Source organism: Lactuca virosa, chromosome 6 (genome assembly GCF_052849685.1).
Source record: "Lactuca virosa cultivar CGN04683 chromosome 6, Lactuca_virosa_CGN04683_v6, whole genome shotgun sequence".
Taxonomy (NCBI): Eukaryota; Viridiplantae; Streptophyta; class Magnoliopsida; order Asterales; family Asteraceae; genus Lactuca; species Lactuca virosa.
In genome coordinates, this window is record NC_136431.1 from 52,597,220 (window position 1) to 52,669,308 (window position 72,089).

General features: G+C 40.3%; 2 protein-coding genes and 1 non-coding gene across 3 annotated transcripts; 2 read left to right on the forward strand and 1 right to left on the reverse strand.

Annotated features, from left to right (window-relative positions):
- Positions 1 to 19,705: 19,705 nt before the first annotated feature.
- On the forward strand, positions 19,706 to 19,812 carry LOC145123148 (small nucleolar RNA R71). Its single transcript, XR_013715022.1, has one exon. It is a non-coding gene; the product is annotated as a small nucleolar RNA R71 (small nucleolar RNA).
- Positions 19,813 to 37,662: 17,850 nt separating this feature from the next.
- On the forward strand, positions 37,663 to 39,366 carry LOC145120996 (cytochrome P450 76A2-like). Its single transcript, XM_079056778.1, has 2 exons — positions 37,663 to 38,574; positions 38,643 to 39,366. Exons 1-2 carry the CDS (start codon positions 37,669 to 37,671, stop codon positions 39,252 to 39,254), a joined length of 1,518 nt encoding a protein of 505 aa, XP_078912904.1. The 5' UTR covers positions 37,663 to 37,668; the 3' UTR covers positions 39,255 to 39,366.
- A 20,806-nt stretch (positions 39,367 to 60,172) lies between these two features.
- On the reverse strand, positions 60,173 to 62,647 carry LOC145120768 (protein PSK SIMULATOR 1-like). Its single transcript, XM_079056564.1, has 2 exons — positions 62,428 to 62,647; positions 60,173 to 61,918 (listed from the first exon to the last, which is right to left on the reverse strand). Exon 2 carries the CDS (start codon positions 61,855 to 61,857, stop codon positions 60,403 to 60,405), a length of 1,455 nt encoding a protein of 484 aa, XP_078912690.1. The 5' UTR covers positions 61,858 to 61,918; positions 62,428 to 62,647; the 3' UTR covers positions 60,173 to 60,402.
- Positions 62,648 to 72,089: the final 9,442 nt, after the last annotated feature.

Below are 72,089 nucleotides of genomic sequence, written 5' to 3' on the forward strand. Positions count from 1 at the left end.
TATATATATATATATATATATATATATATATAGGTGATAGGTGTTTGTATACATTTTTTTGTAAAATGCGTTTTTACATACATTTTTTTATAAAAACGGATTTGTATATATTTATATACTTAATAAATACATATTTTTATAACTAGATATTTCATATACAAAAAACTTTTAAAAAAAAGTTTTTATATAGAAAATATAAGATTTTTATGTGAACATACGTTTTTTTTTTTGTATAAATATGATTTTATAAAGAAAAAACATATTAGAAACAATTTTTTGAGAAAAAAAGTTGTAAAAAAAACTAAAGTTAGGATGAATTCATAATAAAATTCTAAAATTTGGGCAAAAAGGGTAAAGTTTGGACCAAATTTGTAACAAAATTTAAAATCAGGGCCAAAAGTGTAAATTTTGGACCAAATATGTAATAAATTTTGAAATCTGGGCCAAAAATGTAATTTTTGAAAGTTGGATGACCTGTTGACCGGGTCAAATGGTTAAATTGAATACGATTACCAATATTTGGGACTTAATTGAATAAAAATATATATATAGACTAAATCGATTATGAGGTCAATATGTAGAGACTTTATTGCAGTTTTCCCATGTTTTAAACTTCAAATTATATAAATTAGCTAATTTTTTAAGAAGTGATATCTACATCAAAATTAAAATATAACACCATGAATAGATTAAGGATACAGTTCCAATTCCAGATTTCCAATGTGAAGTAACATTCATCTTTCTTTATTTGTTTTGATTTGTTTTTCTGTTTTTTTTGTTTTTTTTTTGTTTTTCTTTTTTAAACAAAAACAAATTGAACATCAGATACTGATAAGTATAAAGCTAGTAGTAACATACAGTTAGGGAGTTTAAGGGCACCAAGTTTAAGATATGGATGTAGTTCTGTATGGAGGAATTATGGTGGTCAATTGCAGTTTTCTTTCTTACCTCTTAAAATTTATCATCGAGAGGTTATATTACTCTGTCAGTGAAGAAATTACTAGGGTGTTATAGATATTCAAAATTCTAAGAATATGATATTTTTCTAGCCTTCTGATTCAATATTGTGATGTTTCTATAAAAGATAAGCTAAACATCATAAATTGTGTTTTAATCTTTGAGAGGTTATATTGCTTAAGGGACGAAACTAATAAAATCTACCAACAATGGCACTTCCATTCAATAATTTAGTGAAATTATGTTTTAAATAGGGGCAGAGCCCTTTGGGGCCATGCCCCCCTGTTTCTTCCATGTTTTGTAGCATTCTTTACTTGTTTAAATAACGAGCTACATAGTATAGTAAAAAACATTAACTTTGTTACATTTAATGGTTGAATATTACAAAGTTATCTGCTATCGATACACACTTATGCAAATATTTTCAATGCAGAGCAGGTTTTAATGGAACCCGGAACACCAAATTGATCAAATATCATCTCTCAAGTGCGGTCCCACATTCTTTGGATGGAGAAAAGAATAATTTCGTCTTTTACAACTGACATTCCATGTTTGATTCTTCTAATAATTGTATTAGCATATTAATTTTTGACTTTTATTTGATCAGGTCACAAGAATTATCGGAGCAGGGGTTCATTAGTCTTAAAGAATTATGAAAGGCAAGATACAACTCTACTTAGTTGGAATTTGATGTTTATCATCTTTGTGTATATATTTTTAGTTTATATAGCATTACATTGCAGAAGGTATCCCTTAATAGCAATGTAGTATTAGGTTATATAGTTAGGGAAAACCTTTTAATAACAATGTACAATTAGATCCCCTTAATATCACTGTATTACAATTTTTTGACATGATGTTATTGGATGAAATTGATTGATTTGGTATATATTTGTTTACATATTTTTGTATTATGCATAAATGAGTATCGTAAAGATGCGTCGTAAATGCATATCGTAAATGGTTACTGAAGTTTATGACACGCAAATGCGTATCATCTTCATTTATGACAGGGGCTTCTTTGACACACGTTGCGTGTAATAAACACGCGCGTCGTAAGTTTACGACACACAAATGCGTGTTGTCTTCCTTTATGACAGGGCCTTCCTTGATACGCATTGCGTGTCATAACTGCGTGTCGTAAATGTGTGTCATAAATGCGCGTCGTAAATGTGCATCGTAAATAGATGACGCGCAAAAGCGTGTCGTCTCTCTCGTTATGACAGGGCCTTCCTTAAAACACATCCGCGCGTCGTCTGAGGGTTTTACGACACACATTGCGAATCGTAAAAGGCTGTTTTTCTAGTAGTGAATGTCAACTAGCTACCTCATGAATATAGCCACATGCAGCAGAGATTAGATAATCCTTCGAGTAAAAGACCCATCCCTAGAACGGTTGAACTCAAATAAGAGCTATGCAATAAGGTCAAGTCCATTACTATGAGATTATCCGGCCTGTGTCCCATGTGACTTAGCATATTCACTTAGTAGCTAACTCACATCACTAAGAGTCCCACAAAACACAAAACAAACAAAATTCAGACAATGGAAAATCTAACCATCATACTCCAATCAACCATTCTATCCTCTAATCAGGAATCTATACATGCAATTCAAAGGCTCATACAATCAGGCATAACCTAAACAGGCTATCCTATCACTGACTGATCAGTACTAGCATGCAAGTCTACAAGCACATACAATAGGCATATAAGGCATCCTACCTAGATCCTTAGCCTTAATCTAGCATGAAGTTCTCATAATCATATCATATCATATCATAACATAACATGTATGGGTATCTTGGGGAAAGCTTACTTGAGCTCGGCTGATTGCACGCATCACACACCTTGTTCTTTTCAAAGTTCTTTTCTCTTTTCAAATTATTTTCAAAATTCTTTTTATAAAATGATTTTTCTTTTGAAAATTTTCATACCAAGTCCTCATTTTGAGTCCAGACACACCCGAGAGTGTGTCCGAATCCCTCAAACCAAGGCTCTGATACCAACTTGTAACATCCCAAAATTCAAGACCAAAAATTTCATTTTTAATTAGGTTATTATAAACCCAACAGTATAAAAATATCCATAAAACATCCCATGTCAAAACCAAAGTGTCAATAGTCAAAGAATGTTATCATAAAACAATATCAGAGTGTAATCCCAAAGATCTCATGTGCGGAAAACATAGTGTGATGCGTTGCGATCGAGCCGACTCCTTTCCTTTGAAAACTAAGTACCTGAAACCAAAACTGTAAACCGTAAGCACGAAGCTTAGTGAATTCCCCCATCATACCACATACAATACAACACACATACTGCCAAGCATATCCGGGTGTTGGCCTAGCCCTTTGGTATCTTTCAACCGGTATTAGGGGACTGTTTCACCCCTATCACTACCACATAATAACATAGCATAACATACCTAAATATATTGTCAGGCATATCTGGGTGCCCGACCTAACCCTTCGGTATCTTTCAACCGGTATCCGGGAGCTGGCATCCCCTTCGGTATCTTTCAACCGGTAACCGGGAGCTAACCTCCCCTTCGGTATCTTTCAACCGGTAACCGGGAGCTAACCTCCCCTTCAATATCTTTCAACCGGTAACCAGGGAATAACCTGCCCTTCGGTATATTTCAACCGGTAACCGGGGACTATTTCACCCCTACCACTACCACATAATAACATAACATAACATACTGCTAGGCATGCACGGGTTCTGACGACCCCTTCGATATCTTTCAACCGGTATCCGGGGACTATTTCACCCCTACTACTACTACTAACATGTATCACAAAGCATCCTAGCACACAAACATAACAGATAATGGCATACTAGATAATTATCACAAAGACAATCATCTAACAATCCTACTAGTGGGTCGGCATTGTGGCCGTAGACCCACTTCTACTGGAAGGTAACTCACCTCGCACTGTTGAAGTCCTACAGACGAAACCCCGGACTACTGGATGACAACTTCCTGATCTGCCAATATCAAAACAATACCCAATTAATAATTGGGTTCCAACATACATCCATAAGTCCATGCTTTGGTAAAAGACTACTTTACCCCTAACTTAGCTTGATTCAAGCTCAATGCCCAATCCAAAGGCCTAAAGGTCAAACTGTGAATCAAATCCCAACATATGGCCCAATTTTTCAAATTGGGCCCAAACCTTTACACGGTTTTATTCTAAGGCCCAACTACATAGTCCAGTCCAAACATTTGGCATTTCTAATGGCCCAATATCTCATAATCATAAAGGCCCAATTATGGCCCATCTATGGCCCCATTTTCCAAATTGGGCCCGAACCTCACATATGGGTCTTACCCTAAAGTCCATCTAAGTGTTCTAGTCCATATGATTATTGTTGGATGGCCCACCAATAACCCAATCATCAAGGCCCAACTCAAGGCCCAAGTGAAATTAGGGTTTTCACATAAAATGACGATTATGGTTAAGTGTTTCTTACTTAACCCATTAAGGACTTAATCCATTAAGTCCATCAATCTATTGGGTAAATCATATAGTGTGATTGGGTTTAATTCACAATTCCATTCCAATGGCCCAAAAAGCAGGTCCCGATAAGTCCAAACTAATATATCTAAAATTAGGGTTTTCTAAACCCTAATTAGGGTTTCCAACCCAATTAAAGCCCAATAGGCCCAAAACTAAATCTTTAGATCAATTAGGGTTTCAATAGGCCCATTAGGGTTTCGCTAGTCGGGTACCACCCACTACCACCTCGGGTAGTGGTGGTCAACGGCGGCTCACGGCGGCGGGCACCACCTCACGGTGGTGGTTAGGGTTCTAGTCCAATCGAGTCCAAGCATCCCAAAAGTAATCCAAACACATGCAAAGCACAACGCCACCTAACACGGCGGTTGGTGGCGGCAGCCACCACCTCACGGTGGTGGTTAAGAGTTTTCTTTTCATCATTCTAGCCACTAGTTACAATTTACAATGCTTTAACCCCAATAAACACACACACACACACACAACTAGATAAACACACACACACACAACCACCTATGTGGTGGCCGATGGTGGTACGTGGTGGCACGCACCACCTCACGGTGGTGGTGGTGGCTTCCTTGGTTTTCCAGCCACACAAAACACACACAAACCCTAAGATAACACACACACACACACACATTGCACGCACCATCACTTATCAACGGCGGTGAGCGGCGATGGCAGTGGCACAACAGACGGAAACAGCAACGCTTGCATCGACGTCAGCGGCGACGGATGGAGCTAGAAGGTGGCATCGACGAAGCAACGATAGGATGCAGCTAAGGGAAGAAAGCCATTTAGGGAGGCATAAGGGGGACGAGAAGCAAGGGGGACGAGACGGTTGTTCATCTATTTAGGGTTAGGGTTTGTCTGGGTTATATACCCGAGCCCTACGAAACTTAATGCCATAATGTCAAGAATGGTCCCTCCGTCTCCCTTTTCTTTCAAAACAAATCCACAATTTACCCTTTTAACCCCAACCATCTAAAATCCCTTCAAATTAAGTCCGAAATTTACCCAACAGCCCCTCCTTCTACAAATTGTTTTCAATTGAAGTCCTTATGTTACCATTCAGCCCCTAAGCCTCCAAAATCTCTTCAAATTAAGTCCGAATAATTTACCATGTAGTCCCTGCCTTCATAAGTATTTATGAAACCAATCCGAAACTTACACTTTTAACCCCTGACTTCTTTAATTGTGACAATTAGCTCCTCGAGACCAACAGCTTGCTATATAATTATTGATTGTATGGCTACTATGAATTTATTTATTTATGTATTTATTTAATAAACAGGGTGTTACAAGATGATCTGATAGTTCAGTTTGTATTTTGGAGCCCAAGGGTATAACCGTGAAGTGATAGTTTAGGCATTTTATAAAGTTTGCATTTAAGCTCGGGAAGCTTTTAGGCAAAGGAGAGCTCATATAATTGTAGGTCTTCTCATTACATTTCAGTGTATATAAAGAGCATCGAAATCAGACTTAGAACGAAGAAGTTATGGCTTTCGGAAGATTGGTGGTTTTAGCCCTAGTCGATTACGTTAGGCGTACTCAAGGAGTACGATGGGCATAATGGCTCAATGTAGGATCACGGAGGCACCCACGTACACGTGGCGTATGTGGGAGTACGAGGGGCGTACGCTAAGCAGGTATAAACCCTAATTTTTAGGGTTGTGCCCTATTTAAACAACTTATGTTGCATTGGTGGTATATTTTGGTCAGTCTCCACTCCCCTAAACCCTAAGAACGAAACCCTAAGTGTAACATCCCAAAAATACAGATAAAATTTTGGTTTTAATTTCATTCAAATCACACGACACTAATAGTGAAATAGTCAAAAGAGTATCATAGTAATGTGTTATCAGAGTACAAATTCCCAAAATCTCTAAATATGGAAATCATAGGCTGATGCGGTGTGATCAAGCCAGGCCCTTCCTCGTCGAACTGGAGGTACCTAAAACATAAGCTGAAAACTGTAAGCACAAAGCTTAGTGAGTTCCCCCAAAATGCCACATACTAATCAAAATACTGCCAAGCATATCTGGGTGCTTTCCAACCCCTTCGGTCTATTTCAATCGAATACTATCAAGCATATATGGGTGTTTGCCTACCCCTTCGATCTATTTCAACCGGATACTATCAAGCATATATGGGTGCTTGCAATCCCCTTCGGTCTATTTCAACTAGATATCGGGTCTATTTCACCCCTACTACTACCACATAGTATCATAACAGAAATCACAGATTCATCAAGCAAATATAGGCATAACTGAAAATTGTCACAAGGAGAATCATCACACTACATCATAAACTAGTGGTCCGACATTGTTGCCTTCGACCCACGGATACTGCGAAAGAAGACTCACCTCAGACTTAAGATATCAAATCACACTCGGCGGATGACTCGCGAAAACCTCTTCCTAACGCACAAGCATAAAACTCTAATGAGAAATTAGGCCACACTCCAACTCAAAGGTCCAAACCCTAATTCTTGACTTAAGGCAAAAAGGGCTTCTTTACCCTTGCTTCATTAGGCCTCCCTCCTCCCAATGCCCAAATCCATATAAAGTCCAAAGAGGCATCCAAGCCCAACTATAAGGCCTCTAAGGCCCAATATGGCCCAAGAACCCCCAACATGGCCTTAAGCCCAAAAATGACCTGCTATAATCAGGTAGGCCCGAGGCCCAACTAATACAAGTCCAAAGCTCAACACTAATCGAGCCTAAAACTCATCTAAGCCCACCGACTACGTACACGTTGCGTACATGGTTCGTACGCCCAGTGTACGCCGATGACCAACCGGAGTCGTGACAGTGACCTAGTACGTGCAACGTAATGTAGTGTATGACCAATATACTGGACAATCAGCCCAAACTCGCTCCCATGTCTTAATCCATTCAGCCTTTACGTCCAAAACCTAGATCCAAGCTCAAAATAATGTCTTAAGCCATAAAATTGCAAACTTTATGCTTTTGCATGCATGGATGGGGCTCAAACCATGAAATAAGTCCATCAACTCACTTGGATGATTACTAACACTTGCATGGTTGAGTCTTAACCACCAAGATCTGATTTTTATGACTCAAAATACTTCCAAGAGTCGAAAAGGACAACTCAAATGGCCTGGAGTTGCTCATACTCCGAGAAATCAAACTATGGGACCAAAAGACGCCATATTCTACCCTAAACCTAGATCTAAGCTTGTAATGATCAAGGTTCAAACTTTATACCTTCACTAGGCTGGAAATGGTGTACAAGCTCTGGATCTACAAGCTCCTTCTTCTCCTTTTCTTCCTCCCAAACTTCATTCTCCTTCAAAACCATCAATGAACACTACAAACACTCAAGGCAAGCTCAAAATGCACACAAGGAGGCTAGGGTTCGAGATTTTCACTAAAAGGGTAGTGGAGGTTGAGAGGGTAGAGGACTTGAGAGACTTAAGGTCTTTAAATAGGGTGCAAACCCTAAAAATTAGGGTTTACCCTGGGTTCGATTACACCCAGTGTACGCATGGGTACGCCCAACGTACGTCGGGGATCCCCCGATGATGCGCATGCAAGGAGAATGTCGTGCGTACCTAGTGTACGCCCGACGTACTCATAATCCTCCAACGCCTTTTATTTGAATTAAAAATAGAATGAAACAATAACTCATACCTGGCGAATCAGGTGCTACAATTCTCTCCCACTTGAATCAGACTTTGTCCTCGAAGTCCGCTATCAGAAATAACTCTGGGTAATGCTCCCTCATCTCGTTCTCCGGCTCCCATGTCGATTCTCATCCCTTGCGGTGTTGCCACTACACCTTAACTAACTCATACACCTTGTTCCTCAAGGTCTTTGTCTTCCTGTCGAGGATCGCTACTGGTCTCTCAATGTAGTTCAGGTGGTCGACCTCTTGAATGTCCTCCAATGGAACCACTACGGAATCATCAGCCAAACATTTCCACAGCTGCGAGACATGAAAAGTACTGTGAATCTAACTGAGCTCCTTCGGAAGATCCAATCGATACACTACCCTACCCACCCGGGCTATAACCCTGAAAAGACCGATATACCTGGGGCCTAACTTGCCCTGATTCCTGAATCGGATTACACTTTTCCAAGGTGACACCTTCAGGAGAACCATATCCCCAATCTGAAACTGCAAGTCTGGTTGGCGCATGTCGGCATAGCTCTACTGCCAAATCTAGGCTGTCAGAAGTCTGCTACGAACCTACTGAATCAACTCGGTGGTCTTGAGTACCACCTAGGTACTCCTCATGACTTGCTGACCGACCTCGCCCCAACATATCGAGGTGTTGCATTTCCTCCCATAGAGCATCTCAAAAGGAGGTCGATCGATGCTGGCGTGATAACTGATGTTATATGAAAACTCCGCCAAAGGGAGATACATATCCTAACTCCCACCAAAATCCAAAACACATGCCCGAAGCATGTCCTCCAAGGTTCGAATAGTCCACTCGCTCTAACCGTCGGTCTGTGGGTGGAAAGTCGCACTAAAATGAAGACGAGTACCCAACTCGTCGTGGAACCTCTTCCAAAATCTGGAAGTAAATCGGACGTACCTATCAGAAACCACAGAAACTGACACCCCATGCCGTGCTACGACCTCCCTGATGTATACCTCCGCCAACTTCTCCATAGAGATACTCTCCTGAATCGGGATAAAATATGCGCTCTTGGTCAATCGAACCGCGATGACCCAAATTGAATCCAATCCGTGCATAGTCTAAGGAAACTTCGTAATGAAGTCCATGGTAATCTACTTCCAATTCCAAACGGGAATATCTAACGGTTATATCTTGTCGTGAGGTCGCTGATGCTCGGCCTTGACATTCTTGCAAGTCAAGCACCTCTCCACGTACAAAGCTATATCCCGCTCCATGCAAGGCCACCAATAATCAGGATGAATATCTATATACATCTTCGTCACCCCGGGATAAATGGAGAATATCGACTTGTGCGCCTCTTCCTTCAGAATCATACACACACCACCCCAATACGGAACCCACACTCTCCGATGGAGAGTCAATAACCCTCAACTATTATGATCAAAGGAAGCCACCTAACCCACTATGCGCTCACTCTTCCCGTGCTCTTCCTTCATAGCCTCAATCTGTGCCTCTCGAATCTGCTCCAAAAGCGGAGTAATCACTGTCATCCTCAGACAAATATCCCTGATCGGATCCACGACTGCCTTGTGGCTAAGATCATCGACCACCACATTAGCCCTCCCCGTATGGTAATGGGTCTCACAATCATAATCCTCCACCACATCCAACCACTGATGTGAAAATAATTTCACACTAGTTTTATCTTACTAATTTAACTACTTTATACCTAAGGCAGTGTACCTTGTTGTAAATAGTATAGCGCAATAGACAGGTATCGAACACATGGAACATTATTATTAGCTAATTTTTACCCATACTAACTAAGTTACTAAGAAATTTAGAAAAAGGTTTTTTTCTCTAGTTTTGCAAGACTAGAAACTTAATTAACTAAGCTAAACTAACAATTAACTAAAGTAATTATCAAACTAAAGCAAAAAACAAATAGAAATGATTTAAACCAAGGTATTTGAGAGACTTTCATTAAGCTTCAATTTACTTGCTATTATGGTTAATTTATGTAAGTGCAATGGATTAATGTTCAATTGATTACCGATTCCTAAGATGACCAAGTTAATATTCACTAACTTAATTCTTTAGCAAACAAGTTCATTCATACGGTGATCAGGAGGATAAACTAACAAGCTCAGTAGTGTCCGGTTCGAGTTAAATTAGACTTATACCAGATTGATCAAATTGGTTAATTGATTCAATTCAATATATGATATGTCATCATATATTAGCTCCCACAATTATTTACCCACTTTTCTATCTAACCCTAGGTTTTAGTCAAAACTCTAGTCCTATAATTTTTGTAATTCACAAAGATCATAAGATTCAAGTTCAATTAAGAAAGATAGTCATGAAAACTTAATTAAACTCAACAATAAATAGATAAGACAGTTTTCATAATCATAGAAGGTTCTTTAATAAGCTAATTAAACAAATAAGCAATAAAAACTTAATCCAACCATAAATCAAACCATATATAGTTAAGAAAATCTACACCAAACAAAAGTCATGGGGTTTTAGCCCATGATTTCAGCAACTAAAGTCAGAAAAATGAATTTCATATGCAAAGACATGATTAAACTAGAATGTAAAATCGTAAAGTTTATTGCCTTAATACTCTCAATTCCCAAGTTACAATCGATTTCTTCACTTCTAAGCTTCAATTCAGATCCTTGGCCTTCAAAAATCGTCAATAGCTCCAACAAAAAGTTTTCAATTCGGAGAATAATGCCAGGAATTTATAGATTCCCGAAAAACAGATCACCACGACGTGGTAAGGCCAACACGTCGTGGTCTTCGTTGTTATCCAGTATACGACAAGTCTTCGAAGTCAATCGGGAAAGGTCAAAACACCACGTCGTGGGGAAGTCACTACGACGTGTTGAGTGCATTTTTCTTCATTTAATAGTCTTCATTCAAATTCCTTAGTTTCCAGCTTCCAACTTCCTTTCTGCTTCAAGCATATCTTTTACCCCTACAACACAATACATAATAAATTAAGCACATTTTGTTCTATAAAGGGCACAAAAGTAATTAAAAATATTAAGATATGATGTACAATTGTATGTATATATATGCACATATAAAAAATACCCCACACTTACTTTATGCTTGCCCCCAAGCAAATTGATTTTTATTATTTCACCAATATCACATAGGACAATCCATTTCAAACCCAACCATTATCCCAAGACCGCAATGCATGTATTTGTGTCTATAATTCCAGAAAACCTCCCATTCCTAAATACTCACAATCCATATGAACCTTCAGTCCTTAGCTTATACAACACTCATTTTGCAACCCTCCGAATCCATCCCCATAAATCTTTATTAACCTCAAGGTATTTTTGGTTAAACTACCAAGCATACATAAACTCTAGAAAGAATTACAACTTGATACCACAATGGATCTCTTTGGAATTCATATCTTCTTTGATATTTGTCTTTCAATTCTTTGAATTCACCACCTTTTTGTTTGATCTTTGGTATCTTCAAATTTTATAATTTCTTCAAAATTTTTGATCTTTGGATTTCATACTTTGTCAGCTCCAAAATTCTTCAAATTTTTGGTAATTTCTATTTTTTTTTTGTATCTCACTTTTTTTCACTCAAAGTCCTACATGCTTAGGAAAGAAGCTTAACTTCAACCTTTATTGGTTAGAGGCATTAGTCTAAGTGCAATGACTACATAAGCTCTCCTGGATGGATTTCAGGTGCAGGCTGCATAACTTGTTATGTCATACAAGCTACCGGATTACCTTTCATACCTCATGACTTTTCACTAGGACATGGGAAGCCACAATGACTACATAAGCTCTCCTGGATGGATTTCAGGTGCAGGCTGCAAAACTATTGTTTCAAGTCTATATGAATGCAAATTTTGGAAACTAGCAATGGAAATTTTGAAAAATCAAATGCTTTTTTCTCTAATGCAATATACCACCTACCCCACACTTAACTCATGCAATGCCCTCATTTCATGTTATGCAAAACAGAAAATTAAAGAGGGAGAAAAAGGAACAGACTCCCATGGGATAGAATATACATCTTGAATCGTGTGGCTGATGTGTAAGATAGCTTGTTCAAAGGTGTGGAATCGGAAGTGGTTGACCGCTACGGAAGGTGACTCAAAGACCTTGACACATGTACTTCGTAATGTATAAGAGAAAACTCGAAAATCTGACTCGAAAAGGCACCACCTTGTGGTACTGGAGAACACGTCGTGGTGGGCTGGAGGAACTAATTTTTTCGTGTTCTGAATACGACAACACGTCGTGGTGATGGATACCACGTCGTGTAGAGAGAAAAATGTCACAAATAAGTACTGTAAACACCATATTTCATCAAAATTCCTTAACACCAACAAAGATAAACATCTCGATGATTAGACTCTTCACTCGTTAGTGCAAAATAACATTTGAAATGCTCAACTCTCACTTCTCTCACTGTTTTCTAATCTTTCTCTAAAATCCATCATTCTCTTGCCAAAACTACCCCTCACTTGGACTCAAAAATTCCTGGAATCTAAAGCAAAGAAAAGTAATAAAACTAGGAAAAAAATTAAACAAGCAAATAAAAAGATAATTATCCCAAACAAACAACCACACCAAATAAACACACACAAAAAAAACATGTCTTATATCCACTTTCAAGAAAAGGATAAAACTCTCTCATTCCTCATCATCATAATCATCACCACCGCCTCCACTACCACTGGCTCCTCCCTGTCGCTCCCTCTACAACTCCTCCCAACTTGGAACATACGGATATGTAGCTGGAAAATCATCAGGTCGACTGAAGTGCATTTGTTGCATCATGAAATCCAAACTCATATTCGTATAGTTTACACCTCGTGCCAAGTTGTCTTGGAATTGCCTTAAAGTCACATTGTATGGGTCCATCGGGAGCTCATCCTTAGTCGGGATCACCGGTGGCTCATCTTCATCCGCTTCTCCACCTCTCTGTTGTACCCTTCGACCGGGTTGGTTGTGAGGCATATCATTGGGAATGGAAAATTTTCCCAATCCATTATCAACAACAATATTAGCCCGTTTATACAAAAGAGGAGAAAAAGCTTTTTGAGGCTCAATTGTCAAGAACATGGTGTCATGCTTGTCGAGAATGCCAAAAGACCGTGCAATCCGGGTGATCAACATCCCACCATATAAAGGAGAACCGTGGCAATCTTTGCCCGCCCGGATTGTGAGAAATTCTGCCAAAAGGAATGGAGGTCCACATAGATATTGGGTGTGATAAGGGCCCACAAGAAAAACACATCCAACGTCGGGACCTTGTCCCCCTCTTGCCGTTGATAGATTGTATTTGTAATTAATCTATGCATGAGGCGATGAAGAGGTAACCGAATCTCACTTTCTTGAGCGGTCCCCTTGTTGTATGTGTCATTTGCAATGGTCGGCCAATAAGTAGCATCTTTGAACCCGTCAGTGGTTCAGATGCGACCTGTAATAAACTCCAAAAAGGATTCTGTATGCACTTCGGACGAGAGATAAATCTTTGTCCTCATTGCGATCTCGGAAAGGCATAGATCTCGCCTTTATCCTCCTAGACAAAACGTAATATTCCTGTCCTCGAGTGCACCAATTTTCCTTCTAAATGAAATTGTTGCTAAAAACTCGACCACCAATTCCTTATAGACAATCTCTTGGATCTGGAACAGCCTCCTCCATGCCATGCATATAAACCTTCCTTGCACCCCATCAAAAGCTTTAACCAAAAATGGTTCAATGCCCTCTAACAACCCAACTTGCTCTATCCACCCCCAATCAACCACAGCTGGTACATAAACTTTTCGTTGTTTCATCCACTCAAGACGTCTGTTCCATTGTGCAAACACCTCGGGACTCACAACACGATGGAAAGTGTACCAAGGAAAGTCGGGGCGACCCCCTGGTTGGTTCCTGCGAGAACGGTTGGCCATGATTTGAAAAAGAAAAAAACAACAAACCAAGCAACAATATGCAAGATTAGAAATAAAAACAAACAGATTTAAGTCACAAATTACTGACCACGACGAGTCGTTGTGGTCGACGAACTGGTCGAGTAATCTGTGGATTTTCGAACCAAAATCAAGCCACATTCAACTGTAATTAAGTCAAGACTTTTTTTAGGGCATGTAATTGTGTAAGTTAACATCAAATGCAAGGTATAAACATCAAAAAATTGGTCCGATTTTCGCAAAAATCAGAACCCTAGTTTATGAAATTGCCTGTAAATCTCATTCAAATCAGTAAATGTGAACTAATAACTACTAGAAACTCGATTATAACTAAGAAAAGATGATAAATATCATACCTTTGACTTGAACAAATAAAGAAATCAAATGTTGGAGGGAAGGGTTTCTTCGTGCGACTGATAGCACGGCGAGAATCGGAGTGGCAGTGAAAAGTAAGAAAAGTTTTTGACTGTGAGAATAAAAACCCTAATTTTTTACTGAAGTTAAACCGACAACACGTCATGTTGTTTTATCGAAAATCGTGAACTGCTTCTTTGGAAAGTCACCACGTCGTGGTGAAAAGTACCACGTCGTGGTGTGAAATAATTTCATTTTGGTCAAATTTTTATAAAAATGTCCACCCCACACTCATTCCATGCTATTCCCTACATCGAAGTCCAAATAAAAATTTAGAGGAATGAATGAACAAAAATAAAGCAAAAATAAGTAAAAATAAGGAAAAATAAAGAAAAATAAAAGAAATGGAAAGAAAATGCAAACTCAAAACCACAGGTTGCCTCCTGCAAGCGCTTCTTTTTGGGGAGTCATGAGTCGGATTCCTTCCCGCTTCACATCGATTCGGCTCGTGCAAATTTCACGATTTCCCCCTATTTTTCTTTATTTGGCATACCTTCCTCGTAACGCTTTACCCTATGTCCTTTAACTTTAAAGGGAGTTCCGTCTCTTGATATTAACTCAATGGCTCCATGTGGGAAAACTTGTTTAACAATAAATGATCCATCCCAACGAGTTTGTAAATTTCTGGGAAAAAGCTTTAATCTTGAATTAAAAAGTAGAATTTTTTGCCCCTCGTGAAAATCCTTGTGCCCTCTTAGCCTCACGTCATGCCATTTCTTTTTTTTTTTTTTTATCTTTGTAGATGAAGGAACTAGTGTATGTTTCATTTCTTAATTCTTCATGGGCATTCAATTGCATCAAACGGTTGGTACGAAGTTCAGCTAATTCAAAGTTACAAATCTTCAATGCCTAAAGCGCTTTATGTTCGATTTCAACCGGCAAGTGGCAATTTTTTCCATATACCAACCTATATGGTGTAGTACCAATATGTGTTTTAAATACCGTGTGAAATTCCCAAAGTGCATCGTCAAGCTTTTTCGACCATTCTTTTTTATTTCCTCCAACCGATCTTTTCAATATCCGCTTTAATGTCCGGTTTCTGACTTCGGTTTGTCCACTCGTTTGAGGATGATATGGTGTTGCAAATCTATGGTGTACACCATATTTTTGTAATACCTTGGCCAATTGACCATTTGCAAAGTGGGTACCCCGATCACTAATAAGAGCTTTTGGAACACCAAATCTTGAAAATAGCTTTTTAAGAAAACGCACCACTACTCGAGCATCATTCGTAGGTAATGCTTGTGCCTCCGCCCATTTAGATACGTAGTCAACCGCCATCAATATATATTTATTTCCTCTTGACATTGGAAAAGGTCCCATGAAGTCGATTCCCTAAATATCGAATATCTCACAAACTTGGATGCTATTTTGGGGCATCTCGTTTTGGGAGGAAATATTTCCCGACCTTTGGCATGAATCACATTCTTTGACAAATCAGGTCGCATCTTTAAAAATTGTTGGCCAATAAAAACCGGAATCGAATACCTTATTTGTCGTGTATTGTGCTCCATGATGTCCTACGATGGGCCCGTTATGGCAATGTTTTAAGATCTCTAGACTTTCTTTCCCGAACACACATCTTCTTATAATTCCATCCGTACAACTTTTGAAGAGGTATGGCTCATCCCAAAAGTAGTACTTGACTTCGAAAAATAATTTCTTCTTTTGTTGGCGATTCAAGTCTCTTGGAAGATACTCACTAGCCAAGAATTTGGCTATATCCACATACCAAGGTACCTCTCCCGCGATAACCATTAAATATTCTTCGGGGAAGTCATCTCCAATCTTGTTGTCTTCCAAATCTTCCAAGTTCGGGTTTTCTAATCTTGACAAGTGATTGACTGCTACGTTCTCCATTCCTTTTTTATCTTTTATTTCAATTTCAAATTTTTGTAAAAGTAATACCCATCATATCAATCTTGGTTTGGCATCCAGTTTAGCAAAAAGATACTTAAGGGTAGAATGGTTAATTAAGTATGGGCGGAATTTATCAAAAGCATAAACCACAACAAGAAGCTCTATTTCGGTAGTAGTATAATTCTCTTGAGACGAGTTAAGAGTCTTGCTTGCATAGTAGATGAGCTGAAAATGATTGTCAACCCTTTGTCCCAAAACAACTCCAACTGCATAGTCACTAGCATCATACATTAACTCAAAAGGGAGACTCTAATTTAGGGCGATCATGATAGGGGTACTACTCAATTTCTCTTTCAATAATTGAAAGGCTTCAAGGCATTCTTTAGAAAAGTCAAATGTAGCATCCTTCAAGAGAAGTTGAGTTAATGGCCTTGTGATTTTTGAGAAGTCCTTGATAAATCGGCGGTAAAATTCTGCATGGCCTAGAAGACTTCTCATCCCTTTCACATTCGTTGGAGGTGGCAATTTTGCTATAGTGTCTGCCTTTGTGCGGTCCACCTCTATCCTAAATTTTAAGATTTTGTGTTCCAATACAATCCCTTCTTTGACCATAAAGTGACATTTCTCCCAATTTAAGACTAGGTTGGTCTTTTCACAACGTGCAAGCATGAGATCAAGGTTGGACAAGCAATCTTCAAAGGAGGAACCAAAAACCGATAAATCATCCATGAAAACCTCCATAAAATTTTCAATCATGTCGTGAAAGATGGCCATCATGCCCCTTTGGAATGTGGCTGGTGCATTGCACAACCCAAATGGCATTCTTCTATACACAAAAGTTCCACTTGGGCAAGCGAATGTGATTTTTTTCTTGGTCTTGAGGATCGATAGGAATTTGGAAGTATCCTGAAAAACCATCTAAAATCAATAGTAGAGATGATCGGATAATCTTTTGAGCATTTGATCAATAAAAGGTAAGGGAAAATGGTCTTTGCATGTAGCTTTGTTTAGCTTACGATAATCGATGCACACACGCCAACCGATTACCGTTCTTATTAGAATGAGCTCATTCTCTTTGTTGGTGACCACTGTCATTCCTCCTTTTCTGGGTAACACGTGCACCGAACTCACCCATTGGCTATCGGATATTAAATATATTATACCAGCATCCAAAGTTTGACTACCTCCTTCTTCACTACCTCTTTCATGTTTGGGTTTAATCTTCTTTAGCATTGCACCACTAGCTTAGGCCCTTCTTCTAAGTTGATATTATGCGAACAATAGGCGGGACTAATTCCCTTGATATCAGTAATCTTCCATGCTATGACACATTGTCTTTTCTTGAGTACTTCCACTAGGATTTCTTTTTCATGTTTTGTGAGATCAAATGCTATAATTACTGGTTTTTGTTGTCTTTCTTCCAAAAATGCATACTCCAGATGTTCGGGCAAGGCGTTGAGCTCGATTTTCGGTTTTTCATTAGTGACCACGACGTGGGCATCCTGCTACGTCGTGGTGTCACAATTTTTTTTGGCTGATCGTGAAAATTTGGATGACCACGATGTGGTGTCAGTGCCACGTCGTGGTATTTCTTTAACTCTGTTTTTCAGCTCGTTGTACTCGCTCTCTTTTAAAAGCTTCTCTAGCTCTTGTATGTCAAGTTCAGCATCAAAATCTCCTTCTTTTAGCACCATATAGCCCTCAGTTTCCTTCTCTTTCCACCTCCAAGCTATTTCTCAAGTAATTCATCAAACACATCGACTGAAAAAGCCATATCGTTACTTATCCTTGAATGTTGAATTGCTCGATTTACCCCAAAAGTGACTGCTTCTTCTCCAACTCGAAGACTTAATTTGGATTCTCTTACATCAAATAAAGCTCGGGCAGTGCTCAAAAATGGTCTTCCAAGAATAATTGGGACTTGTTCGTCTTGCTCCATGTCTAAAACAATAAAATCTGCGGGAAAAACAAACTTGTCAACTTTTACTAGTAGGTCTTCACAAAGTCCTCTTGGAAAGGTTATAGTCTTGTTAGCTAAATGGATGACCATGCAGACCGGTCTAGGTTCGGGAAGATCAAGCTTCTTGAAGAATGAATATGGCATTAGATTCACGCTTGCTCCCGATTCGGCTAGAGCGTGGCTTGTAGCGAGATTTCCAAACTGACACGGTAGTGTTAAGCTTCACGGGTCACCCATTTTCTTTGGTAGCATATTCAACATTGTAGTTGAGCAGGTTTCATTTAGCACTACCTTTGACAATATCTCCATCTTCTTTCGGTAAGTTAGGAGGTCTTTGAGAAACTTTGCATATTTTGGCATTTGATCCAAGGCTTCAAGGAACGGAATATTGATTTCAAGAGACTTTATGTGATCTAAGAACTTCAGGTAGTCTTCAACATTCTTTTCTTAGATTACTCTGCTTAGGAAGGGCAGCGGTGAGCGGTATGGATTAACGGGTTCATCACTCTTCTTTTTAGGTTCGTTCCATGTCGTGGCGACTATTCAATCTTTTTTCTTTGACTTTCTTCTCGACTTTCTTCCTCAACATTCTGGTTGTTTCTGTTAATGGGAGTCAGATGGGTAACAATTTTCCTGCTTCTAGTTGTAACAGCTTGGATGTGAGCTCCCTTTGGGTTTTGTTCGGTGTTTCCTGGAACTCCTCTCGGTGATCTTTCATTGAATTGTTTAGCTAGTTTCCCAAGTCTTTTTTCGATGTTTAGAATTGAAGCTTGCTGATTTCTGAGTAGATTTTTCTAATCACTCATTAGTGCTTGTTGTTCTCTTATTGCAACTTCAGTTTCATTGTGTCTCTTTTCAGATGCAGCTGCGAAGCATGTGAGCATTGACTCAAAATAAGATTTCTTCTCGGCTGCTGGTTCCTCCCTTTGATAAAAGGCTCTTCCTTTTTGTTCATACTTCTCTTCCTTGCGTTTCTTGTACTCATCATAAGGTAACCACTTCTTCTTGGGGTTTCTCCAATCTTCATCATAATAATCACCGCTCAAATAGATAGCTTGAACCTTTCGGTTTCCATATTCATCAAGATCACAGTCATTGGTTAAATGCGGCCCATTATAATTTTCACACACCACTATTATAGCATGGATTGTTTCATCCATCTTAGTCATCCTCCTATCCATGTTATGCAACTTTGCTAAGACCACTGACATGTCCTCCGAAGCAGAATTTGTCGATCCCCTTGCTACATCATTTCGCAGGTTGTGGTACTCTCTCAAATGTTTAGAAAATTCTTCAATAAGCTCCTTAATTTCAGCGGGATTCTTCTTGGTTAATGGTCCTTGAGAGTCAAGGAGTTGCCTAGTCGTAACATTTACCCCATCATAAAATATGGAAACTTCTTGTTGCACATTAAGATCGTTTTGGGGACAATTTCGAAGCAATCCCTTGTAGCGCTCTGATGCTTCAAATAGCGGCTCCCCCACTTGTTGCTCAAAGTTAGAGATGGCCTTTTTGAGTTTAGCCACCTTTGATGGTGGGCAAAATTGTTCCAAGAATTACTCACGCATTTTTTTCCCATGTAGTAACTGCGCCGGGTGGAAGTGCCTTCAATCAGTCCTTGGCAGCTCCTTTGAAAGTGACCGGAAGCATTCTCAATAACACCGTTTCGCATGGAACATTTAGGATGTTAAAGTAATTGGCGATGTCACTGACTTCATCAAGATGTTTGTAGGCATCTTCATGATCTTTTCCGGTGAATGGAATCTTTTTTAGCGCAACAAGGATGTGCCCCTTGAGTTCAAACGTGGCAGTGGCTGGAATGGTAGGTTGCACGAGACCCGGACCAGTGTCTTCAAGAATTCTTTTCTTGTATGCCTCCATGGAAATGTCGTCAATGTCTGTCATGATGTTTTTGGGTTTACTTTCTTTGTCGGTTTCGGTTTCGCTTCCTTCCTCGTCTGTTTCGTACTCAATGTCCTCTTTCGTTGGATTGTTCTCAATGCTTTCGTCCTTCGGGGTTTTGTTGGATTCTTCCACTTGCTTTCCCTTCTTCTTACTAAAAACTGATTTAAGATTCTTTAAAGGTGATTTCTTTGTTGTTGTAGATTCTCCTACAGCTTTATCCGTGTTTTTGCGAAAAGCTGACACGGGGTCTTCAAGTGGTGGAATCGAAGGTGTATTTGATCTAAAGGTCATAAACTACTGCAACAAAACAATTAAAACGCGTAAAAAGAACAAAAACAAAAACTGAAACTTAACTGTTACGACACCATGACGTGGTGTTAATGACCACGACGTGGTGGGTCAAACAGATTAAAATCCTAAGACGAAAATTAAAAGAAAATCAACAGAAAATTCCTAATAAAATACCAGATTCAAAATAACTAAAATTGGATCGTTCCCTGGAAATGGCGCCAAAAATCTGATGTGAAAAATAATTACGCACTAGTTTTATCCTACTAATGTAACTACTTTCTACCTAAGGCATTGTACCTTGTTGTAAATAGTATAACACAATAGATAGGTATCGAACACAAGGAACGGTATTATTAGCTAATTTTCACCCACTACTAACTAAATTACTAAGAAGTTTAGAAAAAGGTTTTTTTCTCTAGTTTTGCAAGACTAGAAACTTAATTAACTAAACTAAACTAACAATTAACTAAAGTAATTATCAAACTAACGCAAGAAACAAATAGAAATGATTTAAACCAAGGTATTTGAGAGACTTTCGTTTAGCTTCAATTTACTTGCTATTATGGTTGATTTATGGAAGTGCAATGGATTAATGTTTAATTGATTACCGATTCCTAAGATGACCAAGTTAATATTCACTAACTTAATTCTTTAGCAAACAAGTTCATTCATACGGTGATCAGGCGGATAAACTAACAAGCTCACTAGTGTTCGGTGAGACTTATAATAGATTGATCAAATTGGTTAATTGATTCAATTAAATATATGATAGGTCATCATATATTAGCTCCCACAATTATTTACCCACTTTTCTATCTAACCCTAGGTTTTAGTCAAACCTCTAGTCCTACAATTTTTTTAATTCACAAAGATCATAAGATTCAAGTTCAATTAAGAAAGATAGTCATGCAAACTTAATTAAACTCAACAATAAATAGATAAGACAGTTTTCATAATCATAGAAGGTTCTTTAATAAGCTAATTACACAAATAACCATTAAAAACTTAATCCAGCCATAAATCAAACCATATATAGTTAAGCAAATCTACACCAAACGAAAATCATGGGGTTTTAGCCCATGATTTCAGCAACTAAAGTCAGAAAAAAGAATTTCATATGCAAAGACATAATTAAACTAGAATATAAAATCGTAATTAAGAGTTTATTGCCTTAATACTCTGAATTCCCAAGCTACAATCGATTTCTTCACTTCCAAGCTTCAATTCAGATCCTTGGCCTTCAAAAATCATCAATAGCTCCAAGAAAAAGTTCCCAATTCGGAGAATAATGCCAAGAATTTCTAGATTCCCGAAAAACAGATCACCACGACGTGGTAAGGCCACCACGTCGTGGTCTTCATTGTTATCCCGTATACGATAAGTCTTCAAAGTCAATCGGGAAAGGTCAAAAAACGACGTCGTGGGGAACTCACCACGACGTGTTGAGTGCATTTTTCTTCATTTAACAGTCTTCATTCAAATTCCTTAGTTTCCAGCTTCCTTTCTGCTTCAAGCATATCATTTACCCCTAAACCACAATACATAACAAATCAAGCACCTTTTATTCTATAAAGGGCATAAAAGTAATTAAAAATATTAAGATATGTTGTACAATTATATGTATAGATATGCACATATCAACCACCAATGTTGCCTCATATTCAGATTCGACTGATCCATCAAGTACCTCAGGCTCTTGTGATCCATGTAAATAGTACAACAGACCCCATAGAGATAATGTCACTAAATCTTGAGGGCGAAAACCACAGCCTCCGGCTCCATATCATGTGTCGGATAGTTCGCCTCCTGAGGCTTCAGCTGCCTCGGAGCGTATGGAATAATACGACCCCTTTACATCAAGACCGCACCCAATCCTGTGATAGATGCGTCACAATAAACCACAAAATCCTCAACATCCTCCATCAGGGTCAGAATCGGTGCCTCGCACAATCTCTGTCTCAGGGTCTCAAATGATGCCTGCTGCTCAGGCCCCTAGCGAAAAGTAGCATTCTTCTTCGTCATTCGGGTCAGGGGAATCACTATCTTAGATAAATCCTGAATAAAACTCCATTAATATCCTGCCAACCCAAGGAAACTCTGAATCTCAGATGGAGACCTCGGGACCTCCTACCTCATCACGGCCTCCACCTTGGCCGGATCGACCAAAATATCATTCGGTTTGACAAGGTGCCCCGGAAACCGCACCACGTGCAACCAGAACTCGCACTTGGAGAACTTCGCATATAGTCTCTCCCTCCCCAGGGTCTCCAACACCTTTCTCAAGTGCTCCTCATGCTGCTCCTGGGTCTTGGAATAGACCAGGATGTCATCGATGAATACAACCATGGAACAATCCAACATCGGTCGGTACATGCGGTTCATGAGGTCCATGAACGTGGCTAGAGCATTGGTGATCCCGAAGGGAATCACCACGAACTCGTAATGACCATAACATGTCTGGAAGGCTGTCTTCTGCACGTCGTCCTCTCTGACCCTCATCTGATGATAACCCTAACGTAGATCAATCTTGGAAAACCAAGACACACCCTGAAGTTGGTCAAACAAGTCATCGATCCTCAGAAGTGGATAACGGTTCTTCACCGTTAGCTTATTCAGCTCCCGATAGTCAATACACATTCGATGTGATCCATACTTCTTCTTCATAAACAGAATCGGTGAACCCCAAAGCGAGCTACTCGGTCATATGAATCCCTTGTCTAACAGCTCCTGCAGCTGTGTAGACAACTCCTGCATCTCTGGTGGAGCTAACTGATATGGTGCAATGGCTACCGGAGCCGCACCAGGAACCAAATCAATCAGGAACACCACCTGCCTCTCCGGAGGCACCCTAGGAAAATCTTTCGGGAACACATGTGGGTACTCCTGCACAATCGACACATCATCAACCGACTCCTTACCCATCTCTTGGGTATCCATAATATAGGCGACAAAACCGGAACAACCCTGATGAAGATAGCGTCTGGCCATAGCGGATGAGCATAGGACTGGCCCGCGCTGAGCGCCCTCTCTATGGACCACCAACCCCCCCCCCCCCACTTCGGCTCCGAACATATACCAACTGGAACTTACAATCAATCACCACCTTATTTGGGCTTAACCAATCCATCCTCACTATAACCTTGTTCTCGCGCAAAGGAATGGGAACCAAGTCGATCGGATGCCGCTCGCTAAACATCTCTAGAACACAATCCCGATGAACCCTCAATACCCGGACAGATCGATCATCCGCAATCACAACCTCTAAGGGATGATCCAGCTCACTCGGAGCTCCAACAAACCTCTTGCTGAACGCAAGAGACACGAACGATCGGTTAGCCCCCGAATAAAAAAATATCAAAGCAGAGATGTCATTCACAAGGAATGATACTAAAACAAAACACACAAATATAAGCAGAGAAATCAATATAAATAAGGAGTTAAGGAGAAAAGACATACTCTTCACCACATCTGGTGCAGCACACGCCTCCTCGACAGTCAGCTGAAAGGCCTTTCTCCTCACAATAGGCGCATCCGCCTTTCCCTGACGGCCATCTGTAATCCGTAGAGTCGCTGGAGCAGGTGCTATTACTGGTCCTCCTGATGCTAGACTCAGACAATTGGCCTTCTTGTGGACCCTCTGGTTGCAATGAAAGCAAATCAGATCTGATGTATGTGTGGTGGTGATAGTAGCAGTATAATCCTTGCTTAAGTGCCCTGACTTGCCGCACTTGTAGCAGCCCGAACCACCCACTCTGCAAACCCCATCATGCGACCTCCCGTATTTTCCGCAGCGCTCCGTCCCTTCTTTCCCTTCGACCTAGAGTCAAAACCCTTGGGTTTCTTCACTGAAACTGCAACTGTCTGCCCAGGCTCTGCCTTCCTCTTCCCTATGTGCTCCATATCAATCTCTCACACCCGTGCCCTAGATATCATATCATCTAGAGTCGGGCATGCAGAAAAACTAAAAAACTCCCTGATATCAGTTCCGCATGACATATCATATGAACAAGGAGGAAGTCACTCTGAGCAAGCTTCAGGACCTTTTGAGGACTGCCGAAAGTGGTCTTAAAGGTAAAAATGTTGTAACCACTCCTACTGCTAATGCCCCTGTTCTGGCAATTTGGCAAGGTAAGGGGAAGAAGAGGAAGGCTCCTTCCAAGATCCACAAGGGATAGTATCTTGATGGATCCTCTTCAAGTGGAACTAAAGGAGGTTCTGCTACTCCCTCGTCCATCCCAAAAGAAGCAGAGTGTTTCTATTGCCATGAAAAAGGGCACTGGAAGTGAAGCTGCCCCAAGTACTTGCAGGATTATAAGGATGGGAAGGTCAAAACCACCCATGCAGGTATTTACACTATTCTATCTAAAAACTCATCACATACTAACTCTTGGGAGCTTGACACAGGTTTTCGATTTCACATTTGTTCTGATGTGCAGGGCCTAAAAAGAAGTAAGGATGTGGAGCACAGGAAGATAAACTTGATCATGGGGAATAGGAAGGTTTCACCTGTCACCAAGATTGGAGTTTACTCTTTATTGCTTATTAGTGGGTTAGAAATAGATTTGAATAATTGTTGCTACTCGTCTGATATGGCGAGAAATATTATTTCCTTTCATGGTTTGTACAAACAAGGTTTCACATTTTCGTTTGAAAATGAAATTGGTGCAATAAATGCTTATTATAATGGTGTTTTTTATTTTAGAGCATTACCTTGTAATGGTGTATATGAAACTGTGATGGTTGTAGATAACTTAGGAAATAACGTGTTGCATATCGATTCTTCTTATGATTTGGATAAGGCATCCTTGTGGCATTGTCGTCTTGGACATGTCAACAAGAAGCGCATAGGCCAACCCCAGAAGGCTGGAGTTTTGGAGTCATTCGAATTAAGGTTGGATGACACTTGCGAGTCTTGTTTGCTTGGAAAAATGACTAAGTCACCCTTCACTGGTTCTTGTGAAAGGGGTGAGGGTTTATTGGATGTCATACACACCAATGTGTGTGGGCCCTTCAAAACCGTCACAAGGGATGCTAACCGCTTCTATGTGACTTTTACTGATGATTACAGCAAATATGGCTATATCTACTTAATCAAGCATAAATCAAAAACCTTTGAGAAATTCAAAGAGTTTAAGAAAGAAGAGGAGAATCAGTTGGGCAGGAAGATAAAGATGCTCCGATCCGATCGGGATGGTGAGTATCTTAGTATCGAATTCCTGGACTATCTTAAGGAGTGTGGAATTGTTTCACAGTTGACGACACCTAGGACACTACAGCTTAATGGTGTGGCTGAGAGGCGCAACCGAACATTGTTAGACATGGTCTGTTCCATGATGAGTCGATCTTCGTTACCAATCTCATTCTGGGGGTATGCCTTGGAGACTGCCACCCATATCTTTAATCGAGTCCCAACTAAAAAGGTTGCCAAGACACCTCACGAGATGTGGACAGGGAAGGATCCCATGTTAGCACACATCGATGTTTGGGGTTGCAAGGCTTTCGTGAGGCGCGAGACTCACGATAAGCTCGAACCTCAGAGTGAGAGGTGTATTTTCATCGGCTACTCGCAAAAGTCCTTTGGTTATCTCTTCTATAGACTGAGTGACAATGTTGTCTTCGTTGCGAGGAGAGGGATTTTCCGATAGAGGGAACTTATATTCCAAGGGGACAGTGGGAGGCAAATCGACCTTGAAGAACTTCAAGAGTCAAGCGGTGAAGGAACCTCAAACAATAGCAATCAACCTGATGAGGAAACTCATGTTGATCCAGTTGACGAGTCCGTACCTCTGAGGCGCTCTAGTAGAGTTAGTGTCCCACATGTGTTATATGATTTTCATATTACATCTGAGGGTGATACATTTATCAGTGATAGCACACTGGTAAATTTGGATGAACCTAACAGCTACAAGGAATCCATGGCAGGCCCCGAGTCTGCAAAATGGAAAGAGGTTATGGACAACGAGATTCAGTCCATGTATGACAATCAAGTTTGGAACTTGGTTGACAATGTATCGGGTCGTAAGACAGTCAGGTGCAAATGGATCTTCAAGAAGAAGACCGACATGGATGGGAAAGTACACACATACAAGTCGCGACTGGTTGCGAAGGGCTTTACTCAAACTCCGGGAGTTGACTATGATGAGACCTTCTCACCAGTAGCTAAGATTAAGTCTATTAGGGTTATGCTAGCCATAACTGCATTTTATGATTATGAAATATGGCAAATGGATGTCAAAACCACTTTCCTTAATGGAAAGTTGGCTAACGATGTTTACATGAGTCAGCCAGAGGGTTTTGTCGATGCCAAGTACCCTAATAGAGTATGTAAGCTTGAGAAATCCATTTATGGATTGAAACAAAGATCTCGCATATGGAATCTTTGTTTCGATGAGGAAGTCAAAGAGTTTGGCTTTTTGAGAAGTGAGGATGAGTCATGTGTATGTGTCAGAGCTAGTGGGAGTATAGTTATCTTTTTGGTACTGTATGTGGATGACATACTACTCATAGGAAATAACATCCCAACCTTTCAGGAGGTGAAATCCTGGCTTGGGAAGTGTTTCGCTATGAAGGACCTTGGAGAAGTTGCCTATATCCTTGGGATAAGGATATTGAGAGACAGCAGTAAGAGACTAGTTGGACTTAGTCAAAGTACCTACTTGGACAAGGTGTTGAAAAGGTTCAACATGCATAATTCCAAGAAAGGTGACTTACCGATCCAGAGTAATGCCAAACTGAGCAAGGCTCAGAGTCCGAGTATAGAGGCTGAGATACTTGAGATGATTCGATTACCATATGCTTCTGCTGTTGTCTCGATCGTGTATGCTATGACTTGTACTCGCCCTGATGTGACCTTTGCTTTGAGCATGGTTAGTAGATATCAAGGGAATCCTAGCAAGGCTCACTGACTGCGGTGAAAAACATTCTCAAGTACCTGCGGAGGACTAAGGACTGGGTCCTTACACTTGGTGGGAGTGATGACTTGAGAGTGGTGGGGTATAGTGACGCCAGCTTTCAAACCGACAGAGATAATTTCTGCTCTCAGTCGGGATGGGTGTTTACCCTGAATGGAGGAGCAATTACTTGGAAAAGTTCCAAGCAGGAGACTGTAGCCGATTCAACGTGAGAATCAGAGTACATAGCAGCAAGCGAAGCGACAAAGGAGGCGATATGACTGAAGAACTTCATCCGAGACCTTGGAGTTGTACCAACTATAAAGGAGTATGTGGAGATTTTCTGTGACAGCGATAGTGCGGTTGCCTTAGCCAAGGAACCAATGGATCATGGCAGGTCTAGACACATCGACAGGAAATATCACTTCATAAGACACAAGATAGAAGGACTCCTTATGGCAAAGAGGGTATCATTAGATGAGAACCCATCAGATCCCCTCACGAAGGGACTAAGTAGGGTTAAGCATTTACAACATGCGAGGCGCATTGCGCTGAGGGATGATATTAGTTTTAATGATTAGATAGCTATTTCAAAAATTGTAATAGATAAAATGTAACTGACATTTGATGCTTAAATAAAAAGTGTTTTTTATTTACTAGTATGGTACTGTCACATGTCAATTGTTTTACTATTGTTTCATTGTTTGCATGTTTTGACTTCCAGAATAATTGGATTATTCAAACCATCCACAGTCGATCATACTTTGGAAGTAGGTATTGAAGCAAGACTGTCATGAATTTGGCTTGTAGATTGTCAGAAATGGTTAGACATTGCTATGACATTCATGAGTGCTCATAAGGTTTGAGTATTGGATTCAACCTACGCTCACTTGCATCACTTCATGGAATTTATCTCGAGTGATCATGAGACGATAATATCATATAATCTTCAAACCTAGATATATGAGTTGTTGACTATGAGTTGATCGTACATTGACAGTACGAAAACGCATCAGTAAATCGATGTTATAAAACGTGTTGTTGTGTATGATTCAGCAAATAGTTAGTACAAGCATATAGTGTCAAAGTTTATTTGTTCCTTTTAGTCCTTGGAGGATTAAAAGCGATATCTTGGGCCCCTCGATGATTTTGTTTTGACTTATGTGTCGGTCCCAGTCAGAACTAAATTGATGTGTTCAATTAAGTTCTATGTCAAACGAATCAGAAATCGGGAAACAAACTGCTGGACAATAAGATTGACTGTGTTCCATGTGTTTTTCCGGTCGATATCTTGAGAACAGAGGATTCTATGATCACTTATCTAAAATGGTACGTCTAAGTTCGACAGAGGCATTTAAGAGCCACGATTGCTAGTCGAATGCTGAAGTTATACTTATAGTTATTAAACTTATCCAAGTGGGAGACTGTTGGATAAGGTGTCTAAGTCCATAACTATATTTGGTATGTACTTGACCCGATAGTAGCATGGTCCATTTGGGTTGCACTTCACCGGGATAATTTGAAGGATGGACTTTTGAAGAGGTTATTTATGATTTATTAATATATTATAAGTTCTAATATATGAATATGAAATCATATTATTTAATTAGTATTGATCAAGAATTAGTTTTTTGATCAAAAGAGACTAATTAAATATATGAGGATTGACTGTGTAAATCATTCATTCTTATGAAGTGGGCTAATGATCCATGATTCCTCATGTTGGGCTAAACCCATGTGGTGACCCATGGATACTCCATGGAGGTTTTAACCCATGGAGCATGAGGGATATGGAAAGTTATTAGGGTTTACATGGTGTAACCCTAATCTAGCCACACTATATAAGGACCCCTCTAGCTAGCAAAATTGGCCACTTAGCATACACACAAGAGTGCTAGCCGAATTGTGAGTGCAAGTAACCTCTCTATAGTTCTTACATTTGTTGGTGGTGATTTGTGATTCCACTTGAGGCATTCACATTATTGGTGCTAGGCTCTTAAAGGCTTAAGGTTCAAGCTACAACAAAATGTATGTCATTCAACTAGATTTTTGTATTACATATACTCCATTGTATGCTAGTTAGGATGATACCTTGGAAAAAGAAAGTTTGCATGTATATTAGAGAAAACATGGATCCAAGGTATTTAGGGTTGCATGTACACCATATGAGTGTTAGAATGCTCAAAATCCATCACTTCGGTGATCCTCAACGTAACTGGAGCAGGTGCACTCACTGCTCTACCCAACAACCTTGGACAGTCGGATTTCTTATGGCCCACCTGATTGTAGTGATGACACATCAAAATCGAGCCTCGAGGATAATCCCTGCTAAAATGACCAGTATGACCACAACTGAAACAAACCCTTCCCTTCTCATGATAGCTCCCCTCGTGGGTCCTCCCATACTTGGAAAAACGGCCCTGGCCTAATGGCCTACCAGTTGCGAATCCTGAGTCGTGGGCCTCTTTGCTTGGCCCACTGTGGTCTGAACCAGCTCCGACTTTCTCTTCCCGAGGTGCTCCAAATCAATCTCCCACTGATGGGCTCTAACAATCATATCATGCATGTTCTTGCACCCTGAAAAGCTCAAAAAATCCTTGATGTCATCCCTCAACATATCATGATACCTTGCCTTCTTCATCTCCTCGTTCGCCACATACTGCGGAACCAACATAGCCCTCTTCCGGAACTTGGCAGTGATCTATGCCATAGTTTCAGTAGTCTGACGAAGGTCCTAAAACTCCCTCGCCAGCTACTTCACATATATCTCTGGTGCAAACTCCTCCTGGAATCTTGTGACAAACTCCTCCCAAGTCATGGCCACCACAACCACAAATCCTAATGCATGACTGACCTCCCTCAAAATACATGATGCAAATCCCACATTTGCCCCCTTGGGGAAAAAACTTGACTGCTGAGCATTCTTCATGTCAACAATCCATTGGCATCTAGCAATGGGGTCCTTAGCTCCAAAGAACTCCGGAGCTACACATGCCTTGAACTCCCGAAAGGAGGGAGTCTGCACACCAAACTGTCCTGCCGCGATCTCGGCCCAAAAGACCCCTAGTCTCTCATCTAGAAGCTCCATAATCCTAGAGCGGTATGCGTCCTGACGCTCCTCCTTAATCTCCATGATCCCCTGTTTGAACGAACCAAAAATCAAAGGAGTCTGCTCCAAAATACAGCGGGTGATCTCTGACGAAATGAATTCCCACGTCTGTTCATCCATCGACTCAGTGCCAGCACCTGAGCCTGAACCAGATACTCCTCCACGAGTGCTCATCACCATTCTAAAAAGCAACCATGCAATAATCATATCATACCCATAAAATTCCTCATCCTACAGGATTCCTAGAATATCCGTGACCTTCCTTGATTAGAGTATAGATCCTGTGCTTTCAGTAGTACGGGCCCAATACTACCTTCCACACCTATCCATACCTTCGTTAGGGATTATCCCGAATTCTCAAACTGGTACTCCAAGTACTCGTTAAACAGTGCATCCAACCCACTAGAACACTTTCTAGGCTCTCATAGGTTTTCGATCTCACCCTGTCATCAGCTGCTGAATAACTCCCACTAATGTCAGCTAACTACTTCATGAATACAATCATATGCCACAAAGCTTAGATAATCCTTCGACTAAAAGACTCATCCCTACAATGGCAAGACTCAAACGAGAGTTGCGCAGTAGGTCCAAATCAATCACTATGAGATTATTTAACTTATGCAGCATGTGACTTAACATATTCACTTAATAGTTAACTCACATCATAAAGAGTCACACAAAGCACAAAGCAAGCAACATTCGTGAAGTAACACTCCAAGCCATAACCAATCAAAGGACATCTCAATCAATCTCTACTACAATGCCAGGAACTTCTACTAACAGCGTTGGTTTCCTTATGCATGAAAATTATACACAATACATGATCAAATAGATTGTCGAATAAATGACTCTACCCTAGGATCACAACCAGACGAGGAACAGAAAATAAGGCTAAATCAATCATTCTAGGGCTATATAATCCTAATCGTATACAATTTTTAAAACATACACTTAGCAATCATTCTCACCAATATAGATTCCAAATCTAACATAGCATCCAATTCCTCCTAGGATACAAAGCATCACATATCAGGCCAACCAATCATGCAATTCATGAAGGTATCCTTAGCCTTATCTTAGCGTGTAAGCATTCATGTCATATAACATATCAACATGTATGAGTATTCTGGGAATCACTTACTTGAGATAGGCCGATTGCATGCATCACAACCCTTTCTCTTTAAAAAAAATCTTTTTATAAAACTTATTTTGTTTCGAAAAGATTACCAATTCCTCGGTTTGAGTTCAGATACCCCTGAGAGTGTACCCGAATCCCTCAAACCTCTAACATCCTGGTGTTGAGGTATTTCTAAAATTTAACCCTAAGTATGAATATTATTGCATTTTAGCCCTTGTGTATGAAAAGAGTTGCAAAACGGCCCATAGTGGCATTTTTGTAAATAGTGGGCGTGGGGCACGTACGCCGGGCGTACATTTCGTACGCTGGATGTATGTGGCATGATACCAAACCCTAATTTTTAGGATTTGGATCCAGTTTAAACATATTTATGGCCTCTAAGTCTTTTCTCTCATCAGCTTCCATCACGTCACTCGACCATAACAAACCCTAGTTCCTTGTTTGAGCATTCTTGACCTTTGGTGTGCATTTTTCGTGACCTTGAAAGAGAAGGAAGGAAGTGGAATCACCTTGGGAGCATGAGGAAGCTTTGGATCTTGAACCCCCATCTATCTAGAAATCTCCAGGAGGTATAAAGTTCTGAACTTGGCTTGCAATTCTTTAGATCATGTTAACTCTTGAGTCTTGAAGCATTTTGGTCCCAAATCTTGACATTTATGAGTATGGCATACTCTAGCCTATATAAGTTGTCCTTTCAGACGTTTTGAGATGTTTAGAAACAAAAAAATATGATCTAGGTTCTTAGTTCTTCCTTATGCATGTGTTAGGATTCCTAATGGATTAAGAAGTTAGTATCTGTTGGTATTAAGCACTTCTAGCCATGCAAAGTCATAAGTTGGGAACTGTATGACTTATAATGATATTTTGGGCTTGGATCTGGATTTGGACATAAGGACTTCATGGATTAAGCTCTTAATAAGAAGTTGATGTGGCCAGGTGCATATGTTGGGCGTACCAAATGGTATGTTACGCGTACGCGGTCAAAACCTCGACTTATTGGTCAAGCTGAGTACGCCCAATATACTCAGCTGAGTTGACTCGACTGGTTTGTTGCCTTTTGACTTTGACCGAGATTTGATCAATTTTGACCTAAGGGTATTTTGGGTACTTTGAGTTGTATTTGAGATTGGTCACTATTTGCTAAATAGGTAACGGTTAGAGTTGATGTTCGAAGCAGAGACCTATTCAACTATTTGTTCGGACTGAGAGGTGAGTTTTCCTTCAATGTACTTATGGGTCGAAGGCACCAAGACTGGCCCTTTGGATTAGATATCTTGTTTTGCTACATACTATTATGTTGAGATACATGTACAATGGTTATGTGATTAGACTGGTAGATCTGTAGGAATACCTGTGTTTTGTTGATTTATGTTTGTTATTGTATATGTCGACATGTTATGGTTTAATGGGTTGAGGTGGACCAGCTGTTGCTAAAGTCCAAAACACCCAGGACGGACCGGATAGACTGAAGGCCTGCAAGGCGGTCCAGTCAGGACGAAGGCTCGAAGAGCGGTCCAGATAGGTTGTAGGCCCTGCGAGGCGGTCCAATCATGTTGAAGGCTCATGTATGCATGATTTTGTTTGTTATGTTGTGTGGTACTTTGGAGGAACTCACTAAGCTTTAGCTTACGGTTTTAGTTTATCATTTCAGGTACTTCAGAGGATCGTGGGAAAGCGAAGGCGTGATGGTGCACATCTTCCTGTTTTGATGATATTGGTTCTTGGGATACTCTAATTATACTATACTTTTGAAACAATGGGTTTTCTTGTAAACAGTTATGGTTTTGGGTTGTTTTTGAAAAGTTAAAATTTATTATGATTTTTGGGTCGTTACAAAACCGAGGCTCTGATACGAACTTGTAACATCCCGAAAATCCATGGAAAAATTTTCATTTTTAAAACATTAATCCATCCAACAATTTGTTCCCGAAAACACTCACGATGAAAAATAATATTTAAACATCAGAGTAAAAGTCATAATAAGCTATTGCGAAATAAAACTCTAGGGGATGTTGTGCAGTCACGCCGGGCCCTTTCCGTATGAACTGGAAGTACGTGAAACCATAACCATAAACTATAAGCACAAAGCTTAGTGACTTCCCCAAAATACCACATACCATACATATCAATGGGCCTAGCCACACATTGGGCCTAACCCATAATTATAGGCCTATCCCTTCCTAATAAATGAACCAAGCCCAACATACAAGTAGGCCTAGCCCGTCATGCACGGGCCTAGCCCACTCATGCAATGGGCCCAACCCTACATGCATTCCCATGGGCCCAATCTAACATACAATGCAAGATTCACAAAGATAAGTAGCATCCTACATAACACATTCCAGTGGGCCTTCATTGGTGCCTTCGACCCACAAGTATAGTAAGGTGACTCACCTCAATCCGATGTCAATAAATCACACACTCGAGCTGTTGCTACCATGGCTTCTCACACTGAACATATCCAAGATCAATTCAAATAAAAAATTAGGGTAGTAACCTATAATTAAAGGTCCAATCATATTCTATCATGCTAAGGGGTAAACGACTATTTTACCCTTCCCATACTTGGCCCAACAATTCATGGCCCAAACCCAAAATGGCCCATAAAGGTGTGTTCGGAGAAAACAATAATGACTAAAACTCGTTACAGGTAGCGTACCAGGAGGGTACGCCCAACGTACGCCACTCTTGCCCAAACTCAACTTTAAGCTTCTTAATACCTTAATACTTAAATACCAACACCCAGATCGGATTCTAAGGGACGTCTTAAGTCATAAAGTTCCTGACTTTATGACTTTGCATGGCTTAATGGATTCCAAACCAAATCCCTAGATTCAAATCTTCACCAAAGGACCACTAACTCATGCATGGAAGAGATATACCCATCAAGATTCAATTTTTATGACTTAATGACCTAAAAATGATTAGAAAAGAGGCTCAAAGGTTCTGGAGTAACTTCTACTCACAAGATGCAAGCCAAGGGACCAAAACATCCTCATAACCTAACCCAAAACTAGATCTACACTAAAGAGCCATAAAGTTTGAAGCTTTATGCCTCCAAAAGCTTGCAAAGATGATAAAAGTCATGGATCTCCAAGCTCTAGCCACAACAATCCACAAGGATGAACTTCTCATTCTTCCACAAAGCACCAAGAACACTCTAAAACACCCAAAGGGCTCAAGAATCTCACAAATGGGGTTAGGGTTTCGAGGGAACTGCTTTAGATGATGGAGGATGAATATAAGAAGGGTTTCCAAAAGGTTAAGGCCTTTAAATAGGGTCAAAGACCCAAAAATTAGCGCTTGACCCTGCCACGCGTATGCCCAACGTACTCCAGGTATGCGCATCTTACTAGGTAGAATCTCCGCGACCAGTTAAGCCAAGTACTCCCAACATACATGCCTGGTAAGCCCAATGTACACGACAAACTCTTTCCCATTCTAAATTTCAATGGCCATAACTTATTTTCCCCAACTCCATTCGACATTCTTTATATGCTCGGAAAGGTAATGAAAAGCCCTATAATCCCATCTAAGCTCCTTTGACTTAAAACCATTCGAACTAGAGTCCTCAATTCAAGAAAAGGTCTGAAGCATCACTTTTACCATTATACCCTTGGACTCCAAAGCATAAACTGAAAGCTTGGATCACACAACCTATATAATCCACACCCAATTGGGTCTAAAACTCAAACCCTTTGAAGTCCAGGGCCCTAACTTGATCCATTTAATGCCCATAATTCCCGAAATAGGAAGTTTCTCGAAACCAGATGTTACAATCATCAGACAGAGGAGGTAGTTGGTTTGATTGATTCTTTAGTCCTTGGGAAGGAGAATATATCGAACTTCAACAAAGGTCGGTAAGGGTCTTCTGTGACGGATAATACTTGCAAGATTGTCAAACTTACTAGAGAAATCATTAATGGCGTAAATGAAGAGATGTTTGTATTCAACCGATTCTTCAATGCCTTCGAGAAGATCCACAATCACTTTAATTTTTGTGCAATAATCATGAACGGAGAGATCAAAATTAGTTTATATATAATTTTTTTTCACATAACAATAACAAATTTATAGTACAATCGGTTAAAAAACTTTGGTATTTGGTTCATATCTTAACAATAATTTTTTTTTTATCAAATTTAACAAAAATTTAGCGGTCATACGAATTTCTAGGAACTGAAGGTCCTTTATTTTACTTTTTCCTCTGGCCCCAAATATGTTTGGACCGGCCCTGCCCATGGCTTTGGCTTCTTTATTTACCAGGAAAAGTAATTCGAGATTCAACCATATTTGTCGAGAGGATGCATCGGGATTAAACATATGTAAGTAGGGATTGAGCGATCAAACCATATAGCCACAACTTCACAATCGAGTCAAGTTTATGCCATTCCGAATCGGCGTCTTGGGTGGATTGTATGTGTTGTCATTGTGATTAAGTACATCGAAACTGATACAATAAGTAGTAAATATTTTGCACCAAGCATCGTAGTTGAGGCAATCAAGATCAAGAAAGAGATATACGTAGGTTTTTATGTTGGTGATGTCATAAGTCTTGGCAGAGGTTATGGTCGGTTGGTGTCCATTATATTTTAACGTGTGAAGAAAAGAAGAGAACAAGTAATATAATATATATCTTGGATAACAACCATGTAGGGATGTCAATAGGGGCAAACGGGGCGGGGATTGCATCCCCCGCCCCCTCCTCGGAAATCTCAAGCCTCCCCACCCCCGCGCCCGCCCTCGAATCCCACGATTACCACCGCCCTCGCCCCCGGATCATTTTAAATGTTAAAAACAAAAATATTATAATATCTCAAAAACATTATACTAACAACTTAAAAACATGGTATTTTATTGAATTTTGGAAGCTCAAAACCATTCATATATTTATTATATTTATATAATTAATTTATATTAATGTAAATAATATATTAATGGGGACCCTATTCGGGGTTCGGGACGGGACTGCCTATCCACGCCCCCGCCCCCGAAATTAAAACATTGCCCCAGTCCCCGATTTTTTAAATAAATATCCCGCATACATAATTGGGGTCCCACGGGTTCAGGGTCCTATGGACTTTTTGAAACCCGTACAACCTATTGTTATTTGCACAACTGGCTTGAAAATAATGCAATGAACAAGTAATATAATATATTGCTCGTCGTATTTAAACTTGTGAGGTCATATGCTAAAAAACATTATTAAACAACAAATAAAATATATATTCATAATATATAAATTTGTTATTTACCTACTCAAATAAATAAATAAATAAATGTCTTATCCACCGAAAAATGTTTTCAACTAGACTAATCACGAAGCACCTAATACAAATGTGTTAGGCCCAAACACTAACCATGGTCCATGGATAATGGATTTGCATATTGATTATTAAAGTGCTGCATACGGTATTATGTGCATCATTTTTGATTTTCTTTTGAACAACGAATTTATAAAAAAATTGATGTTTGAAAAATAAAATCAAAATGGTGCACAAAACCCTAGTTTGACCAATTTAATAGAAGACGACAGTTCTGGGTTCAAGAATATGCAAAAGAGTGATCCAACTAGAGATGAATAATTCAAGGATACGATTCGGAGAGTACCAAAATATTATTTTTTGCAAATAAAAACTCAGATGCAAATATGGACCAAATTTACCGAGCTTGATAAAAAGTTTAAATTGTCAAATTTGTCAAGTAAGGTCATGTGTGTGACATCTTTCTTTTTTTTATTAATTTATGATTCCTTTTAGAATCTGTAGACTTTTTTATTCACATAAAAACAGTATTTCTAATGAATCACCATGAAGTAAATGTAAGAAACGCGGCAACATCATGTTATAAAAAAATACTGTTATTTATTTTAGAAAGTAAAGTATGATAAATCATGTTATTATTATTATTATTATTATTATTATTATTATAGATCAGACTGTACTCCGAAATTTTTATTTAGCAGCCGGCCGACGGGCAAGCCATTAATTGTCATTAAGATCTATAAATACATAAAATATATCAAAGAACGATCCAAAATACGATGGAGTTTAACTGGACTTTTGTTTTCGTTTCTTTCTTAACTATTCTCTTTCTTCTTTACCTCCGAAAGAAATATGCCACAACCGGCGGAAAACGGCAACCACCAGCTCCACCAGGGTGGCCTGTGTTTGGTAACCTTTTTAATCTTGGTGCCATGCCACATAGAACTGTGGCCGGACTTGCCGCTGAATATGGTCCGGTCATTAGCTTAAAGCTTGGCTCAGTGAACACAGTGGCGATCTTGAGTGCCAAGGCCGCCACTGAGTTTTTCAAGAACCATGATCTGACGTTCATGGAACGCACGATCACCGAGGCCAGTAAGTCTCACGGTTATGACAAATCTTCCTTAGCACTCGCCCCATACGGAATGTACTGGCGAGTGCTGAGGAAGATCTGTACAGTCGAGATGCTTGTGGCAAAAAGGATCAACGAGTCGATCGCCGTTAGGAGACGGTGTGTTGATGACATGTTAACTTGGATTGAAAAAGAAGTCGATTCAAGTGAAATTGGGACCGGGATCCACGTTGCAAAGTTTGTGTTCCTCTCGTCGTTTAACCTACTAGGCAACCTCATGCTCTCCCGCGACTTGGCAGGCCCGGATTCTAAACTTGCATCCGAGTTTTTTACTGTGATGATAGGGATGATGGAATGGGGCGGTCATCCGAATATATCGGATTTGTACCCGTGGCTGAAATGGTTCGATTTACAAGGGGTGAGAAAGAAAATGGACCGAGATGTTGGAAAAGCGATAGAAATAGCAACGGGGTGGGTAGAAGAGCGGGTGGAGGAGCGGAAAAAGGGGGTCGAGAGACATAAGGACTTTTTGGACGTGTTGTTGGACTACGAGGGCACCGGAAAAGATGAACTAGAGAAGATGTCAGAGAGGGACATCACTATTTTTATTTTGGTGAGTTTTTGACTATTAATTTGTTGGTGTTTTGAGTACTAATAGCATATCTTTCTAATCTTTTTCAGGAGATATTTTTGGCTGGGTCTGAAACAACTAGTAGTACGGTTGAATGGGCCTTAAGCGAGTTACTCAGGGCACCTAACAAAATGATTCAGGCCAAACATGAGCTGAAGTCGGTGATTGGCCGGAATGAGAAACTCGAAGAGAGTTCCATTGATAACCTTCCTTACCTACAAGCCATCGTAAAGGAAACTCTACGGCTCCATGCTCCAATCCCATTCCTGGTCCCACGAAAGGCCGCCCATGACACTGACTTCATGGGATACCATATCCCAAAAGATACCCAATTGTTTGTGAATGCATGGGCCATAGGACGGGACCCAGAATGTTGGGAAAACCCTAATTCATTTGAGCCCGAGAGGTTTTTGGGCTCAAAGGTTGACTACCGAGGTCAACACTTTGAACTCATACCATTTGGTGGAGGGAGAAGGATGTGTGTAGGGGTACCACTAGCGCACCGTGTGTTGCACCTTGTATTGGGTTCGTTGCTACACGAGTTTGATTGGGAGCTTGAAAGCCATGTGAAAGCCGAGACGCTGGACATGAATGATAAAATGGGAATTGTTGTTAGGAAACTAGAACCACTAATAGCGATACCCAAAAACATTAAATGTTAGTTTATACTTCATATATAAGTTTGTTATCGCTACATTATGAACTTTATTAATTCAGGTAAATCTTCATGTATTGTGAAATTTATGTTAGGATTAAGGGCAAGAAATGATAAGTTGCGTGTTCTTGTTTATGATATAGTTTTATTTTCATATTTCCCACTGGAACATTATCTTAAAAAAACATATTGAAATACAGCAAAGAATGTTTTTTTTGTTACAATTGAAAATATTTTAGTAGTATAAAATTCTAATAAAAGAAGAGATCAAGAACAATGTTATAAATTTATAGCGATTGAAAATAAAGAAAACATAAAAATGTGATTTATGATACAAAAATAAAAAGGACATTATATCAAACTTTTCTGCATTTCTCCGTTATAATAATCTTAGTATAATAAATACCAATGATGAGCTTCGTGTGTAACTTCGTGGGGTAACGGCCTTCGGAAAAGATTGATATATAGCTAGCCAGTAGCCCAGTATGATCTTTTTGTACCCTTTGGAATATATGGACGCCAGAAGTGAAAAGGATTTTTTAGAAAATAGGCGTCTTATTTTTTGGAAGAGACCACAGCCTCGGCAAACTAAAAAAAATAGGCGTCTTAAATGTCATCTCCCTATTATGTGGTGTAAATATAAATGTAAGTATGTAAACAATGGTTGTGGTAGTTAGGTATGTTTGGTCATGTCCCCCTTTTAGTTTTATTCATCTATTTATGCAATTATATCTTATCTGTTGCCTTCGTCTTAGCTTCTTGGCTCTTGCTAATCTAATCGTAGCCATTTATTTTTTTCTATATAGTTTTATTAGTAGTATATATAACTGTCTTCCAAATATGACGCAAGAAAATGAGAAAACTGTCTTGTATAGTGATAAAACTTTCGATATTAAAGTATATAAACTTATAGCAACCTATTATGAGGTAGCGGTGGAGGATTATGTATCAAGAGATGATGGAAATTTTGATTTGGAAACAATTAAAAAGTGTTAGCAACAAAATTCTAAACTTGGTTATGTTAGCTTATATATATTTTGTGTATAGTACTTTTAGGTTGTAGTATTTTTTTATTGTGTGGCCCATGTATTATTAGCCAATATTTTTAGCCCTTACGATTTTTGTATATATATTTTTGGTGGAATAATATTATTAAAGGAAAACATTTGTCAACAACTATCCCTTATCCCTTCTCAAAACAACTTCCTCAAGCATTTCTCTGTGTTAGTTCATCCACGTGACATCAACGACTTCGTTATCCTAAGACTCAAATCTTCCAACATTTACTTTCCAAAAAGTTTATCTCGTGTAATATAAACGATCCTAGTATATTATGCCATGCTTATCAACATGGCATGCTACTTTGCCATTTCATGTCATTCATTATGATGTTTGGACTTCTCATTTAATAAGTCATAATGGAATAAAATATTATTCTTGATCAATATTCTCATTTTGTGTGGGTATATCCATTGTGCAATAAATCTGATGTGTATTCTAAATTTCCCCATTTTCGTGCATATGTCAATATCCAAATCTTTCAATGTGATAATGGCAAAGAATTTGATAACAAACATTTTCACCATCTTTGTGCCACTAATAGTATTTACATGCGTTTCTCTTGCCCTTAGACATCTCAACAAAATGGCAAATCTGAACGCATGCTTCGTACTCTAAATAACACCATTCAAACCCTTTTGTTCCAAGCCCATCTTCGACTAACTTATTGGGTGGAAGCCCTTCATATGGCCGCTCATTTCTTAAATATCCTTCCTTCCACCACCCTCAAACACGACACTCCATTTCACAAACTCTTCCACAAACACCCTTCATACACCCATCTTCGTGTTTTTGGTTGCCTATGTTATCCTCACCTCAACAACACTAATAAACTTCAACCCCGATCCGTCCCATGCATCTTCCTTGGTTACCCTTCTAATCACAAAGGGTATCAGTGTCTCAATCTTCATACCAAAGAAATCATCATTTCCCATCATATTAGATTTGATGAATCTGCCTTTCCTTTCGGTTCCATGACTCCTCATCAATCTCCTGACTATGAGTTACTAAATATTGAAGATCAATGAAACTGTTTCAATGATCCAACCATTCCCTCTCAATCTTCTCTATCACATCCCGAACAAAATTCAACCACCATCGACACCTCCACCCAAAATATTAGCAGCAATGTTGATAGAATTCCCTCCTAATATAATCTCGAGTCTTCTCCTTCTATTTCTAATCTTCCCCCTCTTACTAACAATAATCCTCCATCAAACACTCCTCCGATTGTTCCTACTTCCACTTGCACTCATCCTATGCAAACCCGTGCTCGTCATGGCATCTTCAAGCCCATTGAAAAACTAAATCTTCACACCTAGTTTTCTTAGTCTCTGCTTCCCAAAAACTATTCTCAAGCCTTTCAAGATTGAAATTGGTACAACTCCATGACTGAAGAATTTAATGCACTTATTTCTAATAAGACTTGGGTACTTGTGCCTCGGCCTCCCACTGCAAATGTTGTTAACTGTATTTGGATTTTTAAAAAAGAAACATAATGCAGATAGCTCGCAAGCTCGCTATAAGGCATGTCTAGGTGCTAATGGTCATAGTCAATGACTTGGTATTGATTGTGATGAGACTTTTAGCCCGATTGTAAAACCGGCTACTATCAGGACTATCCTCAGCCTGACTATTTCACACCACTGGCCGGTTCACCAGTTGGATGTGAAAATGCATTTCTCCATGGTCACTTACAGGAGATTGTTTACACGTATCACCCCCTGGGTTTTCGTGATAGATCCCTACCGGATCATGTTTGCTTACTTCAGAAGTCCGTATTTGGACTCAAGCAAGCACTGCGAGCGTGGTATCATCGGGTTGCTTAGTTTATTATAGGTTTCGGGTTCACTAACAGTAAATCTGATTCTTCGTTGTTCATCTACAGACAGGGTGCTCGGATTGCGTACTTGGTGCTCTATGTAGATGATATCTTTTTTACTGCATCATCTTCCACTCTCATGCAGTAGGTCATCACCATTCTTCATTCAGAGTTTTCCATGACCGACCTAGGCACTCTGAACTATTTTCTAAGTATTACGGTAACTAGAGACAGTCATGACATGTTCTTATCTCAGCAGAAGTATGTCACCGAGATTCTTGAATGGGCTAAGATGCTCAATTGCAAACCCACCCACACTCCTGCTAACACATTAGCTAAGTTTGACGACACCATACCTTAAACACCCAGTTTCTGGTCGTTTCTTAATTCGGGGTCGTGATCTGAAAATCGATTATCATAAGGCTTTGGTCTTTGAGGAAAGAAAGATTTAGACCTATTTGGATGTGGGTAATATAGGTTATGTGATCCACGCCCTCGATTCGTGTGTTGGAGTCAAATGGGTAATATGAGAAGAAGTGATGTTTCAAGATTCTTACGCGAATTAAGAATGTTAGTTTGGTATGGTTTTAGTCATAGTAATGTGATAGGTTTGTGGAGCTCTTCAATACCTTTCTGAGCATATGAAGATCGTCGGAATCGGAGTTTAAACGAAGAAGTTATATCTATTTGAATTTGAGTAGGATTTATGGATTTTCAATTTACGTTGGGCGTAAACCATTAAAAGGATCACGGGCATCTTTGAGTACATTGGGCATACATTGGGGGTACTCATCCAGAATCCAAACCCTAATTTTTAGGGTTCTGCCCCTACTTAAGCACCTTAAGTCCCTTGAGGCCTCTCCATTTCTAGCCTCCATCCTCCCCAACCCTAGTTTCGAAACCTTAATATTTGAGAGCTTGTTTTGGACCTTTAAAGTGTTCTTGGTGCCTTGTGGAAGATGGAGAAGTTCATCCTTGTGGATTGTTGTTGCTAGAGCTTGGAGATCCATGACTTTTATCATCGTTGCAAGCTTCTAGAGGCATAAAGCTTCAAACTTTATCTCTCTTTAGTGTAGATTTAGTTTTGGGTTATGTTTTGAGCATTTATTTGGTCCCATGGCTTAGATCTTGTGAGTAGAAGTTACCCCAAAACCTTTGAGCCTCATTTCTAGTCATTTTTAAGGTCATTAAGGCCTCGTTTGTTTTTCTACAAAAGTACTTTTTGAGCACTTTTCCCTTCTGGCGGGTAGATGTTTCTCAAGTGCACGTCTTCTTCCGCAAACATGGAAAAAGACAAAAAGACATTTAATCACTTCCAAAACAAACAACACCTAAGCCATAAAAATCGAATCTTGATGGGTATAACTCTTCTATGCATGAGTTAGTGGTCCTTTGGTGAAGTTATGAATCCAAAGTCATAAAGTTAGGAACTTTATGACTTAAGATGTCCCTTAGAGTCAGGTCTGAGAGTTGGGCATTGGGTCTTAAAGTATTAAGAGCTTAGAAAGTTGTTTTGGCCTCAGGTGGAGTACGTTGGACGTACCTCTCTGGTACGTTATGCGTAGCGAGTCTCGACCCACTTCTTTTTCGGTGATCAATCAGTACGTGGGGCGTATATGTGGAGTACATTGAGCATACTCCCAGATGCGTATGTGGTCCATTTTTGGGTCTTAGGTCATTATGAGTTTTGGGTCATGATTGTTAGGTTAAGTATGGGAAGGGTAAAAGGGGTCTTTTACCCTTAGTAAGTTAGAATAAGAATTGGACCCTTGGTAATGGATTATTACCTTAATTATTGATTAGGAATGATTTTGGATATGTTCAGTGCGAGGATCCCTTATAGCAGCCGCATGAGTATGATTCGGTTATCTTCAGTTCAAGGTGAGTCTCTTCACTGTACCCGCTGGTCGAAGGCACCAATGTCGGCCCACTAGGGTGAGTTATATAGAATGCTAGCTTGAATTTTATGTTGGGTTGGGCCCATTTGTATGAGTGGACTGGGCCCATCGTATGTTGGGGCTAGGCCCATTGTATGATGGGCTAGGTCCATTTGTATGTAGGGTTGGGCCTAAGGAAGGGTTATGCCCATTATTATGGGTTGGGCCCAATATACTGGGGCTAGGCCTAATGATATGTATGGTATGTGGTATTTTGGGGAACTCACTAATCTTTGTGCTTACAGTTATGTGTTTATGGTTTCAGGTACTTCCGGTTGCAAAAGGGAAGGGACCGGCATGACTGCACAACATCCCCAACGTTTTCCACATTGGCTATTTATGACTTATACTCTAATGATAAAATGATTTAATTATTGTAACTGGTTTTGGAACACCTAAATTGTATGGTTTAAGTGCTTTTAAAATGAAATTTTAACTCTGAATTTTTGGGACGTTACAAGTTGGTATCAGAGTATTGGTTTGAGGGATTCAGGCACACTTTCGGGTGTAACTGAACTTAAACTAAGGATTTGGTAATCTTTTGAAAGAAAACAAGTTTCTAAAAAGATTTTTATAAAGAAAAATGGGGTGTGATGTTTATAATTAGTCGAGCTCAAGTAAGTGATTCCTAGAATACCCATGCATGTGGATATGTTTTATGATATGAAATGCTTGCATGCTAGGATAATGCTAAGGATACCTTCAGGAATTGCATGATAGATTGGCTTAATTTGTGATGCCTTGTAGCCTAGGATGATTTGGATGTTATGCTATATTTCAAATCAATATTGGTGGAAGTGATTGTTAAGTGTATGCTTTAAAAATTGTATACGTTAGGATCATATAGCCCTACAATGACTGAGTTAGCCTTAATTCATGTTCCTTGTTTGGTTGTGGTCCTAAGGTAGAATCATTTATTCGACAGTCTATTTGATCCAATATTGTGTATAATTTGCATGCATAAGGCAACCGACAGTAGAGTGCTAGTTCCTTGCATGGTAGTAGCAATTGAGTTTTAGATGCCTTTTTTGATTGAGTTGTGGTTTGGAGTGTTAATGTACGAATGTTACATGCTTTGTGCATTGTGGGAATCTTGTGGATGTGAGTTAACTATTAAGTGAATACGTCAACTTACATGCTGCAAAGGTTAAATAATCTCAGAGTGACTGATTTGGCCCTATTGCGCAACTCTCATATGAGTCCAACCGTTGTAGGGCTGAGTCTTTTACTCAAAGGATTATCTAAGCTTTGTTGCATGTAATTGTATTCATGAAGTAGTTAAATGACATTACTGGGAGTTCTTTAGCATCTGATGGCATGGTGAGGTCAGGAACCTAGGAGAGCCTAGGAAGTGTTTTCGTGGGTTTGGATGCGCTACTTTGCAGGGTACTTGGAGTACTAGTTTTAGAAGGCGACTTGGAGGATTCAGGATAATTCTTGGGGAGAGTATGGATAGGTATGGAAGGTTGTATTTGGCCCGTACTACTAAAAGCATAAGATCTGTACTCGAATCGAGGAAAGTCACAGAGATTATAGGAAGCCTGTAGGATGAGGATTCTTTGGGTATTTTTCGATCAACTGTGTGATTTCTTTTCAATATGGTGATGAGCATAGGTGGGGGAGGTTTAGGTTCTGGTTTAGGAAGGTGTTGGTACTGAGCCGTTTGAGGAGCGGATGTGGGAGTTCATCTTGTCGGAGATCACCCACGGTATTTTGGAGTAGACTCATGTGATATTCAGTTCGGTCAAGGCGGGGATTATGGAGATTATGAATGAGCGTCTAGGCGCGTTCTGCACAGAGATTATGGCTTTTGTGGGAGCTCTAACTTTGTCATTTCGCGAGTTTCGTGCTTGTGGAGCTCCCAAGTTCTTTGGGGATAAGGATCCCATTGCTTGTAGGAGGTGGTTAGCAGACATGGTGAACGCTTTTCGGACGAGCTTCTGCCCCGAGGGGACGAAGTTCATATTTGCATCTTGTCTTCTGAAAGACAGAGCTTGTGACTTGTAGGAGGAAGTAGATTTCGCTTTGGGAGGAGAGGATATTGAGATAATGACTTGGGATGAGGTTGTGACCCGGTTTAGGTCAGAGTTTGCACCAGCTATCGAGGTGTAGCAGTTGGCGAGGGAGTTTTAGGACCTTCGCTAGACGACCGACACTGTGGTGGAGATTACTGCTAAATTCAGGGAAAGGGATTTATTAGTTCCACAGTATGCTGCGGATGAGGAGATGGAGAAGACAAGGTACGATAAGATGTTAATGGACGATATTAAGGAATATGTGAGCATGCCCAGCTGCAAGACCCTTGAGGATATGATTGCTAAAGCCCGGGAACGGGAGATTGATTTGGAGCACATCGGGAAAAGGATGATAGATTAGGTTCGGACAGTAGGGGGTCCTGCGAAGAGGCCAAAGACTCAGGATTCGCGAGTAGGAGGCCATCAGGGTTGGGGTCATTGTGCCAAGTGTGGGAGAAATCATGAGGGAAGCTATCAGAAGACATGAAGTGGATGTTTCAATTGCGGTTAGATGGATCATTTCAGCAGGGATTGTCCTTGGGGATCGGTTTCGATGTGTTTTCACTGCAATCAGGTGGGCCACAAGAAGGTCGACTGTCTGAGGTTAATGAGTGGAGTAGTGAAAGCACCTGCTCCAGTTACTTTGAAGATTATTGATGGCCGCGAGGGAAGGGTAGAGGTTTCAGCAGTAAGGGGTCGAGCATTGCAGTTGCAGGCAGGGGAGAACAAAGTTTCATCAGACGCTACTGCATGTATGTTCCATTTTCATTTCCTGCACACCATATCATTTATTTATATATATATATATATATATATATATATATATATATATATATATATATATATATATATATATATATGCTTTTGGATCATGCATTTGTGTTTGTAAGACATTATTTCCGGTTTAGTTTCTATATGATTGCCTGATTATTATTATCAAGGGTCGTCATATGCCATTTTGCATACCGAGAGTCATGAGTGGAGCACATCTTGTTGAGATAGATTTAGGTTGTCAGCTATTATGGTATGGGCCCTTGTTGGTAGCGAGCTAGGGGTCCTTCTCGGAGGAATCAGTAGTCAGCTTTGATATGTTAATTCAACACAATGGGTCACTAAGAGTTGCAGTGCATGTTCATTTGACTATTGAATTTCAAGATAGTGTAGGGTGTAAGGGATTGGTCAGAACACGGTTTAAAGGGGTTTGCCTCCAAGTTCATGTTTTCCGGATTGTAAATGTGGTTTGCGCATCAGAAGCTTCCTAGGAAGATCTCATGGAAGCCGATCGTTCCCTTCTATGACAATGAAATTAGAGTTCAAGGGTGCTTGTGTCGCTCCGGGTAGACGACCATCGACTATGGGAAGGCTCTTTGACCCGATCGCTACCACTAGTAAAGTGAGAGCAATAGTGAGTGAGTAATGATTTTGGTCACATAGGTTTGTTCGGACGCTGGGTTGTCAAGGAATATAAACTGTATCCGTTAGAGATGTTATGAGTGCGTCGATCTTTCAGAAAGTGGGTTGTTGGATTGGTGATCTGCCCGTTCTGGTAAAGGTTTTAACACTCGTTGTCATTAGCTAGGTTGGCAGAGCGCAGTTGAATCCAAATGGAGAAAACCGTTGGGATTATTGGGAATAATTCCAGGTACGGAAAAAGGAAGAATTTCATACCCTAGTCAAGTGGAGAGCCAGTTCTAGTTGCGGTGTGGATTGACGTTTGCACAATAAATGGGAGTGTTGTAAGACTACAGGGTAGTTGCAGCATACACTAGGTTGATAGGCTGTCAGGGACGTGTTGTAAGACTGCGATGGAGTCGTAGCATCCACCAGAATGAGATAGACCATTGCAGAAGTGGTGGTTGGGCTACTGGAGGATCACAACGTATGCATGGGTCAATTCATATCGTTTTGTTGGTCGACCACTCCTTATTTGGAATAAGGATTGTTGGATTTGTGGCAATGTTCTAGGTTTGTATAGCCCTCAAGGAGTGAGACTCATGGGCGAGGCTCGTTCAATTATGTAGATTGGGTGAAACCCGTGGGCGAGGCAAATTTGGTTATGGCAGTAGGGGTGAAACCCGGTAGAAATTGGTCTGATTAAGGTGTTGGATCACGCTTAGAGTAAGATAACTCTCTGATCGATGGATGGAATCCGTGTGGTATTTAGGCTTAGGTAGCTTGTAGCAGTTAGACTCATGGGCGAAGTCTCATGGGGTGACCCTGCGTTAGATGGTCAGATGTCGCAAACGGTAGGGGATTTTGTATCCTAACTTAATAGAAGGTCCTTTCGGCAACAATAAATGGTCAGGGATTCTGTTTTCCAGCGGTTTCAGCAAGATAAGTCAGGGTCGGAAGAGCTTCGTTTGGTTGAGTTGCGAAGTGGTGTTGTATTGACTGCGTATCATTTGTAGGTCGGGAAGTCAGACAAGTTATTGGATTTCTGAATTTTTGGGAAGAGTAGTGATGGTTACTCTTCATAAGTTAAAATTGGTTTGGCAATGCTCGTTTCTTCGTCATGGTTTATGTTTTCTGCTAAGGCTGGGGTTTTGATTGCATTCTTGGAAGAACAATTGTCGGTATGAGGAGACATCGCAACCCTATTTGTATTTCATGAAAATTCTGTCTAGATTGGACAGTATGGTAGAGAGGTAGTAAGGTATGATTTTGAGGACGAAATCTAATTTAAGTGGGGGAGAGTTGTAACACCAGGTTTCGGGTTGTTTCTTAATTTGGGACCACGATCCGAAGATCGATTATCATAAGGTGTTGCGCTTTGAGGGAAGAAAGCATTAGACCCATTTGGATGTGGGTAATACAGATTATGTGATCCAAGCCCTCGATTCGTGTTTTGGAGTCAAAGGGGTAATATGAGAAGAAGTGATGTTTCAGGCTTATTACACGAATTAAGAATCTTAGTTCAGTATGGTTTTAGTCAAAGTAATGTGATAGGTTTGTGGGGATCTTCAATACCTTTTTGAGCATATAAAGATCGTCGAAATCGAATTTGAAACAAAGAAGTTATAGCTATTTGAAGTTGAGTGGGATTTATGGATTTTTGATTTACAATGGGCATACACAACGTGTAGTATGGGTGTAAATCATTAAAAGGATTGCGAGCATCTTTGAGTACATTGGGCCTGCATATGGAGTACGCTAGGCGTACTCATCCAGACTCCAAACCCTAATATTTAGGGTTGTGCCCCTATTTAAGCACCTTAAGTCCCTTGAGGCCTCCCCATTTCAGCCTCTATCCTCTCCAACCCTAGTTTCGGAATCCTAATCTTGAGAACTTGTTTTGGAGCTTTAAAGTGTTCTTGGTGCCTTATAGAAGAAGGAGAAGTTCATCCTTATGGATTGTTGTGGCTAGAGCTTGGAGATCTAGGACTTGTATCATCTTTCCAAGCTTTTGGAGGTATAAAGCTTCAAACTTTATGGCTCTTTAGTGTAGATCTAGTTTTGGGTTATGTTTTGAGCATGTTTTGGTCCCATGGCTTGGATCTTGTGAGTAGAAGTTACTCCAGAAACTTTGAGCCACATTTCTAGTCATTTTTGAGGTCATCAAGTCATAAAAATCGAATCTTGATGGGTATTACTCTTCCATGCATGAGTTAGTGTTCCTTTGGTGAAGATATGAATATTAGGATTTGGTTTGGAATCCATTAAGCCATGTAAAGTTATAAATTCAGGAAAATTTATGAATTAAGACGTCCCTTAGAGTCAGATATGAGAGTTGGTGTAACATCCATAAATTTCACAAATTTTAAACTTTTTCAAACATCCAAAAACACCATTTATTACAAATTGTTTTCAAAATAGTTTGTCATCAGACTAATTCCCAGAAATCATAACACAAATCATGAGGAGGTGCACGATCAAGCCTTCGCCTTCCCACGATCCTCTGAAGTACCTGAAACCATAAACCAAACTATAAGACCGAAGCTTAGTGAGTTCCCCCAAAGTACCAACACCCAAACAGATAACATAACAACATGCATACTGAGCCATCAGCCTGACTGGACCGCCTCATAGGGCCTACAACCTATCTAGACCGCTCCCGAGTCTTCGATACGTATGACCGCCTTGCAGGGCCTACATCCTATCCGGACCGCTCGTCGGGCCTTCAGCGTGACTGGTCCACCTCGTAGGGCCTTCAGTCCATCCGGGCCACACTGGGTCTGTTGGCCTTCAGCACAAAGAAGGACCGCCTCAACCCAACCATACACACATATGTCGACATACTCATAACACATAAACAATCAACAAACAAGCACAGATCATACAAATCACTAAGCATAGCATCATCCTATCTACCAGGATACCGATCTAACAGATCATAACAGCATAACAACATCCTATCTACGAGGATATCTATCTAACATATCATAACTGCATACAAGCATACTATAACCAGGATAACAATCCAAAGGGCCGGCTTTGGTGCCTTCGACCCTTTAGTACAGTGAGGAAACTCATCTCACAAGTAGTGTTGAACTGGACTGAAAGTCTCCGACCGCTATCTCACCGAAAATCCCAAACTCCTGGAGCTTCTAAAGGACAAGATAATCTAAGATCTTCAAGCTTGCTACACTTCTCCAACACCTTGATGCAATTTCTTCTTCATCTTCTACTCAAAACACACACTTTTAGCTCATACACTCAAGAAAAGATTAGGGTTTGGGGAAAACGGCTCAAAGCTATGGAGGCTGAAATGATAGAGGGTTATGAGCTCATAAGGACACTCATATAGCACCCAAAACCTAAATATTAGGGTTTTCTCCTGACGTGAGTATGCCCAGCGTGCACAAGTGTACGCACAGCGTACTAGGGCATGCCTAGTACGCTCAGCGTACCCTTATGTACGCGTACCGTACTCCTCCTGATCCAAAATTGTGTTATTAGACATTAGGGCATCTCATGGCTATATCCTCACAACCCCAAGGACTAGAAATGACAATGATAATAATGAAGGAAAGATTCGAAAATACCTACAAAATCTCGGGATGTTACAACTCTCCCCCAGTTGGCCTAGACTTCGTCCTCGAAGTCTGTTGTAGCAAACAGATCTGGATAATGCTCCCGCATCTCGGCCTCCGGCTCCCAAGTCCACTCGAATCCCTTCTGATGCTGCCACAGTACCTTTACCAGAGGTATCTCCTTGTTACGCAGAACCTTTATCTTCCTTTCCAATACAGCCACCGGCTGTTCAACATAATTCAGGCGTTCATCGACCTGAATGCCATCCAAGGACACCACCGCATCCTCGTATAATATGCACTTCTGCAATTGCGAAATGTGGAAAGTGCTATGAATCTGACGGAGCTCCTCCGGAAGATCCAGTCTATACTCCACCTTGCCAACCCTAGCAATAATCTGAAACGGTCCAATAAATCGGGGACCCAACTTTCCCCTCTTCCTGAAGCGGATCACATCCTTCCAGGGTGAGACCTTCAGCAATACCATATCGCCGACCTGAAACTCCAACTCGGATCGGCACCGGTCGGCATAACTTTTCTGCCGACTCTGAGCAGTCTGCAATCGCTGTCTGATCTGCTGAATCTTCTCGGTGGTCTGCAGAACCACTTCGGTCCGACCCATGACTCGGTGACCAACCTCGCCCTAACAAACGGGGGTATGACATCTCTGCCCGTACAACAGCTCGAAAGGTGGAGCACCAATGTTGGGGTGAAAGTTGTTGTTGTAAGAGAACTCTGCAAGGGGTAGGTGGGAATTCCAGCTCCCACCAAAGTCGATAACGTAGGCCCTCAACATATCTCCGAGGGTATGAATGGTCCGCTCACTCTAGCCGTCTGTCTGCGGATGATAAGCGGTGCTGAAATGCAGTCTCGTGCCTAGTTCCTCGTGGAACGTCTGCCAGAAACGGGAGGTGAATCGAACATCACGGTCTAACACAATAGAGACCGCCACCCCGTGGAGAGCAATGATCTCGCGGAGATACACATCGGCTAACGTATCAGCCGACAAACTCTCCCGAATAGCCAGAAAATGGGCGCTCTTGGTTAATCGATCCACGGTGACCCATATAGCATCATATCCTTTCGCCGTCCTCGACAACTTGGTAATAAAGTCCATCGTGATCTGCTCCCATTTCCATATGGGAATCTCCAGAGGCTGAAGCTTGACATACGGCCTCTGATGCTCGGCCTTGACCATCCTGCAGGTCAAGCACCTCTCGACGTACCAAGCGATTTCTCACTTCATGCACGATCACCAGTAACTCAAACTCAGATCTCGGTACATCTTGGTGCCCCCCGGGTGAATAAAGAAACGAGACTTATGAGCCTCCTGCAGCATGATCTACTAAATCCCGCCAGACACCGGAACCCATACTCGACCGCAGCAGGTCAACAACCCACGACTGTCCTAAACAAATCGGGTGATCTCGCCCCTGATCCTCTCAATCTTCCAATTTTCCTCTCAGACTCCCTCGGCCTGAGCCTCTATGATCAATCTCACTAGTGGTGAGTCCACGGAAATCCTCATACATGATGTCGGAACAGAAGATCCAGCCGACTTGCGGCTCAAGGCATCCGCCACCACGTTCGCTTTACCCTAATGGTAAAGGATCTCACAGTCATAATCCTTGACTACGTCCAGCCACCTGTGCGGCCTCATGTTCAGGTTCAGCTGATCCATAATGTGTCTCAGACTCTTTTGGTTTGTGTAGATGGTACAGCGGACCTCATAGAGGTAATGCCTCCAGATCTTGAGAGCGAACACCACCGCCCCCAACTCCAGATCATGTGTGGGATATCTCGTATCATGCGACTTCAACTGCCACGATGCGTAGGCTATCACCCGTCCTCTTTGCATTAGGACTGCTCCCAGTCCGGTGATGGATGCATCACAGAAAACCACAAAATCCTCCACTCCATCCGGTAGGGTCAAGACTGGAGCCTCGCACAACCACTGCCGAAGGGTCTCAAACGTCGTCTGCTGCTCAGGGCCCCACCGAAAATCTACCCCCTTCCTCTTCAGATGAGTGAGGGTTACTCCAATCTTAGAGAATTCCTAGATAAATCTCTGGTAGTACCGCGCTAAACCCAGAAAACTCCTGATATATGAGGGAGATCTCGGGACCTCCTACTGCATCACTGCCTCGACTTTGGTTGGGTTGACCAAAATCTCATCCTGGTTAACGAGATGTCCAAGGAACTGAACTTATCGCAACCAAAACTCGCACTTTGAGAACTTGGCATAAAGCCGTTCTCGTCTCAAAAATCCCAAAAGCTCGTGGAGATGCTCAAAATGCTGCTCCCTGGTCTTGGAATACACCAAGATATCATCGATGAACAAAATAACTGAGTGATCGAGCATCAGCCTGCATACCCGATTCATCAGGTCCATAAATATTGTCGGCGCGTTGGTGAGCCCAAACGGCATCACCACGAACTTGTAATGCCCGTAACGAGTCTGAAACGCGGTCTTCTCCACGTCCTTCTCCCTCACCCTAATCTGATGATACCCGGACCTCAAATCTATCTTGGAAAACCAAGATGCTCCCTGTAACTGGTCGAAGAGATCATCTATCCGTGGGAGGGGATAACGGTTCTTCACCGTCAACTTGTTCAGCTCCCGGTAGTCAATGCACATCTGGTGTGAACCATCCTTCTTCCTAACAAAGAGAATCGGTGCTCCCCATGGAGAACTGGTCGGACGAATGAACTGCTTGCCTATCAGCTCCTGCAGCTGAGATGAGAGCTCCTGCATCTCTGGAGGTGCTAATCGGTACGACGCCTTGGCAATAGGGGCCGCACCTAGCACAAGGTCGATCCTGAACTCGGCCTGCCTCTCAGGAGGTACTCCGGGTAACTCCTCCGGAAACACATCAGCAAAATCTCTAACAACTGGAACCTTAGAAACCAAGACCTGATCTCTGACCCGCGTATCCACCACATACGCCAAATAACCCGCACACCCGTGCTGAATATACTGTTGAGCTCTGGCGGCTGAGCAAAACTCTGAACCCAACCTGGTGTCCTCACCATAGATAACTAGTTCTCCCCCACTTGGGGTTCGAACTACTACACGCTGACCCTCACAGTCGATCATGGCAGCGAAACGACTCAGCCAGTCCATACCCACTATAACGCAAACATCCCCCATGGGAATTGGAATCAAGTCAATCGGATAGGACACCCCGAATATCTCTAGATCACAACCCCGATAAATTGATGAAGCATATACCCCGTGTTCGTTGGCGATGGAGACTCGCAACGGACACTCTAGCTCTCCTAAAGGCAAACCGAACCCTCAGCTAATCGACCGAGAGACAAATAACCGACTCGCCCCTAAGTCAGACAATACAAGAGCAGGCAAAGAGTTCACTAAAAACGTACCTAACAGAGGTATAGACATATAAGTATACAATAAACATAATCAATAAGATAAAGGGATAGAAACATACCAGCCACCACATCTGATGTTGTCCTGGCCTCCTTGACAGTGAGCTAGAAAGCTCGTCCCCGAGCCCTCGAGGGCTCTGCCCTACCCTGACTCCCGTCAGTGATCCGTAAAGTAGCCGACGTGGGAGCCTGCGCCGGATTGGCAGCGAGTGACGGATAATTGACCTTCATATGGCTAACCTGATGACAATGATAACAAATCCTCATATCTGGAGCAGGGGCGGACTGGCGGCAGTCCCTCGCATAATGCCCCTCCTTGCCACATTTGTGGCACCCACTACCAGATCGACATGCTCCAGAATGAACCTTCCCGCACTTCCCATAAGTGCGGCCATGCTGACCTCCCGTCCTAGAATCAGCAGCCTTATGCCGCTTCGGCGCCGGCTTTGCCTGTGCAGGGGACTGTCTCTGCTCCCTCAACTGAAACTCAATCTCAAGCTCACGCAGCCTAATATCCTCCTGTAACTCTAGCAAAGTATCACAACGATGGGTAGCAACGAACTGTCTGATTTCAGTCTTGAGCATGCTCAGATAACGAGTCATCTGAGCCTGCTCGGAAGCAAACTCTGGGCAAAACATCGCCCTCTCGGTAAACATCCGAGTGATCTCCGTCACCGACATTGTACCCTGCCTTAGATCCAAAAACTCCTGAGCCAACATCTCACGCTCAACCCTGGGAATGTAGCGAGTGCGGAAAATCTCCCTGAACTGATCCCATGCCACAACAACTCTCTGCTCATCAGAATACGACCCAGTAACCAATCTCCACTAATCCTTCGCTCCGGACCTGAGCAGGTTCAGAGCGCACCTGACCTTCTGGTCAGTAGGGCATGAACAAGTAAAGAAACATCCCTCCACATCAGACAACCACCTCATGGCTACAATCGGGTCCTGAAATCCATCGAAAGTGAGGGGCTTCGTGTTATCAAAGTCCTAATACTGAAACACCCGTCCTGGCCCAACACATGCAGCCGCCACAGCTGCAGCGGCCGCAGCAGCAGCAGTCTCAGCGATGGCTGCGTATCTGTCATCAAAGTACTCCATCATCGCGGTCTTGCTAGACCCGAACATCTCCGGGATCTGGCCCCAGACAATCTCGATCACCTCCTCGCGGATGATCTCACTGACATGATCCTCTGTCAATGGTGGCCCACCCTAACTGCCAGCTCCTGATCCTGACCCGGATCCGGTCTCAAATCGCCTCGTAACCACCATACTGAAAATACACCAGGAAAATATCAGACAATCCGCATAAACAACGGGGAACCAACTTCCAACAAAACCCTAGGGGATGTGACTTCCTTGCTACGCGTATGGGTCCCGTGCTTTCAGTAGTACGGGCCCATACTACCTTCTACACCTACCCATATTTGTCTCAAGGATCATCACATCACCCTATCAATATACATAATCATAGGTGAGTACTCAATCCTCACTTCTAGAGGAAAGCTAAACATCTCCCAACTGGCCGACGGACCCCGCACAACTCATCCATGAAACTTCCACCAACCCTGCAACACTAGTGTATGCTAACCATACATAACACTGGACCCTATAGACTTTCGAATATCTGATCCTACCCGAAGCCCTTCATCAAACAAGAACATGAAATAAGGCCAGGCCAAAGATTCTCAGGCTATAAGATCTTAGTTATATACAACCGTGAAGCATACACTAAGCAACTACAGTAATGATGTCAATTTTATATAAGGAAAACCCTAGGCTATCAGGTATCATATAATCAGGCAATTCTACCATGCAATTCCAGAAGATCCCTAGCCTATCACTAGCATGCTTTTCTAACATATCACAGTATCAAACAACAGTATGGTATTTTGGGGTCTACTTACTGGCTTCGGCTGATCGTACACTTCGCATCCTCCTTTAGTATTTTGAAAACTGTTTGAAAATCTTTTCCTTGGTTTGAGACTGGATTCACACGAGTGTTCCTCCAATTCACTCAAACCAAGGCTCTGATACCAACTTGTAACATCCATAAATTTCACAAAAAATTTAAACTTTTTCAAACATCCAAAAACACCATTTATTACAAATTGTTTTCAAAATAGTTTGTCATCAGAGTAATTCCCAAAAATCATAACACAAATCATGAGGAGGTGCACGAGCAATCCTTCGCCTTCCCGTGATCCTCTGAAGTACCTGAAACCATAAACCAAACTGTAAGCCCGAAACTTAGTGAGTTCCCTTAAAGTACCAACACCCAAACAAATAACATAACAGCATGCATATTGAGCCATTAACCTGACTGGACCGTCTCGCAGGGCCTACAACCTATTTGGACCGCTCCCGAGCCTTCGACACGTCTGGACCGCCTCGTAGGGCCTACTTCCTATCTGGACCACTCGTCGGGCCTTCGTCCTGACTGGTCCGCCTCGCAGGGCCTTCAGTCTATCCGGGCCGCCCTAGGTCTGTTGGCCTTCAACACAAAGCAGGACCGCCTCAACCCAACCATACACACACATATGTCGACATACTCATAACACATAAACAATCAACAAACAAGCACAGATCATACAGAGCACTAAGCATAGCATCATCCTATCTACCATGATACTGATCTAGCAGATCATAACAGCATAACAACATCGTATCTACCAGGATACCGATCTAACAGATCATTGCTGAATACAAGAATACTATAACTAGGATAATAATCCAAAGGTCCAACCTTGGTGCCTTCTACCCTTTAGTACAGTGAGGAAAACTCACCTCACAAGTAGTGCTGAACTGGACTGTAAGTCTCCGACCGCTGTCTCATCGAAAATTCCGAACTCCTGGAGCTTCTAGAGGACAAGTTAATCTCATATTTTCAAGCTGGCTACACTTCTCCAACACCTTGATGCAATTTCTTCTTCTTCTTCTACTCAAAACACACACTTTTAGCTCATACACTCAAGAGAAAGGTTAGGGTTTAGGGAAAACGGCTCAAAGCTATGGAGGCTGAAATGATAGAGGTTTATGAGCTCATAAGGACACTTAAATAGCACCCAAACCCTAAATATTAGGGTTTTCTCCTGATATGAGTATGCCCAGCGTACTAGGGCGCGCCTAGTACGCTCAACGTACCCTTATGTACGTGTAGCGTACTCCTCCCGATCCAAAATTGTGTTATTAGACATTAGGGCATCTCATGGCAATATCCTCCCAACCCCAAGGACTAAAAATGACAATGATAATAATGAAGGAAAGATTCGAAAATACCTGCAAAATCTCGGGATGTTACAGTTGGGCATTGGGTCTTATGGTATTAAGAGCTTAGAAAGTTGGTTTGGCCTTAACTAGAGTAGGTTGGTCGTACCTCTTTGGTACGCTATGCGTAACGGGTCTCGACCCACTTCCTTTTTGGTGATCAGCTAGTACACGAGGCATATGTGTGGAGTACGTTAGGCGTAATCCTAGATGCATATTTGGGCCATTTTTGGGCCTTGGGTTATTAGGAGTTTTGGGCCAGGATTTTTGGGTCAAATATGGGAAGGGTAAAAGGGGTCTTTTACCCTTAGTAAGTTAGAATAAGAATTAGACCCTTGGTAATGGGTTATTACCTTAATTATTGATTAGGAATGATTTTGGATATGCTTAGTGTTACAAACCCTTGTACCAGCCTCGTGCGTGTGATTCACTTATCTTCAGTTGGAGGTGAGTCTCTTCACTGTACCCATGGGTTGAAGGCACCAATGTCGACCCATTAGGAGGAGTTATATAGAATGCTAGTTGTCTTTGTGACTCTTGCATTGTATGTTGGGTTGGGCCCATTAACATGTGTATAGGGCTAGGCCCATTTGCATGAATGGGTTGGGCCCATCGTATGATGGGGCTAGGCCCATTGTATATCGGGCTAGGCCCATTTGTATGTAGGGATGGGCCCATTGATTAGGAAGGGCTTAGCCTATTATTATGGGTTGGGCCTAATGTGCGGGCTAGGCCCAATGATATGTATGGTATGTGGTATTTTGGGGAACTCACTAAGCTTTGCGCTTACAGTTATCTGTTTATGGTTTCAGGTACTTCCGGTTGCAAAGGGAAGGATCGGGCGTGACTGCACAGCATCCCCCAACGATTTCCGCATCGGCTATTTATGACTTATACTCTGATGATAAAATATTTAATTACTGTAATTGGTTTTGGAACAACTCAATTGTATGACTTAAGTGTTTTTAAAATGAAAATTGTACTCTGAATTTTTGGGACGTTACAAGACTTCTTGTCACTAATCCGACACTCTACAGGAGCCTCGCAGGGGCTCTTCAATAACTTACTTTCACGACACCTGACATCACTTATGTGGTTCAGCAGGCTTGCATTTACATGCATGATCCTCGAGAGCCTAACTTCACCGATCTCAAGCGCATTTTGCGCTATATTCGTGGTACTTTTGATCACGGCCTACAACTTTGTGCTTCCCCATCTCGTGGTCTGATTGCTTACTCTGATGCCGATTGGGTTGGATGTCCCTCTACATGCCGCTCTATTTCTAGTTACTGTGTTTTCATGGGTCAGAACATTCTCTCTTGGTCTTCCAAGAGACAAGGTACCATTTCCAGTGAATATCAGGGCGTTGTAAACGCGGTTGCTGAGACCTATTGGCTGCGTAACCTGCTTCGCGAGCTTCACTATCCACCACTTTCTGCTATGCTTGTATATTATGAGAAAGTCAGTGTCGTTTACTTGTCCAACAATCTAGTTCAACATCAACACACAAAACACATAGACATCGACATTCATTTTGTGCGAGACAAAGTCGCTATGGGTCATATTTGTGTATTACATGTCCCATCCTCGTCTCATTATGCTGATATCCTCACCAAAGGGCTCCCTTCGACTTTGTTTCTTGACTTCAGATCCAGTTTGAACGTCCGTTCTAGACCTCCCATTCTGACTGCGGGGGGATGTTAGCCGTAAATATGTTTTGTGTATAGTATTTTTATGTTGTAGTATTTTTTTTATTGTGTGGCCCATGTATTATTAGCCCACATTCTTAGCCCTTATCTTTTTGTATATATATTTGGTGGAATAATATTATTCAGTCAAGGGAAAACATTTGTCAAGGGGATATGAAAGATCCGAAAGTATTTTCTATGAATCGAAAGCACCCAAAGTTGTGTGTACAAGCGTGCGTATATGTGTTCACGGACAAGCAACCAAGCATGAACGTGCATATGCAATTTGCTATACTTTTTCTTTAGTCTTATGTAAATATAAAATTGATATCAATCAAATGTTATTTACCAAATGGTGTATGGACAATCGGTAGTAGCAGGTAAATTGTAAATGTGTCATTGGTTGAGGATTATGTGATGGACAAATGTGTAGATTTAAGACTAAGATTAGGGTTGTGTGGGTTAACTTTTTTTTTTTTAAAGTAAAATGTCATCTGAAAAACTAGTTTAATAGTAATATTGAGTTATATAGGGACTATGTTGGTTTTTTCCTGTTTGGTATAGGGCAAATTGGTCATTATATCAATATTAAGATGTGAGGGGTTAGATATAACGATTCAAGGATGAAAATCGCAACAAAATCCAAAATTGGAGTGAAACCTTTTCTGTGGGTCACTCTAAACTTTACTCAAGTAAATTCTAATGTAATTTTGGAATCATGTTTTTATTTATGTTGTACTTCAAGTATTGGATAATACAAAGACATCCCAATAAACCTCAAATATCTTACATTATGAACATTATTTACAAGGAGAATAACATAAACCTACATTTATAAGTACATGGCAACCACCCATTTTATCCTCAAACTCACCAGCTTACTCTTTCAAGAAGAGGGACTATGGTAATAATGAGATATAATGAGTAATTACCCACATTTGTTTCTACAAAAAGAAATCTATCAAACTACAAGAAGAAAAGAGAGTAAACAGGTTTTATGCTCATCATGCAGACCCCATTAATGATTCGTCAATGATTTCTTGACTAAACCTCCAAACATGATGAAGCCCCACAAGAAGTTCTGTAATTGCAATTTCACTTGTTGCTTGATCTGCATAATGTAATGTCTGAACAAGAAGCACTTGTCCCTTTGAACCCATAGGTTGCTTCTCAAAATTTCTCTCAGAATACCATTTTATCATGTTATGAGCAAGTGGAGATAACCAATCAAGAATCCTTTTCAATGATGATCTCCAATCTGATGCAACACGATGATCAATTTTTTTTGAGGAAAGAAAAAGCTTTTGTCTTAATGAGTTTTTGATACTTGTGGTCAACATATCATACAAGTCTTCTCTTGCATCGGGTCTTAAAAAGCGAGGAGACATTGCTAAATTCTCAATAAATATGATAATATTTGCATAACGTAAAGCTAAAGCAGTGTCACCAAGGGTCGGTTCTTGACCTTTCAACAATCTTTTAGCTTTCTTGATAGGGTCAAAAGCGTCATTTTGAAAAATACCTTTGACCCTGATGGAATTAGGGTTATAACTTCTTGACGTCGTGCATCCAATATGAGCCGATTTTTGTGATTTAATTGATGGGTATCTTGCACACATGATAGGAGAGTAACAAGTTTGAGGATTTGGTGTATGTCTAAGATTTGACATGGATCTACTTGAAGAAGTTTCAGATGGGTAGACCGAAGCTCCTGCAAGGGTAGAAATGGAATACTTGCGAACAAAACAACCATCTCTTCCCATTTCGGTTGTAATTCCGAAAACGACCTTGATCCTTTGGACTATTGTGAAGAGAGATCTAAGCAATAGTCGGACAATATAGTCAAAGGTTCGAACCCATGGTGACATGTCACGTAACCCATTTACTTCCTCACGTTGCCACATCACCTTCTGGTGGAACTCAAGAAGTTGACTTTGGTTCACACCGTTTGACTGCATTTTTTTTAGTCTGGTTTCTAAATCAGACAATGTTTCAAGTTCTTCTTGCAACTGTGACATAACATTAGCAAATTTCTTCATCTTTTTAACCCTTTTCTCCATTTTCTTCAACCTATATTCCCATCCACACCATTTGAGATTAATCTCAAATGGGTTGTGGAAAACATGGTCAAGATTATGATACATGGGGTCCACACACTTCTTTCCAAGCCTAGCCACTGAGATTGATACACCCTTTAGGTTATCAATGATTTCTGATAGTGCAAGATTAATAAGGTAAGAATGATCATCTGAAATAAGTGTACGGATGCCAAGTGAATATCTGAGTTCTTCTTTTAGTCTTGACACGTGTCTGTCAGTTAGGCAGTGCCATAAATTTGCTACTTTACACATCAATCTTGAGACTTCGAATGATAAGATTCCAATGATTGGGTTTTCAGCCTCAAATCCCTTGTTTTTATGTGAAGTCTTGAGAATTGTAAACCAAGATGACTCGTTCATTTTCTTGATTTCTAAAGAAATACGTGATGATGATGATGATGATGATGTATGCTCACTATCGCTGTTACAAAAACAATAATAAAAATCAATAATTGGTAACGAAGACCATGAGTGAATAAGTAATTTTAGTTTGAAATTTTGGTAGAATGGGTTAAACACCGCATAACAAAAAATCTTTGCAATTAGCTGAGGAATTCAAGATCACTGTTAGTCAACACATTTCATATGTTCCTTTTATTGTTCCTGTAATTTGCAATTGATAAATCAATTCCCCTCGAGATTGGTGAACAGAATAAATTGCGAAGAGTGGTTTTCACGAAACAATTAAGAAAGAATACAACTATTTCATATCAATACTAAGCTTCAAACACTTTTTTCATTTGTTAGCCCATTAAGTACTACAATTAAGGGAACAATTGTGTGCCAACAGACTCTGAAACAGTTTTGGCACTGAAAGTGGAAGGAATATAATCAAAAACATAGAATGTATAATCATGTTCTCCTATTAAGACCAACATACAGATTTAATGCAGCAAACTAACATCAAATTTACTACATTTAAAAACTCACCAAGAATACCCAGAGCCAATCGAAAGAGCATTGACAGACAAATGTTTGGGATAGAGTTTTTATGGCAGTTATTGACATTTTGTCTGGAGAAAATCGGGAAATCCGAAGGGTTGATTCTTGGATGCAGCAAGTAGCCACTTCGTGCCAAACTAAGTAGGAAAGGTGTTGAATTTTGGAAGGTGACCCATGGCTTGCGTTATTTGTTCAGAAATATACGAAAACAAGGGATGAAAATCCACAACTGTTCCTTGGTTTCAACAAGATCGCTACATGAGATATGCTGTGGTATCCCACAAAGTATAACGAAATTACCCATCTTGTCTACTACGATAAATCTCCCAATTTAATATATAGTGTTTTAAAAGAAAGACCGGAAAATTTACATTAACTTTTTTTTTAATCATTTTGCAGATTATCAAACATAAATTAATTATTCCAATAAAATGATAAACTGTTATTCACTAAAATTATAATAAAAAATAAAAAACTTTATTTCAAGATATTCATATCTTTTGGGATCTTGGATAAGTAGCACAAAAAACACTAAGTTTACACCAAAATTCTAATTTGACACTGTGTTTTTTTCTCAAATTTGATACTGGGTTTTCCAATTTTTTATAATTCTGAACACTTGACCGGTCAACTCAGATACCTGCTGACGTGACATGATGACGTGTCAGTTTTGATGACGTGACATGACCATTAATCCCGGAAAAAACAGCCACCCAATTTGTGTGAACTATATTTTCTAAATACTTATGACGTGGTTATCTTGATGTATGAACTACTTGTTCCGCTAAATAGTAGAGTTGATTAACGAAACTGACGATAACAGATTTTTTGTAATGTATAGTTGAACAAGTTAACATAGAATACACATCAAAAATAAAAATAAAGAAAAGACTTATATTTATTCATTAACAAGTTTATATACATATTACCAAAAAATACTAATATTTTTTTTCAATATTTTCCTTGCATTTTTTCTTTGTTTGCAAAAGTTTCTTGTCTTGTTTGAAAGAGCTAATGATGTGGTGGGTTTGGAATAACTCTACATTTGCTTCGATTTTGTTTAGTCTGACACTTGATGGTGAGCGGTAAGGAACATTTTGAAAACAATATTGGCAAGTAAAATCCATATAGGTATATTAACATCCATTTTTGCAACACATGAAGCTCTTCTAACATGTTTTTACAAAACTCTCAAATAGAAATAGGTATATTGTAGAGTCAATAAATATTTGCATGAATCAAAATTTAGGTTCGACCAAGTAGATGTGTCTGATGAAGAAGAACCACTAGAAAGGAATATAGGAGAAGATGGACGGAAGGTAGTTTGTTGACATATTCGTTCGTTGGTAGTTATTATACAAGTTTTGAACGTACGCATCATCATGCATTGATCAAGATATAATTCACATGTAAGTTTGGTTAATCCATAATCTCCATATATATAAACAAAACAAAAGTACCACACAAACTCTTCGCATCAATTCATAGTTTACAATAACGATGTCATGTAATACGGTATAAATAGTTGCATGGGAAGTGAATGCTTGATAAATAACCTTTTAAATTACAAAAAGTATTCGTGATTTGCATTAATAGTTACATGCAGAATGAACGCTTAAGTAAATAATTTTACAACCAACGCGAACGATTAATGTGTACATGTTGCCTTTTAAAGCCCATGTAAATGTTGGTCGTTGTGAGGTAGTACTCACGAGGTCTTCACAAGGTTTTTCCTTTTCACTTTATAGTCTTGAAGAAGGAGGTTTATATCTTCTTTATCTTAATGGCTTCTTCATAATCTATATCAAGCTACGGAAGGAGCATGTGGTTGATAAAAAAAATGGTGAAATCCAAAGGTTTCTCTATGATGATGAAGCTTCATTATTTATTTCCTGGACTCCTTTAACCCATGCATTAGGTTTTATCGATGTCCTAATTCCACAAAGGATGTACAAGGTTTAAACTATGGCACGCCAAAAATATTTCCCTTCAACTAACATCTTATGTGGGTCTTTGGGTGGGTTAATGTGGACCGTTCAGATGGTGCAGTTAACCCTTTTTTCACATTGTGCATTTTTCTATTTGATTTGTTTGTGAAAATACATGTAATGTATATAACATGATAGTTGATTATTGTAATGTTTATCTAACTATTGTTCATTTTATAGCCAACAAAAAAAAATAGATAACAAACAATCCAAAACTCCAACCAATCAGATGGATTTTACATTATACTAGAGAACGAACTGTTACATAAAAAATGTTATATCGATAATCCAACAAACCAGGCAAATATGAAATAGAAAATGCAAACCAACAAAAGGTGGTAGCATTTAAGAAGCATGAAATACACAGGCCTCTCCAATACCTACTAGAGAACAAACTATTACATGTATTTTAATAATATTAACGCACAATATATCTTATAGTAAACACTAAGAAAGCATGAAATTTTTCTATGCGTTTTTGTCAATGTTAATGTGATCTCATCATATGAATAAATGCATGGTCATCGAAGACTATCTAGAATCTTTGGTGCAAGCCAACAATAGATGTTAGCTCATACTATGACAACATGTACATTAATTCTTGTAAGATGTTTGTGTTGGGTTTTATGCATGAACAAGAATATGTATAGAGTTATTAACTAAAATGACCATGAAATGCCAACATGTTGATATATTTTTAAACTACTTGTTTACTTTCTCCATTACAAAAATAAAAAACAAGATTAATATTGATTCAAATAAACGGGAGAGATTTAAACTATGTAAAAGCAAAGATAATTTTTACAAGTTACATGGAAATAGTCCATGATATATGATATGCATTGGTTTCTTCCACAAACATTTTTTAGGAAAGTATTAACTTCTTTAACTATATATGTTTTCTATTGCATTATTTGTTCTTCATCCACATCACGATGATCGTCTGCATTGCTTATCATGAGTAACGATTGAGCTTAATCGTGAGAAATTTGAGTATTTGATTGGACGTGAAGCAGTTTAGGAATAAATTCCGCCATATACTCCCTAATATTTGTTATGTATAAATCTTTAGAATTTTCTTGTACATATTTAAATTCCATAATTTTGTAAAATATTCTAAAAATATGCATATTTCGACGAGTAGTGGGTGCACTAGTCATTTTACATGATGTGATAAAACATGAATATATGTCTTATCCAAAAAAAAAAAATCATTTTCACCGGTGGTGACTCTTTTGCTAGTGGAGTTGGGAACGATCATTTAAGCATTCTCATTGGGTTCCTCGCTAGTGACACACCCCAACTCCCTTCAGATACAGATTTGTCATGGACTCTTGGTGAAATAGTGAAAAGAAATGTTGCTATTAGAATAATTGTATTAGATAATCACCAACTTATTATTTAAATATGTATTTTTATGTATCTTGTATTATCTCTCCTTTAATAAATGAGATTAGTTTGTATTTTGTTAATATAAATACACAGACCTCACACACGATTGAGGTGTGATTGAAATTATAAACATTTTACATGGTATCAGCCTAACAAACACTCCTCCCTCACAATAAGTCTCTTTTTTTTCTTACCCTAAACCCTCTGATTTCTTCCTGGTACCTCATCATCATGTCAACTTCTACATACTACACTTTCACTATGAATACTCTTCTTCATATGATTCCTTTTAAACTCTCTTCTACAATTACCTTCTGTAGAGGATTCAAATGATACCTTTGTTTTATTATCAGAATCTTTTAAGTCACATTGATGAAACTTCCATCGCTCCTCTTGCAACAATTGAATCAGATAATAAATCAGTCGTGAATCCTACGTTCTCTACATGGACTGATTTAGATCAGAAGATTGTCATTCTACTAAATTCCTCTCTCACTGAGAAGGCTGCTGCCGAGGTCCTTGGTCTCTCCACTTCTCACGCTATCTGGTCTGCCTTGGAGACTGCATACAATAACTCATCTGTTGAATGTATTCACTCTTTACGAGATTCTCTTCGTCAAATAACAAAAGCTATAATTTTTGTTTCTTATTATGCTCACAAATTCAAGACTTCTTGTGATAAACTTACTGATATTGGCCAACCTGTTGAGGAGATGGACAAAATTCATTGGTTTTTTATGGATTGGGAGCCTCATTTGAAACCTTATCCACAGTTATTCGAACATGTAAACCATCCCCACTTTTCAGAGATTTAGTTGCACAGGCTGAAGGCCATGAGTTATTCCTTAAAACTCTTCATGGTTACATTACTCCTCCCTATGCCTTCATGTATCAATAGAACAGGTCCAACAACTCTCATGGACGCCAACAACATTATTCTCGTGGTGGCTCTAATGGTAATGTTCTCATGGTGGTTCTAATGGTGGTCGTGGATGTAGAGGTCATCGTCCTCCCCACTGTCGATTATGCCAAACAAATGGGCATTATGCGTCCTCATGTCCAACCTCCATACTTATGCCACTAATGCACCTACTTCATACTCAAATCTAGCTGAAGCCTTTCATTCTCAGTGCCACGTCACACAAGGTCATCCTGTTTGGTATGTTGACTCTGGAGCAACTATACATATGACTTCTTCTCCAGATCATGTCTCTCAACCGGCTCCTTACTCAGGTAATATGCATGTTCTATTTGTCATACGGGAAATACTATGATTTCCAAAAATCTATCATTGCATGGTGTATTGGTCATCCCTAACTTAACCTAGAATCTTATATCTATTAGTAAACTCGCCAAGGATCACCGGTTGATGTTCTCTTTTCTCAACAATTTTTCAATATTCAAGACAGGGCAAGCAATCAGGTGATATCACAAGGAACATGTGAAAATGATTTATATGTGCTTCAAGATTACCCCACAGCTTTGGTTGCAGTTTATGGAGTCTCCAACAAAGCCTCATTCGAGTTTTGGCATAATCACTTAGGACATACTTCTTTTGATGTTATCTCTATTTTAAACAAATTGGGTGTTTTACATGTTACTTCCATTTTACCAAAACCTATTATTTGTGAACTTTGTTAGCTTTCTAAATGGAAACGATTACCATTTGAATTAAATCCAAAACGCTCCTTATATTCCTTAGATTTAATACATTATGACTTGTGGGGACCAGCTCCTGTTTCATCAGACAGATATCTCTATTATGTTATTTTTGTGGATGATCACTCAGGCTTCACTTGGTTTTACCCTTTAAAATCCAAGTGCGGTTTTTATGCAGTTTTAACAACATTTATTAAGCTTGTCCAAACTCAATTTTCCAGGACCATCAAACTTTTTCAAAGTGATTGGGGTACTGAATTTTTCAATAACATTGTTCGCAAAAGTTTTGAAGATAATGGCACTTTTCACTAAATATGTTGTCCTTACACCCCGCAACAAAATGGTCATGCTAAACGCAAACATAGACATATTGTTGAGACAGGCTTGGCAATGTTGTTTCATGATCGCGTACCCGCTTCTTATTAGGTTGATGCATTTGCTTCATCAACGTTTATTATAAGTCGCTTACCTACCAAGGTACTTGACAATCATTCTTTGTTTAAATTATTGTATTCACGTGTGCCTAACTAGGGGAATTTTTGCATCTTTGGATACCAAGTCTACCCTTATTTAAGAGATTATTCCGCTCATAAACTAACTTCGTGAAGTATTCCATGCACTTTCATTGGCTACAATTCTCAATACAAGGGCTATAAATGTATTGGTCCTATAACATCTCGAGTATATATTACACGTCATGTTAGGTTCAGTCAAACTTCATTCCCTTTCTCGGGAACTTCTAATCACACAGACTTTGCTAAACCGGACTTGTACTCCTTCCTTGATGATGGGTATGGTACCTCGCTGACTACTCCAAAGAATGGGTATGCTGCTTCTTTCTCTTCTTCCCGGCCCACAACACCCGTTTCGGATCCCTCCAAGGCTGATGTTATTCCGCCTTATCATCAATGTCAACCCGGCTCAAAGGGTATCTTTTTTTCTCCTTCATATGAGACTCCACAACAACCGTCTGATCCACCATCCATGCCACCACATCCAGTTGCTTCATTAGTTGATCCACGTGGGCCTAGATCGACGCATCCTATGACTACTCGATCAAAATCTGGGATTACTAAACCAAAACATCTTCCATATTTTGCTTCTCTTGCCCTGTATGCTCTACACGTTTCATTGTTTTCTTCTCTTGAGCCTAAAGGTTTCAAGACAGTCGCTAAAAATCCGAAATGGGTGCTTGAAATGCATGATGAAATGGACGATCTTAAACAGAATCACACGTGGAATTTAGTTCCTCGTTCAATGGCCTTTAACGTGGTTGGCTCCATATGGGTTTATCTGTAACGACCCAAAAACCAAGGGTAAAATTTTCATTTTTAGATGTAGCTAAAGCATCGATACCATTTGTTTCAAACATTTCAAATCATCATTAAATAAAATATTTATCAGAGTTTATCCCAAAATCATTCATTACGGAAATCATAGGTGTGTGCACTGCGATCAATCTGAGCCCTTCTTTTCCAAATCGATGATACCTGAAACCAATAAACAAAACTATAAGCACGAAGCTTAGTGAGTTCCCCAGAGCATACCCCACACAATCCAAATAACCACATAATCCAGATCAGTTATAACAGCTACATAAACCGTAATAATCGCATAAACATGCATATACACATATAAAGATGTCATGGAAACCCTCCAAGGTCTTATTCACATACTCATGCAAATCATATCAACTACACCAGCCATGCATATAAACATATAGGGAATCCCTAGAAACCCTCCAGGGTCTTACACCGGGTGTCATGGGAACCCCTACATGGTCCTAGCCCAATGCCTCAGTAACCCCCCGAGGTCTTTGACCTAGGATGCCAAGGAAACCCTCCAAGGTCTTACACCTAAGTGCATCGGGAACCCCCCGAGGTCTTGACCTAGGATGCCAAGGAAACCCTCCAAGGTCTTACACCTAAGTGCCCCGGAACCCCCCCCCCCCCCCCGAGGTCTTCCATGCAAGCATCACAAAGACCACTAGCATATCAGGTACCACAAAATCAATTAGCATACCACATAATCACTAGCATACTTCCTATCACATAACCAGCTAACATGCCACATAATACAACTTCAGCTAGTGTATTACATATCATAAAATGGGCCGGCCTTGGTGCCTTACACCCATTGGTATGGTGAGGAGACTCACCTGGCATTACTGAAGTCCCGCAGATAAAACTCCAGCTACTGGATGACAGATTCCCGATCTGTCAATATCAAAACATCACCCAATTAATAATTGGGTCCCAACACATAACCATAAGTTCTTGGAGTAACAGGCTACATTACCCCCATCTAGGCTTGATTCAAGCACAAGGCCCAATCCAAAGGCCCACAAGTCAAACTAGGAATCAAAGCCCAACATATGGCCCAATTTTCCAAATTGGGCCCAAACCTTTACATGTCTTATTCAAAGGCCCAACCAAAAATTCCAATCCATCATTTGGTATTTTTAATGGCCCAATATCTCATAATCACAAAGGCCCAAACTATGGTCCATCTATGGCCCAATTTTCTAAATTGGGCCCAAACCCTCATATGGGTCTTACCCTAAGCCCATCAACATATTCTAGTCCATAAGATTATTCTTGGATGTCCCATTAATAATCCAATTACCAAATCCCAATGGAAAGGCCCAACTCAAGGCCCAAGTGAAATTTCACATTAAATGATGATTAGGGTTAAGTGTCCCTTCTTAACCCATTAAGGACTTAATCTGATAAGTCCTGCATGGCCTTAGGTTAATGTGCAATGATTATTAATTAATATTTTAAGTTCATTAATTAATTCTGATGCGGTCCGATCAGTCCCAACTTAGGGTTTCATAGCATTAGGGTTTTCCAAACCCTAATTAGGGTTTCCAACCCATCTTAGCCCAAATAGGCCCAATCGCTAGGTCTTTTGGTCATTTAGGGTTCACTAGACCCATTAGGGTTTCACTAAGTCCATTAGTTACATGTTTGGGCTTTTAGGTCTAATAGGGCTTCATTGGGCCTATTAGGGTTTCAAGCACCCCAAACGATTCAAACTCAACAAGGCAAGCACACCGCCACCCGACACGGCGGCCGGTGGCGGCAGCCACCACCCTACGGTGGTGGTTTGGGTTTCTTTTCATTATACTTTAGGTAATTACACTTTACAATGCCTTAACCAAGAATAAACACACACACCAACTACATCAACACACACACATGGTGGCTTATGGTGGCAGCCACCACCTGGTATCAGAGCTAAGGCACGGGTCGATGTGTTCGACGGGGACGTCGAACCCTATAATGGGGGTGAAGGTAGGTTGCACCTGATCCCACATCGGCTTGGAAGGAGAACTAAATACTCCTTATAAGGGGTGTGGATACCTTCCTTGTTACAACGCGTTTTAATGTCGTGAGGGTAGCAGATCCCATAAGAACTCTGCAGTTAAGCGTGCTCGGGTGGGAGTAGTACCGGGATGGGTAACCACCTGGGATGTCCTCGTGCCGAGTGGCCCAAAGCGGACAATATTGTGATACGTGCCAGAAGGGGATGTTACATTATCGTACAAAATACAACTCTAATGATTTGATAGAACGATTTAAAGCACGTCTTGTGGCTCAAGTTTTCACTCAAATTCCCGGTCTTGTCTACTCTCATACCTTCAGTCCAGTTGTCAACCCATCAACTGTTTGCATTGTTTTGTCACTTGTTGTTTTACAGAACTGGCGTCTACATCAACTCGATGTCAAAGCCGTTTTTCTTCATATTTAATTAAATGAAATGGTTTTCATGGAGAAACCTCCTGGCTTTATTGATCCTAAATTCCCTAATGTAACGACCTAAAACAGTAGTAAAATTTTTCATTTTAAAAGCAATAGCTTCCAAATATCAAGATGTTCCAAAACATTCACCATATACAATCTCAAAAACCATCAGAGTAATAATATCCCAAATGTGTGGAAATCATGAAGGGAGGATGTTGTGTCATCATGTCAGGCCCTTCCCTTTAGTATCAGAAGTACATGAAACCATAAACATAAACTGTAAACAAAAGGCTTAGTAAGTTCCCCCAAAGTACCACATACCAGACATACAAGTGGACCCCGCCCTGGGGTATATTTCAACCTAATAGAAAAATATAGGCCCCACCCTGGGGCCTCGCACTGGGGTATATTTCAACCCAAATATGACATAGTGGGCCCCACCCTGGGTGTATTTCAACTCGAACATGCCATAATAGGCCCCGCCTAGGGTGTATTTCAACCCGACATACAATAGTGGGCCCCACCCTGGGGTGTATTTCAACTCGATCACAAAACACATATATCACATAACAACTAGCATTCTATACAAACAAATAATCGGCCGGCATTGGTGCCTTCGACCCATGGATACATTGAGGAGGCTCGCCTCACAGACAACCGAGTCAACTCAGCTGAGAACGCATAGCGTCCAGAATGGACGCATATCGTTCTGAGGCCTTTGTTTAGAATGCAAAACAGACCACAGACGCTTAGCGTTCCTGGAGGATGCATGGCGTTCTCCAACTACTTCCTTTTTCTTCTATTAAGAGCTTAATCCTTAAGCTCTTTCGTCCAAATTCCATATCTAGGCCTCAAATGATGTCCT

What these genes read in the sequence shown, in the direction of transcription:
- LOC145120996 (XM_079056778.1), top strand. Translation starts at nt 37,669, where the DNA reads ATGGAGTTTAACTGGACTTTTGTTTTCGTTTCTTTCTTAACTATTCTC. An exon ending in ACATCACTATTTTTATTTTG is followed by an intron (nt 38,575 to 38,642) that starts GTGAGTTTTTGA and finishes AATCTTTTTCAG; the next exon opens with GAGATATTTTTGGCTGGGTC.
- LOC145120768 (XM_079056564.1), bottom strand. Translation starts at nt 61,857, where the DNA reads ATGAACGAGTCATCTTGGTTTACAATTCTCAAGACTTCACATAAAAAC.